General features: G+C 43.5%; 1 protein-coding gene across 1 annotated transcript; it reads left to right on the forward strand.

Annotated features, from left to right (window-relative positions):
• The first annotated feature begins 22,517 nt into the window (after positions 1–22,517).
• On the forward strand, positions 22,518–43,530 carry RNF125 (ring finger protein 125). The gene is made up of 6 exons (XM_080920414.1): positions 22,518–22,743; positions 35,493–35,649; positions 38,650–38,744; positions 39,977–40,067; positions 41,285–41,392; positions 42,497–43,530. The coding sequence occupies exons 1-6, from the start codon at positions 22,580–22,582 to the stop codon at positions 42,581–42,583; spliced, it is 702 nt and encodes a 233-aa protein (XP_080776540.1). The 5' UTR covers positions 22,518–22,579; the 3' UTR covers positions 42,584–43,530.
• The last annotated feature ends 12,028 nt before the right edge of the window (positions 43,531–55,558 follow it).

A 55,558-nucleotide genomic window follows, 5' to 3' on the forward strand; every position in this document is an offset into this window, starting at 1 on the left:
TTATAAATCTTTTTTATGTTTTTAAGATTTATTATTTTATTTATATGAGTACACTGTAGTTGTCTTCAGAAACATCAGAAGAGAATATTGAATCCCATTACAGATGGTCGTGAGCCACCACGTGGTTGCTGGGAATTGAACTCAGGACCTCTGAAAGAGCAGTCAGTGCTCTTAACCGTGAAACCATCTCTCCAGCTCAAGTTAACAGATTTGGTTATGGAAATTAAGTTTGGAGTAACATAACCTTTTTATTTAACAGGAGTGGAGATCTGGGGAAGGTGGGCATCTTAGGGTTTTCATTTCTGTGAAGAAACACCATGACCAAGGCAACAGTGATAAAGGACAACGTTTAATTGGGGCTGGCTTACAGTTTCAGAGGTTCAGTCCATTATCATCATTGCAGGAAGCATGGCAGCGTTCAGACAGATGTGGGGCTGGGGGAGACTCAAGCTCTACATCTTGATCCAAATGCAGCCAAGAGTGCTGTTCTCAGACAGCCAGGAGGAAGCTCTCTTCCACAATGGGTGGAGCCTGAGCATAGGAGGAAACCTCCAAATCCTATCCCTCAGTGATATACTTCCTCCAACAAAGTTATACCTCCTAACAGCGTCACTCCCTATGGGCCAAGCCTATTCAAACCACCACAGTGGGAAAATGATAAAACTTGCCAACAGCCGTGGCCAAGTCTTATTGTATGGCCTGGCCCAGACTCCAGAGCGGAGAGTGACACTCCAGAATCTGGGTTCTGCATGCTGAAGTTGCAACAGCCAGGAAGATATGTTGTTCATGCACGGTAAAGAGGGGCTGAGTGTGTGTCACAGTGAGTATGTGTCTAGCATTCCTACACCCTTCAGTTCAGTCCCAAATGCCATTAGATTGGACTGGAAGCCAGAAGGTAATGGCTCGCACCTTTAATCCCAGTGCTCTGGAGGCAAAGACAGGCTGCTCTCTGAGTTTGAGGCCAGCCTGGTCTACAGAGTGAATTCCAAGACAGCCAGGACTACAGAGAGAAACCCTGTCTCAAAAACCAAGCAAGCAAACAAACAAACAAAAATAAAGATTGGGCTAGGTATGGGGAGTATGGTGGCACACAGTTTTAATCACAATGCTTGGGAGGCAGAGACAGGAGGATCTCTTTGAGTTCACGACAAGCCTGGGATGCATAGCATAGCAAGTCCCTGGGCAGCCTGAGCTACATGGTGAGATCCTATCTCAAAAAGGGGGACGTGCATAGAGAGACGGCTCAGTGGTTAGAGCACTGGCTGCTCTTGCAGAGGGCCTGGGTTTAAATCCAAGTACCCACATGACCAGCTCACAACTATCTGTAACTCCAGGGATTGCACATCTTCCTCTTACCTCTGTGGGCATGAGGCACGGATATGGTGCACATACAGGCAAAATACTTACACATATAATATAGTTCTTAAAAACCTCACAAAACCGAAAGGAGGAGGAATGGGAACAAGAAGGCCCAGATGAACTGAAAATTGGAAATGGCAACAGGAGGTGTGCAGAAGGCAGGGCTTCCTGCTCAGCTGAATCTAACTCCTGGCTGTGCCGCCCATCTGTTTGGCCTTGGGCTGCTCTCTCATCGCTCAGATCCAGGAGTCTCCTTTCGAAATGCACTTTCTTTGTGGCTGAACTTTGTGATGGACTCCCCTCCTACCAACCTCGGCTCATCAGACCAGTGGACAGCTAACAGCACTTGCCACCAAGCCTGACAGCCGGAGTCTAGTTCCCAGAACCCAGAAGATGGAAAGAGGAAAACCAACTAATGGTTTCCTTTAGGGCTCGTTTCCCTCTGTTTGTTCTGTCCAATTTCAGTGTGCTAGTTTTCTTTTATCATATCATGTCATGTCATACCATGTCATGTCATGTCATATCATGTCATGTTATATCATGTCATATCATGTTATGTCATATCATGTCATTTCATATCATGTCATATCATGTCATGTCATGTCATATCATGTCATGTCATATCATGTCATGTCATATCATGTCATATCATGTCATGTCATGTCATGTCATATCATGTCATGTCATATCATGTCATGTCATATTATATCATATCATATTTCCCTAGAAGCCTGTTTTCTAATGAAAGACAGAAAGGTGGTAGATCCAGATAAGAGGCAAGGTGGGGGGAACTGGGAGAAGCAGAGGGAAAAACACTGTAACTAGCCCATATTACATGAGGGAAGAAATTATCTATTTTCAATAAACAGGAAAAGTTTTCTTCTGACCTCCACATTTGAACTATGGCACATGTATGTGTGCATGTCTGTGTGTGCACATGTACTTGCATACATATATTTTTGAGAAGTGACATAGATGTTGAACTTTGGTTTTCCCTGTAGTCCTACTAAGTGAGACAGCTCATTCTGCCTTAGAAGCATCTTCAAGTGTTCTCATTACTGCCTGCCTTTCCATCTCTCTGGAGTATACTGGGTTTTGATTATAATTAATTAATTATCGGTCTGTTTGTTGTTTTGAGACAGGGTCTCTCTATGTACCTCTAACTGGCCCAAAACTCACCATATAGACCAGGCTGGCCTGAAACTCACTATGTAGACCAGGCTGGCCTGAAACTCACTATGTAGACCAGGCTGGCCTGAAACTCACTATGTAGACCAGGCTGGCCTGAAACTCACTATGTAGACCAGGGTGGCCTGAAACTCACCGAGACCTCCCTGCCTCTGCCTGTGGAATGCTGGGATGATAGGCACCATACCTAGTTGAAATATACATTCATTCCATCTCTTTTTTAAACATTACTGTTTTAGCAGGTGAAAAGCAGTAAAAAAAGAAAAAAAATCAAAGGTTTGTTTAGCTGTCTTTGTTTAACAATAATGGGTAGTTCAGCTGTATATTTATTTATTTATTTAATATATGTGAATAAACTGTCACTGTCTTCAGACACACCAGAAGAGTGCATCAGATCCCATTACAGATGCCTGTGAGCTACCATGTGGTTGCTGGGATTTGAACTCAGGACCTCTGGAAGAGCAATCAGTGCTCATAACCACTGATCCATCTCTCCAGCCCTCAGCTGTATATTTAAATCAAGCAAAAAATAATAATTGAAAACTCTTCCCTAAGCACATTGTTTACTTGACTGTGAGCAAGATTCTAAACACAAACGAAGTAGCCAGGAAGATGGCCATGCTGGGCCTCTGGGGCAGAGCTTCCTGGAATTGTTGGGGTTGGTAATTAAGCTAGTCTTCATGATGGGATTGTTAAGACTTTCTATTTTTATCAAGTTGTAGCTTTAAATCCAGAAAACTCTTCAGTCCTTGACTACTTATGACATCATTTCCTTCTTATTAAGAGAATGTAAATAGATTAAGTTAACAGTTATGGTCCCTAAAGCAAATATGAAGGGGATGTGCCAGACATACCTCCAGAGATGTCTCTTGTGGCACCACCATAGTGGCAAAGAAGGAAATAACAAACTGCTCTGCAACAGAGGACAATGTGACTGCGATGTGTGGTAAAACGCTACAATCTGATATGCGCAGGTACATAATATGAGCTAATAAGTACATTTTCTATCGGAAATACAATTCTGAGCTGGAGAGATGGCTCAGTGGTTAGAGCACCGACTGCTCTTCCAGAGGTCCAGAGTTCAATTCCCAGCAACCACATGGTGGTTCACAACCATCTGTAATGGGCTCTGGTGTGTCTGAAGACAGCTACAGTGTACTCATATACACAAACTAAATAAATAATTTAAAAAATACAGTTCAGTTTGCTTTGTGTGCAAAGCCTTATGTTCATCAGTGAGCATGGTGGCACACATCTGTTGTGACCCCAAAACTTGAGAGGGGGAGGCAGGAAGAACAAGAGTTTCAAGACCAGGCTTCAGTTCATAGTCTCAAAACCAGAAGAAGCCAACTCAAAGGCATTTTAGTTAAGTCTATGTAAAGAGAAGTAACTCCATCCTTGGTTGTAGGTAACAGTTGTGAGCTACACAACATCCTTGGTTGTAGGTAACAGTTGTGAGCCTCACTTGGACATCCCGGCAAAGGAACTTTGCAAAGGTCAGCGGCACCCAGCAGCATGAGGTCCCTGGAGCATGATGGGGGTGGGGGGGATGAGCTCCTGCCTTGTGACAACTTCCTAAACCTACTATTAGAGTGACAAGGGACAGACTGAATGCTACCCTATGAGGACAATACAACACAGTTTGAATATGGTTTCTGGAGAGTTTAGGGGAAGGCAGGGGAAAGGTCTAATGTAATCCAAGGTAATCTTAAACATCCAAGGTTTGCCTCAGTTAGGAAGATACCTCACAAAGAACCAGTCAGAGCAAGTCACCAAACAAGGCAGTTTCTCCTTGCAAGTCAGGCATTCCACAACCTAACAGGGCGGGCAAGCACACCAGGACAGAAGCTGTTAGGTTAATTCAGGTGGTGATAGGGTTTGTCTTCCCATTGGTGGGAATTTAATAAAAAATCAGTACAGAGAAAATGAAGAAAAGGGAGAGGCCTGGGCCCCTCTGAGCTCTATAGGTCTGGGGTGCAGCAGGTTCTTTTTATAATCAGAAGTCTGTAAGGGGAGAACAGAAGAGCTGTATAAAAGATGTTACAAGACTGGAAAAGATTTGTGGAATAGTGACCTGTAGAGACCTAGTCGCCTGATGGGGGAAAGTTTCTCACACTTTGTCCTGCTGGGATTACAGGCATGCATCATCATACCTGGTTTTCTTTCTGCAGGAAGGGAACCCGGAGCATACTGTATACTACAGAAGGCTTGTTACCCAGCCTGGGGACAAGGCGTCAGGAACATTTAGAGTTCAAAGTCATCTTCAGGTGTATTGCTAAAACTGACCCTGAGCTATGTGAGACCCCACTCCAACCTCCCCTTTGCTGAGCGGGTATAAATGTAGAGTAATTGTTAAGTGAATGATTACAGGAGATCCCCACTTCCATTCAATATCTCTTCCACATTTAAGACCCTGGACTTAAAAAAAAAAAAAAAAGAAAAAAAAAAAGAAAAAAAAAAGTAAGTAGGGATGGTGACAAATGCCTTTAATCCTAACACTAGCAGCCAGAGGCAGGCAGATCTCCGAATTCCAGGCCAGCCTGGTCTACACAGCAAGTTTCAGGACAGTCAAAGGGTACATAGAGAGACCCTGTCTCAAAAAATAGAAACAAAACTACCTTGTACTAGGAGTTAGGAGTATAATGTTGAATTACATAAGGTGACTCTTAAGTACAAAACAGTACTGGTGACAATGTCCTAAAAGGAGGACCAGGTAAAGAGAGGATTGTTCCTGGGTAAACAGAAGCATTCCTCGGGGCTCTCTGTTCACCAGGAAAACCACTGCATCCCATATCTGCCCCAGTGCTTAACCACCTTAAGCAAGGGCACTAATCTGGACAGCCTGTGTCAGAGCAAAGACCCCCACCCTGCTGACGATTGTGTACACCCGCCAAGCTGCTGTTCTCTATTCTCAGGAGGCAGCCTGGCACTTGGGTCCCCTACTGAACTTTTCTTTCTACCCACGGGATGGCCAGTTAAGTAGTTCTAGTGATCTCACTTCCAGTACTTAAATCAGGAGACAGGCAAGACTCCCCATTTTTAAAGCATCTTATTTTTATCTCAGTGTCTGTGTTTGAATGTGTGATGTGTGTTGAGGAGAACACTTTGATCCTTTGAGCAGGTATGATAGGTGACAATGAGTAGACTTCTGGGACATCCAGCCTTGTGGACTGAGCAATTACTGGATTCTTGAACTTTCCCTTCACAGTCAGCCACTGTTGGCTTAGCTGTAATTCAGCCCATGGATCTTTATAATAACCCCCTATCCATACATATAGAGACACTCGTTCTATAAGTTCTGTTGCTCTAAAGAACTGTGACATGCTAGAAGGAGATTTGTTTTTTCACACTTGACTTGGAGGAACTGTAGCTGGAACTGGGAAATTCAACAATACAAAGTGTGAATCAGTAAACTTACTGTCACCATCTCAACTGATGGTCCATATCACCGTTCATCCATTATGAACATCTGTCTACTGGATGCTACCACTCACCACCCAGATCTACCTACAACCAGTGTTCGATCTCCCTCTCTCTTTCTTTCTCTCTCTCTCTCTCTCTCTCTCTCTCTCTCTCTCTCTCTCTCTCTCACACACACACACACACACACTCCACATACTCACACACACACTCTCACACACACTCACACACACACACACACACTCCACATACACACACACACACTCCACATACTCACACACACACACACTCACACACACACAAACACACACACACACACAAACACACACACACACACACACACACACACACACACACACACACACACACACACAGAGTCTTATTACCAGGCTGGGCTAATGCACAATCCTGGCTCATTACCCTAAGCACTGAGATCAGGGAGTGAGCCACGCCCACCCCAACTCTTCTCTATATATAACTACACTGTAGTGGTCTTCAGACAAGCAGAAGAGGGCATCAGATTCCATTACAGATGGTTATGAGCCACCGTGTGGTTGCTGGTAATTGAACTCAGGACCTCTGGAAGAATAGTCAGTGCTCTTAACTGCTGAACCATCTTTCCAGCCCCCTCCTGGGCTTTTTGATATAGCTGTCTCTTCAAACACGTAGATGGTGCTTGTCTTGTTTCTAACCCTGCCTCCTACTTCTCAGCCCAGATCAGTGGAACTGGGAATGCAGACCAGGCAGCCTTCAGCTCAGAGACCCCCCTGCTCTGCCTGCAGAGGGCTGAGATTACAGGGGTCAGCCAACATGGCCATCTTTAACTCTTCCCCTCACTATCAAATGCCTTAGTCTACCCCTCAGTCCACAATGAAAAACATGAGTCACGTAAGCCTTTTGAATTTTGCTTGTCACAGTGAACGCAAGAGAAATGTTTTTTGCCTTCTCTGTCTTTTGAAATCTCTCTACCTGAATTTCGAAATTTCCTCAGAATAAACCGAGCCTGGCTGGAGTCAGGCAGCTACCTTGAGCTAGTAAACAGTAGCTAGTGGGGTCAAGGGAGGGCCAGTTCAAGGCTACTGCATGGGAAATGGTGGCTCTTGGGGATCTGGCTGGACAGAGTGGTACTGTGAGAGCAATAGCAGGAGGAGAAGTTCCCAGCAACGGTCGCACTGACAGCAACGACAGGGATCTGAGAAACTGGAAGCATTTAGCAAAGTCCTGGGAGCTCGTATGAAGTTATTCTCCCGGAGTTCTGTATTTTACGACAGACACTATAGCATAGAAGTTAACAACTAGAAACTTTGTCCCACAGACTGGAGTCTAGATTTGGGCCGTGAGGCTGACCAGCTGCTGTCTTTGTGTTGGTTACTTGAGTTTAACATGGGGATGGTGTCACTGTCAGATGGTGAGACCAGTTACCTGTGCGATGTACAAAATACAACATACAACACACCCACTCAGCACTGTCAATGGCACACAATAAACACACCATACAAAATAACTGAGGGACGCCATAATGACACTCGCTGCTAAGTCTGATAACAGAATTTAATCCCCAGGAAGGAGAGAACCAACTCCCGCAAGTTGTCCCTTGACAGCCACAGGTGTGCTATGTTCCCTCCCCTTGCAACAACAACAACAACAACAACATGTGTAGTAAAAGTAGCTGACAATATTTGTAAATTTTTCGTAAATAGTTGAAGTATCTAAAGCATTATAGACAGGGCTGGTTCAAGTGCTATGTAAACGAGGTGTGGTGGCTGTTGCCTGTAACTCTGGGAGGGTAGAGGTGTGGGTATAAGGGTCAGAAATTCAAGGACTGTTTCAGCTACAGTCAATGTTCAAAGCTGAGCACTGCTACATGAGACACGCCCCTCACCCCACCCCAAGTCTTAAAAGACAAACAACTGGGTCACGATGGTTGCCACAGTTGGCCTACAGAGTTTCAAGTCTGGAGTAAAGCATGAGACCTTGCCTCAAACAAATGCTTGAGGGAGGCAGCCCTACGTTCAACCCCTAAAACCAAAATAAAAGTAAAATACAGTTTGCTTGTTTGGGGTAGATACATGCCTCGTGCAACCCAGTTTGGCTTCGAACTCCATATTTAGTTCAGGATGCCCTTTATTTTCCCGCGTCCACCTGAGCGCTGGGATTACAGGCACATGACACCCCTTTGGTTTTCGTGGTGTTAGGGATTAAACACAGGGCTTCAGGCATAGCAGGCGGGCATCGTACCAAATACCATTTTAACCTTGGGCTAAAAAACAAACAAACAAACAAAAAAAAAAAAAAAAAAACATGATAATGGCTGGGCATTTTTCAAATTTTCTGTTTTGTCTAAACCAAGTTATTAATCCCGGGTACCAGCAGAAGCCATCCCGCCTCGGGGCCCTGAGGACATCCGCTGCTTTCTTTGATGGATGTCTCCGGTTCCTGCAGTCTGCTTTGTCGCAAGATGCTTGTATTGATCGCCCGCAGAGAAGTCTGCTCACAGATCTGACTACAGCAGGACCATTAACAACGCCCCTCCCCGCCCCACCTCGCCGGCCTTGATTTCTCTCCATCCTCCTTAAGGGAGTGGCCAGGAGCCTTGAAGTAAAGGAAATGCTGAATCTGCGGGTGAGAAGCACCTGCTTTTTCTGCATTCTTCGTAGCAACACAGAGATAAGCGGGAAATGGGCACTGCCCCGCCACCTCAAAAGCCAAGGAGGGAGATCATCGACTGTCTGAGCCCAGTGGGAGCAACTTAGTAAGGCCCTATGTATAAAATAAAATTCAAAACTTTTTCCTATTATTTCTCAGATCTTACTAGCTGTGTCAGCAGCCTAGCGATTCCGTTTTGGATTTGATTGCTTAGCTTGGGATTGGTTAGTTGGAGTTTGGTGATGGGGGGGAGGAGTCTTTAAATTACATTTATTTACTTATTGGGTGCCGGGGGGGGGGGGAGAGCATTTGGAAGCCAGCGGGCAGCTTGCAAAATTCAGTTCTATCATGTGAGGTCTGAGATCCTGAGGTCATCAGGTTTGGTGGCAAGTGCTGTTGTCTGGTTGTATTTTGTTTTGTTCCATTTGACGTCTCTGTCTCTCTGTCTCTGTCTCTCTCTCTCTTTCTCAATAGGGCTGGCTAGCCTAGAACTGAATGTATAAAGACCCTTCCTCTGCCTCCTAAACACTGGGATTAGCAGCATATACCACCATACTTGACCTGTTGCTCTTAATTGTCAGTAGAATCCAGACGATCCTCTGAAATACATACACGTAGTAAAGCGGTGTGCCTAACAACCTTTTGCTTGTTAGCGCAAGAGTTAGGGTCAACAACTGTAACTAAAAGGAGGAGTGTGTTTAAGGCAGGTTGGTAGCTTCCTCCTCCTTTCTAATTTAGCCCAGGTTGTCCTTGAATTTGACGTGTAGTTGAGGATGACCGGAGGACAATACTCCTGCCTCCCCCTGCAGAGCGCTGACCCTGTTTAGAGATTTACATAGGGCTTCACCCAAGCACGCTGCCAACCAAGTGACATTTCTAGCCTCAAGCCTTGAGTTCTTGATTTTTTTCTATCCATGTGTTCTGAGACTGTATAATATAGCATATATATCTGCCAGTAAATTAAGTTTCCAGGTCCAGCTTCTCCTTTCTTACCACAAGGTTGCAATGCTGAGGACCATACCCAGGACTTTGCAGGTTAAACTAATAATAGCCATATACCCTCAGCCCAAATTAAGATTTTTTTTAAACATTTATTCATTTATTTTATGTATGTGAATACACTGTAGCTGTCTTCAGACCCACCAGAAGAGGGTATCAGATCTTATTACTGGTTGCTGGGAATTGAACTCAGGACTTTTGGAAGAACAATCGGTGATCTTAACCACTGAGCCTTCTCTCCAGCCCTTCAGATTAAGTTTTAATTGACAAATTTCTGGGGTTTTATTTTATTGTGTTATGTTTCAATATCATGTATATACTGTATATAGGAAAAACACTTCCCTTTGTTCTTGTGGTTTTTTGGTTTTGCTTTCGGTCTTTTGAGACTCTCTCTCTCTCTCTCTGTGTGTGTGTGTGTGTGTGTGTGTGTGTGTGATCTTTTGCAGAACACGGGTCCAGTCTTCTATTTTACGTATCAATCTAGCCTTTTACTCCAGCTTTCCTTTTAATTATCTTATCTTCCTTTGCTTATCTTCAGCATCCTGTGAGCCCAGACCTTTGATTCTTAGGACTGCAAGCATACATTTTTTTTTCTTAACATTGCAAAAGAATTCAGAGTTCGGTCTGCTTTTATTAATTACAGGCAATAAACTAGTTGGATGGGACCCTGCCCTGAAAGTACCATTTCTACAGTGCCTGGGTCTAATCTTGCTCTGTCATAGGCTGATCTTGAACTCTGGAATCTCCCTGCCTTTGTATCTTTCTGACAAGTTAGCTCATAGCATAGCTGCCTTTGTTCCTTTAGATTCATCAAGCCCCTCATAATTCGTATTGCATCCTTATATTTTTTCATTGTTCAGAAATTATATATTTGTGAACCCATGTACTTTTCAAACATTTGCTCCTTCTTTGTGTAGTGCCCCTTTACTTCAGCAGGATGGTCTTTGATGAGGCTCAGATATAAAGATGTAATAGCATCTAGTGTGACAGGACACATCATTTGCCTCTTCTCCCAAATGCTCACTGCAGCAACACTGACATTTCCAAAGCTGTTAACTCATGTGACAGCAGGGCAGCCAGCTTTGCATGAGGGTCGCCAGAAGCAGAAGAGGCTAATGCAGTGTGTTCAAGCTAGACTGGACTAAAGAGCAATTATAGCTTATTTCGATCCTGCTGGATCTAATTACCCAGTGCCTTGAAGAATTTATGGGTAAATATTAATTCTTTTCAAATGAACTTTTTCATATGCATACTGTTGTTTTCATAAATTTTATTGCCAGTGATGATGTGTTATCTTGGTATTTTGCATAGAAAAGGGAAACGCACCCCTTAAAGTGGGGAGGGGGAAGGGAATAAGTACATTGCATTCAGCCAAGTCTGCCCTGGAGCTCACTGTACAGCCAAAGATGGCCTCCAACTTCTGCTCTTCCTGCCTTTACCTCCTGAGTGCTGTCATGCTTTTCTTTTCATGTCCACTGACATGATGTATCTTCCCTCGCTGGCAATCGTAACGGGACAGGGATGATCTTTCTCACTACCCAGATGCTGAGGCTGGCAAGCTTTGGTGTGAGCCTGGCATGGTGTCTGGAGACCGTGGACCACAACCACACGTCCCCACCGCCTCCATACTGTTCTGCTTCCCTGTTCACGTAGAGCCAAATGACCAAGAGCTAACAGGACAGGGAGGAGACAAACCCAAACACTGTCCCAACACATTCCTCTTTTTTGTTTTTAAAAATATCTTTTTGGGAGGGTCTGGGGAGGGGGAAGAACGGCAGTCAGAATACGATGATGATGGTGACAGTGATGATGATGATGACATCTTTTTCTTTTGGTTTCCTCCCACACTTGAGGATCACACAAACTGGGTTTCATGTGGCTCAAGCAATTTGAAATTTGAGGTGACTTTTAAAATGACAAGGAGGTGACAGCAGTGCCACACACCAGTAACCCCAGCAATCAGATAGAGCAGGAGTTCAAGCCACCCTGAGTTCTCGAATCCTCTGCCTGCCTCCTCTTTGCTATGGAGTTGCTCTTGGCTCAGAGAGAGCGGGAAGAAGCTATGTTTTAAAAAGCAGCTCTTAGCTCTACTCTTCCCGGAGTCTCATAAAATCCATATATCATCTGCTCTTGACAGCTTTAGATCCTTAACATTTAACTGCTACCACAGTTTCCATGTGTCTATTTCTCAACTGCTCTATGTTTCTAATTATGGGGGCACAGACTATAAATAAACAGCGTCCCAAGTCTATTTATACCCTTCAGTTTTCCATTTGTGAACTGGAATAATAAAGCTCATGAATTCTTTATTCTGGAGATACTCTCTTTACGCCGACTTTCTGTGGTGCTGGGGACAGACTCGTCCTCACTTTGCGGATGATCTACATCTCCAAGCTCTGCTCTGAGATCTTCAGACTGTGACTTAAAGACATCAAGTTTTCCTGTTCTCACTGGGCTTCGTAGTGTATATTTTAGGGATTTATGCACATACGGGCTTTAAACTTTAATACATTAAGGGAGACACAGCACAGAAACAGAACACACTCAGCCCTGTCTATATATCATGACATTGTGAGAAGCAGAAGCACAGACTCAGTGTTCTCACACGTGCGGCAAGCTCTGCACACACATTCACACGCGCACGCGATGTGATCTCTGTGTTTGTCTAGGTATATCAGTAGGTCCAGAGTGCTGGTTTAGCTGAAGAGGCCCTGAGTTCCACCACTGCAACACAAAACCATCCTATCGTGTAGGGTTGGTAGGCACTGGGCTAATTGTGTGAACTCTCTGAGCTGACTATTGGAAAAGACGGAAGGAGAGACATAGATATAAGCATTAAGTGTGTGCATGTGTTAAATGTGCTTGCGATTATATGTAATAAATACAACTTAAGGTCGGGTTTGGTTTATGTGGCTCACACAGTTTTAGGAGCACAGCCTGTCACTGGGGGGAAAGCGTGGGGCTGGGGGTGGCAGGCAGCTCATCACACTACATCCACAATCAGGAAGCAGACAGCAATGAATAGAGGTGCTCAGCTGGTTCACTTTCTCTTTGATACTCAGTCTAAGACCCAACCGCATGCTGTGCTGTAACTCACAGTCAGGGTCCTGTTGTCTGCTAATCCTTTCAGGAAGCATCTGTCACCCAGATGTGTGTTTCTATGGTTACTCCACATCCAATCAAGTTGGCAGCAGAAATTAAACACCATGCATAGTTTAATTGTTATAGCACAGATATATCTATATATGAATAATAATAATATTATACATGGTCTATGTAGTTGATTAAACTAGTATCAGCGTACTATTTCATGTTGATAATTCAGACAGGGTCTCCATGTATAGTTCAAGCTAACCTAGAACTCATCGTGAGACCTAGGCTAACCTCAAACTCATTGTCCTCTACCTTGCTGGGACTGTGGGTGGTTTTCCACTACACTCAGGACTGGTTTGTGCTTTTACTGTTGCCTGCCGTTTCTTTAGATATAGGCAGAGTTTAATACAGGGAAATGAGGCACAAGAGAAGGTGATGGCCAAAGGGATCCTATCTCACCAGCAAACCAGCAAACCAAAAGAAGTCTTCTAACTCGAGTCAGATAAATCTGACTTGTAGTATATGCCATCTTATACTGCAGGTAAAAGACAGGATTTGCCTAAGTTCCATATGTGACGGCACAAGATAGAATCGCAGCTTACACATACACGCACACACACGCACATGCACACACTGGTGGAGGTCAGAAGACAACTTTTTGCTGGAGACAGTCCTCTACTTCCACCGTGTGGGTCCTGGAGCAAATGAGGGTGTGTAGCAAACGTCAAGTAGGAACGTGCTTATATAGTTGTTGAGGCAGTTTGGAAAAATCATAAAAGCACTTATGAATCATGGACTAATTTATAGTGTTGCCTTTAGTTTAACATTTGTCCTTTTACCTTTTGTGACCCTGCTTCCCCAAATATGTCTTCCTTTTTTGTGCCTTTTTTCTTTTTCTTTTTAAAAATAGGGTCTTCGTAGCCCTAGCTGGCCTGATTGTCTTCCCCAAGGCTCACTGCCTCCTTCTGCTAACCTAGGCCTAGTCCTGGACACTTCTAGCCTCCATACAGTCTAATGTAGACCTACAGCGTTTCAGCCTCTGAGACTTGCTGCTGAATAAGATCATCCTTCCTAGTTCTTTCTGAACTCTGGCTGGCTGGTCAACTCAGCTAGTGACTCAAAAACTCCTCTCCAGGCTGACTGATTTAATCTAATTTTTCTTATCTTCTCCTGAATTGCTCTGTGTGACCTTACATAACTTTGGCAAATCTGTTCTAATCTTCAGGCTGCTCCTTATTCTCTGGCTCATTCTGTCTTTACCAGTGTCTAGCTTATTCTCTCTTTAACCTGTCTCTGTAACACTCCCCCAGTTCAACCTGTCTCTGTAACACTCCCCCAATTCGACTTGTCTCTGTAACACTCGCCCAGTAAAATTGCCTCCTCCTTTTTACTACTCTCTTAACTACTTTCCCTTTCCTCTCCTTGTGAGAGTTGGGCAGATCCTATTCTGTCAAATCTTTCTCTGATTCATCACTTTATCTGCCCCTCAATAGACATCACTTTCAAACATGGGTACTTCTACAAACTAACTTCACCCTCATTGTTTGGGATTAAAGGTGTGTGTTAAGTTTACCTGAGCCACACCACAATTAGAAATAGGGTTTTGTTTTGGTTTTGGTTTTTTTCTGGTTTCACAGTGTGATCAAATACCTTGCAACATTTCCCCCTTTTTTGTCTAAGCTAAAAATTGTACACAGTTTGGCTACTATACCGGAAACAATTATCAACCCCATAAACTTAGCATTTTAAATGTCCTGATGAAGATCTGTTGATGTAATGATTCTTCATACTGCAGTCTGCAGACTTGATCATCTGTCTTCAGCAAATGACCACTTCAGCATCAATGTTTTCTGATCTGCCAGTCTGATGAGCAATTTGTCTTTATTCAGCTAGTTTGTTGAGCTGTCTCCATGCAGGGGGCATCTGCTTTCTGTGTTGTCTGCATTTCTGTCTTTCTGTGTCTCTTCCTTGAGCCAAGCCTTTCATGTGGAAGCTTCTCTTAGTTCAGATCTGATCTTTATTAATTTTGATGAAGCCTATACTATTTCATAGGCAAAATCCTCTTCCCCAACCTGATGCATTTCCCTGAGTTCCACTCTGATATTAAAACACCGTTAGAGTATGCTGGATGATCTAATTCAGCAGGGTTTTCCTACAATCCAATGTCTTATCCCTGATTTCTGTTTATTAAGGTGCAATTAAAACTTTATAAATCTATATATGAACCAGACACTTCAGGGGTTGCATTCCGTGTTCCTGTGTCTAGTTCCACATTAGAGCCAGACTTCTTACCCATTGTCAATGGGCTGTCTGTCTTGATCCTAAATTTCATTAGGACCCATAGGTTCACCATCAAACATTTTCTGTTCTCTTAATTTCTCTGTCTCTTGTCTCTCAAGCCTCTGTATTATCATAGTGAAGTTTTCTTGTTGTATAGCTATTTTTTCAACCTTTTTTTGAGATGAAAAAATATAAAGATTATAATTGGAAGTAGGGAGGGATTTACTTTGTGGTCATAATTGACATAAGTACTGTGGTGGCTTTTTCATGTAACATTTCTATCCCCTCAAATCCTTCCCTTGCCTTTAAGGGATCTGAAATGGAGTTTCCCCCTTTTTAATGCAGGAAAAAAGTCTGTCTATATAATTAAAATTGTGTTTTGGGGTAGCTTACTGTGATTCACTGTATCAGAGGCTTCTGTGTTGTTTCTTGTTCTGGGTTCAAAGCCCCTGCTGCTTTGGAGTCTCCCAAGTTTCTTTGGGTGTACAGCCAAATTTAAAGAATCAATCAGGCTGGATTTGAACTCACAGAGATATTATTGTCTCTGCCTCTCAAGTGCTGGAATTAAAGCTATGCACCACTATGCCCCACTTTGCCTTATTCTTTCCAAGTGTTGGCCCGTGTGCAAGAGAGGCATGACACTGTCTCTGAGCAGTACCGGGTCAGCTACTTTTCTCAGCATTGTGATAAAATATCTGGTAGAAGCCGCTTAACAGAGAAAGAATTTACTTGGGCTCAGGACTTCAGCCCCTCATGGTGGAACAGCATGTCACAGTGGCTCTATGCTAATAAGAATATGGTGACAAACCAGGTGTGATGGTTATAAGCGTTGCCTTGGTCATAGTGTCTGTTCACTGCAGTAAGACCCTAACTAAAACACCAGGCAACAGAGATCAAGACAGCAAGCAGAGCCAGTAGAGACCTCTTAAACACCTCTTCCAGGGTAGCCAGGACTCATGTCTAAAAGGTTCCTCTGACCATCAAAACTGTGTTACCAAATAAACATTCAAACACATGAGTCTACAGGGGATATTTTATATTCAAACCATAAGATATGTTTTTGTGTCGCTACCGTCTCTGACCAGCAGAAAAGGAGCGACGACACAGCGTTCTTCTCAAAGCAGTTTATTCAAGAACCTTACAGCATGCAATTGAAGATCTTTCTGTCCCCTTTCTGTCTCTCTGTTTCTCTTTCTCCCCTCTGCGCCCCCAAGCACAGTCCCTTTTATCCTCTCTCAACTCCACCTCCTCAGTCCATGTTGCGTGGCTGCAGTTCATAGGTCAGTGTCATCTGGCCTGATCTTGCGTCATGGGTGCGCCTGCGGAGCTCGCACAGTGGGAGTGGCTAATCTGGGGGGAGGGGCGGGAGGAAGTCAGGTGCTAGTCACAAGACTAGGCGGGAGTCCCAAGCGCCATCTTTGGACTGCCGCCACACCCGCTTTCCACATTTTTGTACATGTGCCTACAGTGCTGGGGGTTGAACCCAGGGTCTTGCTCATGCTAAGCAAGTTCTACCACTTAATTATACTGGTAACCCAACGACGTGAATGCCTTTGTCCCACTGGGAATCAGTTTACTTGTCTTGGAAATGAGAGACTTGAATCAGATGCTCCCTCGGACCTTTCGCATTCTACCCGTGTTGCAATTTCATGCTCATTGAAATAGAACACGTCAAATGTGAAAGTGATTCAGGCCTGGGAATTTCCCAGGAAGTTTCCCACTGACACCTACATGATCTCTCTTGAGTCATTACTAAAGTAGAGCAGTTTGCTTTGAGGGTATGCTGTGCTGGGGCTGCACACAGTAGATAAAACATTCTTTGGTCAGAATGTCATGGAGATGGATAACACACGTGATCAGAAATCCAGAAACTAAAGACAACAATATTGGCTAGCAGCACCAGGGAGAGTGGACCCTGCAAACCATCTGGGTAGCCTTGGGTGTTGGCCAGCCCTGAGGGGATTTGAGCAACGCCTCCCCCACTCCCTCTCCTAGGAGAGCCGTCCCTGCCCCTCGTTGGCTGCATCACTTGGAAGGGCAGTGGGCCCTGAGCCCCACCAGTGCAGCCCAGTGGAATTGGCCCTGGCAGTAAGGGTGACAGGTCAGCTGTTGCTAAAATAATGTACAGAGCCTGCAGCAATAGAAGCCAATGAACTGCTTCAAAAAGCTTAACCCACCAAGCCCCGCATGTGGACCAGCCAGGCTGTTTAAAATGGAAGGTTTCTTGGTCTGGCTGGTTGTCTTGTCTGGTTTTGACTTGATATTATTTGCTTTGCCTGTCTGAGAAAAGGTCTTTCTTACACCCCAAGCTGACCTTATTACACTCTCAGCAATCCTCCTGTGTTAGCTCCCTGAGTGCACCACTGCACCCAGGTAAACCGTAGCTTTCATAACCCACCACAGCCACGGAAGTTTGCTACCTTGGCATCAAGCTGTCTCAGCAGCTTCTCGGGTGAGTCTGACGCAAGATGACACAGTGGTTTGACAGAAAGACCAGTATGGCCGAGTCACTGACTTGCCCAAGGTCAGTTCTATGAAGCCACAAAAGCCAACTGAAAATACCTAACCAAGGCCACTTTTGTAACCACACCTCCTGGTCTCCAGTTTCCTCTCCGGTCTCCTCTCTCTGTCTATTGAGTGCTGTGTGCTGAAAATTCTAGCCACGTGGAAGTGAATGCAGCTTTCTGACCCGGAGCTTGGGGCTTCCTGTGCCCCTTGTCTGTGTGTCCCACCATCCTCATCTGTCTGGAATGCTTTGCTCTCCCTTCAACTTGAATTTGGAATGTCCCTCCTCTTCCTCCCTCTCTCTCTTCAAACAGAGTCTCGCTGCTTTGACAGGCTGTCCTGGAGCTCCCTATGTAGACAGGCCTCAACTCAGAGAATCTCCTGCCCTTGCCCCTGAGTGCTTCAAAGGTCTGCTCCACCACGCCTAGCTTGAGATACTGTGTGGCTTGGTTTCCTTTCTTTTATTTTCTATTTTCATTTTTGAGAGAGTCTCTCTATGTAGCCCTGGTTGTTCTGAAACTATATGTACACAAGGCCGGCTTCAGATTCAGAGATCCATGCGCTGGGATTAAAGACCTTCAACAACATGCTGGGATTTTCTTTTTTTTTAATTAGGGTCTTCTGTAGGCCAGACTGACCTCAAACTTGCTACGCAGCTGAAGGAGACCTTGAACTTGTAAAGCTCGGGCCTCCGCCTCCCCAGAGCTGAGACTACAGTCGTGCACTGCCACGCTCAGTTTCTGTTCCGCTGGAGAGAAAACCCGGAGCTTCATGCATGCTGGGAAAGTACTCTGCCAGCTGAGTCCAATCCCCAACTGCAGAGCCGTTCTTTATCACTCTCTCCTTCATTGCAATGTAGCTGAAGTTAGCACCCTCGTTCTTTTTCATAGATTCTGATCACGGATGATAGACTGTGTTGTAAAGGTATTATTTTCTTGAACTGCTTATTAGACACAAAAGCCTTAAGGACAGAAAGGAAATACGGAGTGGATGTAGATCACAGGACTGACTGAATAGATTGTGTAAGGAAACGGAAGTGTTGGTAAGATGCTGTAGTTGTAAGGCTGGAGAATGAAGGAAGTGCATCAGCTATGGGGAGGTCCCAGGGAAGTTGTGAGTATGTGAAAAAGGAGGGTGGGCCATGAGGTTAAAAAGTGGGCAATGTCTGTCCTTCCTAGAAGGGAGAACAGAACACTCATGGGAGAAGATGCAAGGTCTAATAGAGGAGCAGGGATTGAAGAAAAGATCATTCAGAAGTCGCCTCACCTGGGGATCCACCACATATACAGTCACCAAATCCAAGCACTAGAGCTGATGTCAAGAGTACTTACTGGCAGGAACCAGATAGAGATGCCTCCTCAGGGGCTCTGCCAGAGTCATATAGATACAGCTGAGCATGCTTGCACTAACCATCAGACTGAACGTGGGGGCTCCAATGAAGGTACAAAAAAAAAAAAAAAAAAAAAAAAAAAAAAAAAAAGGACTGAAGGAGCTGAAAGGGTTTGCAACCTCATGGGAAGAACATTATCAACCAACCAAACCCTCCACAACTCCCTTGGCCTAATACATCAACCTTTGTGCACACATTGAGAGACCCATGGCTCCAGTTGCATATGTAGCTGAAGATAGCAGTGTCTGGCATCAATGTGAGAAGAGGCCTTTGGCCCAGGGAGGGCAGGTTTTCCCAATGTAGAGGAATGCCAAGGCAGTAGGGTGGAAAGGGTGATCATGAGGGAGTGCACCTTCATGAAAGCAAATGGGGGGGCGGTGAGAACGGGGCAGGGGTAAGGGATAACATCTCAAATGTAAATACAGAGTATCTAATAAAAATATTTGAAAAAGTGAACAATGAGTGGCAGCCTCCAAACCACTGTATATCATAGGAACATACACGGACATACACTGCGCTACCTGTAACATCATGATTCACCACAATCAAGCAAAATAATCTCTTAAATTCAGAGGTGAAGAAAAGAAACAACCCAAAGACACTGCAGGTGAAGATGCTCAGTGGACAAAACCAGTAGCTTTCCACTCCCTAGGCCAGAGTCTATCCTGGTTTCCTTCCTGTTGCTGTGATAAAACATTCTAACCCAACGCAATTCATGGGAGGGGGAAGTGCATTCGGCCCAACTTCCGGGCCACAGTCCATTGCTGAGAAAAGTCATGGAAAACCTCCAGGTAGGAACTTGAAGCAGAAACCTTGGAGGATTTGTTTTCTAGTTTATTCCCAGGCTCATGCTTAGGTAGCTCTCCTCTTTCCTTCCTTCCTTCCTTCCTTTCTTCTTTTCTTCCTTCCTTCCTTCCTTCCTTCCTTCCTTCCTTCCTTCCTTCTTTCCTTCCTTTCCTTCCTTTCTTCTTTCCTTCCTTCCTTCCTCCCTCCCTTCCTTCCTTCCTTCCTTCCTTTCCTTCCTGCGTACAGCGTTCTGCCTGTGTTAATGTCTGCAGGTCAGAAGACGGTACTAGATCTCACCGTAGATGTGGTTGCTGGGAATTGAATCCAGGACCTCTGGAAGAACAGACAGCACTCTTAACCTTCAGTCCCCTAGGTAGCTTTCTTATGTAGCTCAGGACCACCTGCCTGGAGGCAGGCATTGCCAGGGCTGTGCTCTCCTACATCAATGAGTAATCAAGACAATTTCTCATGCACAAGCCCAGAGACCAACCTGATAAAGATAAGTGCTCAGTCACTTCCTTTTGGTGACTCTAGCCTGGGTCAAGCTTATAGTTAATACTAACATTCCCTATCTTGTCCCTAATGTCTACTTGATGTATTGGACACGGAGTAGGCTCCTTCATTAAATCCCTGCAGGATGAATAAGTCAGAGACAGAACGTGTGTTCAACACCACCTGATGATAGACCAGGAACAAGGGCTTCGCTATTCATTAAACCCTTTTACTTCAGACAAAAATTGTCTGTCACTGGTCTAATAATGGCATGACGGTTCTGGAGTAATCAATTGATTTCCGAATGTAAGGCCTGGTCAAAAGAAGAGAAGACATAGTTGACACTGTAAACCTGTTCACTAGCCTATGGCTAGGCTTGGCATAGTGGTGCTTGCCTCTAATCCCAGTGTTCAGGAGGGAGAGACAGGCAGATCTCTGGGAACTCAAGGCCAGTCTGGTCTACATATGGAGCCCCAGGACAGCCAGGGCTAAATCTGTTTTTCAACAATAACAAGAAGCAAAAGTAAAAACTAAGCAACACAGGAGCTGAATTTCAGATAGTGATAGAGTGTTTGCCTCACACACAACTTAAAATTAAACAATATAAGATGAAATTAAAAGTCAGCGGGACATGGTGGTACATGCTTTTAATTCCAGCAGACGCAGAAGCAAGCAGACCTTTCAGTTTGAGGCCAGTCTGGTCCACAAAGCAAGTTTCAGGACAGCCAAACCTACTCAGAGAGACCCCGTCATAAAAGAGGGAAAAAAATAAAAGTGTCAAAGCACACAAAAAGACTGGAGAAACTAAGTGAGCTTCAAGGGATTGTTTGTTGAAACAGCTTCCTCAGTGCTGGCATTAAAGGCATGCACACCACCCAGGTGTTCAGGAGATTTTGATGCATTATATATTTTCAGTATTATAAACAGTTCACTGTGTGTTGTGCATTTGTCCATACAACTGTATTATATCTCTAACTCTCTCAGTTTGTTTTTCCCTCCTATCTCTACTTCCCGAGTTGTCCGAGACCAGCTCAGGCAAACAACAGGGGTCCTCCAGGGCCGGGAGGGAGGATTGAAAGAAGAAAGACAAGTTAAAAGTTGCCTCAAGGCCGCAGCAAAGCTGGGTTTTAATCCGTCCTCTTTTTAAATCATTTTAATTACATGCAAAAAGGTAACAGCCAGAGACCCGGATCAAGCGAGATAACAACCAAAGATCCTGTAAACATCTTACTGGAGGTCAGATGAAAAGGTCAGAGACAAAAATGGATACTGCTGAGCCTACATCCCAAAATCCACCCTGCCCTGAACTGCATTCCTAAGGTACTGCCTGGAGCTTCAAATACGAATGTACTTCCCTATGCCACATTCTTAAAAGCCCTGCCCCGAACTTCAGATGTGGATGTACTTCCTCATAGCCTTATCCCAGGGGCTCTGCCTAGAGCTACAGATGCCAATGTGCTTAATACTAGCCCTTACAGGACATAGCACAGAAGCCAGATTCCTGCCTTGGCTAGCCCCAAAATGTCCTGGGATAATATTAATATTACTCTGCCATCAACTGTTCAGAGGTGCCAAAAATGCAAGTCTAGTGATTAAAGATATGCCTCCCCACATGCTGTACGAATCTTACTTTTTTTCTTTACTTTTTTTATTACTAAGACACTAGGGAACAAACTCAGGCCTCATACAGGCTAGGCAAGCACACCCCCCCACTGAACTACAATTAAAACTGTGTTGTCTTCTTGAGATGGTACCATTCCCTAGCCCTGAATGTCCTGGAACTCACTGTATGCCCCAGGCTGCCTTGAAACTTTAGGTAATCCTCCTTCCTTAACCTCCTAAATGCTGAGACTTTAGACATAAACCAAGACGCCTGACTTATTTATCTATTTTTGAAACACAGTCTTGTTCAAATGCAGCCCAGCTACTGCCATTGTATTTCTACGCCACCAAGTGGGGCTCTGGATTAAGCTTCGCATCAGGATGAGGAAACTTTCCGGGACTATCTCTTATTTATTGAAGTATTGAGTCAATCACCTAAATGGTCATAGGTCGGCTCTGAGGCTTATGAAGATTCCAACTTGGAGGCCAGAGAGAGTTGTCTGTCTCCAGTGGGTGTTCTCAAAGTGCACTTAGCAGAACTCTAGCAGAACTCTGAGTGCGGACTCCGGGTGGAGGGTTCAGGTTTCACTCTCTGGGGACCTCGAGCCTCTGCAGTGCCTCGTCGCTCGCGGAAGAGCGTTTGTAAGCAGCGGCCGCGCGCTCTGCCTGCGCTCCACCGAGAGGCCCCGAGCCGCGGCTGGCAGAGCCTGGAGGCGGCGATCCGGGCTGGGCCGGGACTTCCTTCCTCTCGGGCGGGACCACAGAACCACCCGCAGCCGGCATAAAGCTTCGGGCAGCTTGAGGAGCGAGATCGCAGAGATGGGCTCCTTGCTGAGCAGCGACAGTTCCAAGTCCGCTCCCGCCTCCACCGCCCGGCGGACTCTGGAGCGCAACGGGGACCCGGAGCTGCCCATCACCTCCTTCGACTGCTCTGTGTGCCTGGAGGTGTTACACCAGCCGGTCCGGACCCGCTGTGGCCATGTGTGAGTGTGGGGTAGCGCGCCCACCCAACGCGGAGGGACGCTGGGGAAGCCGAGGGCACAAGGTTGGTGGGAGTAGAAGCAGCTAGTGGGGAAACGAAAGCAGAGTTAGTTACGTCTACCTGGACAGGTCCGGGAAGACACCCATGGTATGTGTTTGTGTGTGTGTGTGTATGTGGTTGGGGGCGCCTGCATTGGATTGCGAGAGCCCGGGAATCGTGGGGTGGTAGGACTGGGACCTCCGACGTGCACACTGGTCCGGCTGATTTTGACGGATCCCACTCCCCCTGAGAATCTGGGTAGGTTTTATTTTGTTTTAATTTTTGGAGCTGTGCACGTGTTCCAGAACCCCCAGAGGCTGATCTCTTGTGTGTAGAGGACCTGCGCAAACTCTTTCAATTCCCACACGGGTCCTTTTCCCAACACACACAGACTGCGACCCCTCGAAAATCGTCAAGACCAACGAGAGCATGCCAAAGGCTTTCTGAGGTCTGTAGTTTGACCAATGGATAGGGTGGGGCTTGGAGCTCGGATGTTTGCTTCACACCATTAAATTCACCCATTTAAAACTCCGCTGCAAAGTAACTGGAGATTGTGCGCTACCTGCTGCAGGCGCGGCCCCTCCCCAAACCGAAAGCATAGACAGTTTTCCTCAAAATCTCCTGCCATGTCGTGAAAATTCATTGCTGTTACAAAGCAAACAGTAGTTGTTTCTAAGAAGGCTTTAGAAAGGAAGCCTCGGCCGTATGCTATTAGGTTATGTTCTTAGGGAGTGTTTGAATAAGCAGAGAGCCGTTTATTCAGGCAGGTTTGTTTTGTGTTTTGTTTTTTTTTTTTTTGTGGTCACATGGGTGTGAGTTGTGTGCTTGCATGCATGCATAGATCGGAAGCAAAGCCCACTCCACCTCATCTTGGATGAAACTAAGGACAATCCACTAAAGCACAAAAACAAAAACACATTTGTTGGTACCGACTTTTGGCTTACCAACAAAACAAAACAAAACCCCGTATATTAAAAACGCAGATGCGCGACTGTATTTTTAACAGCACTTAAGGAAGGCTTGAGAGAGAACCGGGAAGCCCTGGTACCCACAGGGAGCCAGGGAGGAGAATGTGCCACAGTGTTTAAATCAAGAGTGCTCTGGGCACTACTTTGTGGTCATTCTCGGGACCTATTTTCTTCAGTTTTGTACTTTAAGTTCAGGGATTACATTTTAAATGTCTTTTCCCGTTGTGGTGGTGTTTTCTAGCTGTCTCAACGTAGCTCTTTGGCAGATCATGCAAAGGCCAGGTTGACAGGGTGAGAGCCAAGGTTCTGTTGTGTAATGTTATGAAATCTATCAATTAGGTCAGGACAAAATCTTAAAGAGAATTACGGTTTTAAGAACCTCTTTGTTTTCTTTTGGGAGGGTTGGGGGTGAGTTATGGTCTCACGAAAAGTAAATAGTCTAGCCTCGAATTCACTGCATAGCTTTATGATCGAGCCAAAGGTGAACAGTACGCTTTGAAACTCCCCTCCACTGCCCTGAAGGGGCAGCTTTGCCGCTGTTGTCATACAATTCCAGATCTTTCACAGGGGTTGGACTCTGAACACTTTAATTTATTTGTTTCTACCAAAGAAGAATATAAAGTTGAAAAATGTTACATTTCTTTCTGTTTAATCTTTTTTTCTTTGTTAAAGTGAATAGGAAACTGGCCACTGGAAAAATAGTCATAAAATATCCTAACAAGGGCTGAACAAACTGCCTTCCCACCCTTAACTGTTCTTTGTTTTGACAAATCTATGTCCATTGTTCTGGCTGTGGGCAGAATTTCCATGTTCTTCCTTTTAGCCAACTTGGGCCCCTTCCAGTTTTTAAATGTTGACCAGAGTCCTTTTGCACTGGAGACTGTTGTTCACAGCAATTGTACATTCTAAACGAATGATTCTTCTCTGCCAAGCTTAAGTTGGAAAAGGAGAAAATTGCAAGTGACGCCCTCTGACTTTATTATCCCATAGCCGAGGTTAGATTTCAAACTGGATTGCTTTGGTTGTTTTAGTTTACAAACAAGTAAATGACAGCAATGGTGTGAGTGACTGTATAGGTGAACCTTTACCCACAGTGTGATGCCGTGTGCAAACATTTGACCGCAAGCTGGGGTTGGGATTTGGGCTTTTTGTGATCCAGTGGTTGACTCTCATTCTCAGTCTCTGCCTTTTAAAAAATGAGGCAGAAGCTGTTGTGAGTGTGTGAGATGCACAGACGCCTGTAAGGAAGGCCAAGAGCTGGAAATGCAGTGCCCCACTGTGGCAGAGCACTGGACTGGAGCTCCAATGCCAGTCACATAGGTATGGTCACCATCTTTGTTTTGACACAGCCCCATGTATCCCAGGTGACCTTGAACTCATTATCTGGTCAAGGATGACTGTACACTTTTAGACATTACATTTCTTTCATGTTTCTTTTTCTTTTTTGTGGGAAATGGGTCTGACTTTGTAGAGTAAGCGGGCTTTGAATTCTGAGATCTCGCTGCCTCTGCCTCCTTAAGACTGTGCATCCTTACCAACAAGCATTGTTTCTGCTGCACTCCTAGATTACAGGCATGTTATACATGTGATGCTTGACTATCAACCCCAGGTCCTTCACCAGAAAGGCAGGCTGGGCAGGGACTCTGCCAAATGAACTACACCTATACCTGTTTGTTTCTCTTTGTAGCCCTGGATGTTCTGGAACCTGCTTTGTACAACAGGCTTGCCTTGAACTCACATCTGTCCTCCTGCCTCCTGAGTATTGGGATTAAATTTTTGCCGTGACCACTGCCCTGACATCTGTGTTTGTTTAGTGGAACTTCTGGGCTCTCAGTTAATTCATTTGAGTAAGATGATTGTTTTAGGGTTTTACTGCTGTGAATAGATACCATGACCAAAGCAACTCCTCTTATAAGGACAACATTTAATTGGGGCTGGCTTACAAGTTCAGAGGTTCAGTTCATTATCATCAAGGTGGGAACATGGCAGCATCCAGGCAGGCATGGTGCAGGAGGAGCTGAGAGTTCTACATCTTCATCTGAAGGCTGCAGGCAGAATACTGACTTCCTGGCAGCTAGGACGAGGGTCTTAAAGCCCACACACACAGTGACACACTTTCTCTAACAAGACTGTGCCTCCTAATAGTGTCACTCCCCGAGCCAAGCATATACCAACAATCATAATGATACAGGGTGGCTCTCCTCCCTTGTGTGTCTTGGAGGTTTTGCTCTAGTAGTCAGGTGTGGTGGTAGGTGCCTAAAATTGTATCAAAACAGACAGGGTCTCACATATCTCAAGGTGGCATTAAACTCATGTTATGAGCAAGAACTACTGATATTCAGGCTATCTCTCCTCCCACTTTGTGAGGGTGCTCTCTCTCTCTCTCTCTCTCTCTCTCTCTCTCTCTCTCTCTCTCCTGTGTGTGTGTGTGTGTGTGTGTGTGTGTGTTTAAGAGGGAGAGGGAGAAAGAGGGAGAGGGGGGCCCTTGTTCTGTATCCCAGTCTGTCTGGAACTCACTGTGTAACATACAGACAAGACTCAGTTTGTGAGTGAACTCACATAGGTCAACTTGCCTCCTAAGCACTTGGATATACAGCACCATGTCTGACACCCAGCATTTTATATTTTGATTTGATCATTCATATCACAAAATAGAGTTGTAAAATTAGATCAGAAGAAAAGGACTTTTTACATTTGCTTTGGTATTGTCAGAGAACTGGGGAAAGAGAGTTATTGAATAGAAAGTGTGAACTGAACTAAAAAGGAACGTAATTTGCTGTTGAAGAGAACAGTCATGTCTGGAGATGTTGTTCACTGATAAAACACTTGTTTGATGTGTGCAAGGGTCAGTGTCCAGTGCCAGAAAAATAAACGCTTGTGTGAGTGTTATAAACACACATTCTGGAGCCAGGCTGGGAAGAAATATTAGCTACTTTGCTGTTGCTATGATAAAACACCATGACCAAAGCCAGCTAATAAGAATTTGTTTGGGCATTTGGTTTCCATGATGGCAGAGCAGCTGGAAGCTGAGCTCTTACATCTTGGAACACAAACAGGAAGTAGAGAGAGGCCACTCAGAATGGCCAGTCTTTAAATTCTCAGTCTGCCTCAGGTGCTATGTTTCTTCCAACAAGGCCACAGCTCCTAAGCCTTCGGAGACACTGCAACCAGCTGGGGACCAAATGTTCAAATGCCAGGAACTACGGGGGCTAAGAGTTGCCAAAAAGATCTAGAGCAATGTTTCTCAAACTGTGGGTCCCAACTCCTTTGGGGTTGAATGACTCACAGGGGTCACCCTAAAACCATCAGAAAATGCAGATATTTACATCACGATTCATGACTGTAGTAAAATTACAGTGATGAAGTAACAACAAAAATGGTTTTGTGGCTGGAGGTCACCACAACATGAGAAACTGTATTAAAGCATCACAGTGTTAGGAAGGTGGAGAACTCTAGAGGTTTCACATGGGCCTAAGAGAGCCACTGGGCCGGGAGGGGTGTGAGATAGGAAGAGCTGTGTCTCCCTTGAGCTCAGTGCAGACAACTGCTTAACACCATCAGTGTGCACACTTTTCCTAGAAGGCAATGCTGCTCAGGCTATTTCTCAGCCACTTTATGGAAAGTGGATGGAAATTCCCTAAGAGACCAAGAAGCCATAAAGCCTGTCCAAACTGTAGCTATCAAGAGCAGATTCTTTCATGTGCCACCACTGCTCAGCTAGAAAACAGAACTCAGGTCTTGCAGAAGGGCAGGAAGTGCTCTTAACCACCAAGAGAGGGAGGGGGAGGACATCCGAGATGGTACTGGAGACTGAACCCAGAACTTCGTGCATGCTCTGCAAGTACTCTACCAACTGAGCCATATCCCCAGCTCCAGGTCTATGGTTTCTCTATAATGACTTTAAGATAGAGCTGATGAATAGCCACAAACTTTCCATGCCCTGGAAGAACAACCCAATGTACTTGGTGAGTCTGTTAGAATGTGGTGTGTGAAGCCTTTTATGCTACAGTTGGGAAATTTGTGAGTCCATTGTTTTACTGGGTGAACACTCTTTTTAAAAGGACCACGTGACCACTCCTTGAAGATTTGACAATTAAGTGTTGGCTATCAGTTGAAGTGTTTCCAAAACAAACCATAGTTTGTGCAATTTGGTGTTCTTCCGTAGCATCAGTCACCTGACCTTTCGTAGTTTAGCTTGTCTGTGTGTGTGTGTGTGTGTGTGTTTGTTTGTTAGTTTATGTGTGCGCGTGTGTGTCCTATACTGGATATGAGAGTGTTAATTTTTGTTTGTATGTTTGCTCTGCTGGGAACTGAACTCTGTATCTCACTCCTGTGAGGAAAGCGCCATAGCACTATATACACTGTACCACTGAGCTGTACTTGGGCCGGACCAGTCTGATCCGTTGTTGAAGGGGGTTGGTTTGTGTGCCTGTGTTGCTTCATTGTGGAATATTCACCTGTGACTTTCGTCTTTGGGTAACAGCTCCTGATTCTGTTTCTATTTTGAGGTTTACCTTTCCAGTGTGTGTCTTTTTTTTTTTTTTTTTTTTTTAACTGTCTAGACAGGTTCTCACTAACCGAGGCTGACCTGGAACACAGTATATGTGACCAGCCTTCAACCTAAAACAGTCCTTCCTGCCTCAACCTTCCAACTGGTGGGATTATAGATGTGAGCTATTAAGCCTAGCCAGCTCACCCAAAGTGAAGTTTTATGTTGAGTACCTCAATTGAAAGGTTGGACCCGCTACCTGCTGCCAGCAGCTTGCGGGTTTCTCCCCTCCAGAAGGCTCTCCTCCAGAACACTCCCCTCAACCCTAGAGAGTCCTCAGGGCTTCCCTTTCCTGTTTGAATTCATTTGGAGTTTAGTTTTGCTCTGAGACTGGGGACATGAGTCTCTCCTGTGTCCTTGGCTGTGTTTTCCTGTTTCCTTCCAGCACTCTGCCAGCCTCTTCATTACAGGGGATTTTTGGCTAATTACTTTAGAGAAATAGAAGGGGGTTCTGTGAAATAAGAAATAGGAGTGATGTAATTAAGTTTCCAGCTGGTTTCTGAGTTCCTTGAGTCATTATAGATTTCCTTATTGGTTTTCTCCTGCTGTGCTAAAAGGGGGATGGGGTCAGTCCTGGAGGGAAGGGTTACACTCCCCCAGAGAGAAGGGCTTCACCCCCTAGAGCATTCTTGGAGATGGCACTGGAGTGGTACCAGGCTAGTAAGAAAAGTCAGACCAGCAAAGCCAGGATGTTGGCTTTGTGTGAAATCTGATTCCAAAGGTGATGTATTCAGAAGCTTTTCTGTTGGTGGTGGTCATTTTTTCACATAAAAATTACATTATTTGTTTTATGTGGGATGTATGTGGAAGGGTATGTATGCTGTGGTGTTTCTGTAGGGGGTCAGAGAATAACCTGTGGTAGATGCTTCTTACCACTTGGTATTTCACTGACACTTGTTTTCAGAGGTTTGAAAACAAGAAGCCAGATTGTTGGCAGTTTGACACAGAATCTCACTCTGTAGTCTTGACTGGCCTGTAGACCAGTCTGGTCCTTAGTTCACACAAACCCTCCAGCCTCTGCCTTCTGAGTCCTGGGACTAAAGGAGTGGGCCACCACTTTGGGATGGAGTGAGATCTTTGTGTTCATCCCTCTTTTTGTGATTTCCCACTTCACAGCCCCCTGGGTGGGATCAGGGTAGACAATTGAATAACTCCTTTCCCTAGAGTCTGCTCCCCTATTCTCCTCCCTTGGGGTCTTCATAGCAGAAAGACGTCACACTTTTTGAGAAAGAATCTAATGTAGAGTGTAGGCTGCTCAACCTTTTACATCATTGGGGTTGATCTTGAACTGTGGACCCTCCTACTTTCACCTTCCAAAATGCTGGAATTATAGACATGTACCACAGCACCCAGGGCTTTGTGTATATTGCTATCTAAGAGAATGCAAATACTTAGTGCATACAAATACTCTTAATCAGCTGAGCCTCAAGACACCATAGCCAGGACACCACAGTATGATTTATTTATGGGAACTTCGGCAATTCCCAGAAAAGTCTCTGTTGGGCAATTTCTCCTAACTGATGGTTATGTCAACTTTCTGACTATGTTATGAGCAGCTACTATTTATTGTGCCTGGGTTGTGTAGGAGGGACCTTGTGTTCTAAGTGGCCCCATGATCTTTCTCACGGAGTTACTGTAACTTCCTGGCCATCACAGGAATGTTTTTGCTTTGCTTCTCAGCTTTCGAGAGGTGATACACTCTGACTCATGTAGTGTGGAGTGGGTTGGTGAATTGCTACAATTGTTCACAGCCTGTAACAACACCACAATCCAGATCTAGAACTTTAGTTCCTATGCACTGAAAAATCTCCTGTTTTTTGTAGTCATTTTCTGTCCCTATGGCTAGCCCCGTCAGTCCCATCTGCTTCTGGAATTAACTTTGGGATCATGCAGTTCTATGATTTGCAGAAGGGGCATGGATTTTATTTTGCCCATCTTGTTTCTTTGCCACCATCAGCAGCCACTTGCTGGTGTAAGGCACAAGTATGTCTTGGCCTTTTGAGCCAGGGTCTCTTATAGCAAACTCACTAACATAGCTAAGGTGACCCTGAACTCCTTCTGCTTCAATCTCTGGACTTCTGAGATCATTGAATGCACCACCTTGTCTAGTTTATACAGTGGTGGGGATGAGACCCAGAGATGCATACTTGTAGACAACTGAAATATACTCCTAACCTAGTGTTGGCTTTTAGAGACAGGATCTCATATGTTGAGTTTTGTGGTTATATTATTTCTCTGGGAGCGAATGTAAGATATAAGCTTTTCTGGTTGTCGACTTATTTTGGAAGAAAGGTTTTGTCTTTTTGTTTTTAAAAAGGTTGCTTATGCTCTGGATGCCTTCCAGAGTTGTACAGATCAGATTTGATAGAGAGACCGCCTAAAAAACTAGATTCAAGAGGATCACACAAAAATATATCTTGATACTAAAATGTTTCTTTTGAGATTTTATATATTGTAAAATGAGTAGTTTTAGTTAGCTCATCATAAGAATGTTAAACTGTCCTATTTAGATTCTTGATCTCAGGGACTTTTAGCCTGATCCAGCCAGGACAGACATTAAAGACTACGGCAATTGTCAGTGTGGCCTTCTTTCTTGAGGCCTGACCAGCTTTCTTATCCCCTTCCCCCTAAGATCACGGGGCCACATAGAACACAAGGTCCCTCCTGCACAGCCCAGGAACAATAGTAGCTGCTCAGAACATGGTCAGAAAGTTGACATAACAATAGATATCTCAACACCCATATGTAGCTTTAAGAAGCCTATGAAGAGTTGTTGCCCCGATTTCCTGGACTTTGAGGGCGGTTGAAGGTGGTTATTTTAAGGTTCTTTTTATGAGGAATTTAGAAATGGTCATAATTTAACAGGGAGGAATTAGCCAGATTCATTCGTACAGCCATAATCTTGTTTGGTAACTAAGTTAAAGTCTATCTTTGCCAATATAGAACCTATTTGTTACGAAAAATTTTAAAGTGCAAGGTCTGGACCCAGTGTTTGTTTCTATTGACGTCTTTGTAAACTTTTGAAATGATTAAACATAGGAATTAGGGGTCAAATACCAAATTTATGCCTCCTAGTTCAGTTAGGGTGTTTAAAAAATATTCTCATCAGAAATAGCTGAGAACAGTTAACAGACAACAGTCCAGATTACCTTATATAGATAGATAGTTTACAAAAACGTCAGAAATCTATAAATTATGACATTTAATGTTATTTATCTTTTGTTGAGACATAACTGCTCTTAACAGGTCCCCATTGGTGGATTTAACGAAGAAATTGAACATCTGTACCTCCAGGTGAGGTATTCTCTGTGGTTAGGCAGCCACTGGGCAGAAACTGCCTATTTCATCTACAGACTAATACTGTTTAGAAAGAGACACATTATATAGAATAGTCGACTGATGATAGATAATCTTTGCAGAGCTAAAATTATTAGCCCTTTAAGATTTCTGCATTTCAAAGGTCTGTTAGTTGATCCTGGGCCAGAAAGCTAAAGACTTGTTCTTAAATGTTGTTAAAAAGGGACTGTTAGTGGATATTTGTCTCTACAATCTGTCTCAGTTCTGAAAGCCCCTTTAGGCTTTCTCTGTTTATAGATATTTGGCCATTCTCAGATTTCTGATGGAGTTGAAGACTAATTTAGTTTTATAGCCTACCTAAGCTAATTAACTTTGAGAAAACCTAGTCATTTAGAATCCTAGTCATTTAGAATATTTTCAAATGCTAATAGTTGTATACAGTTTACATATGAGAGAAAAGGAGTTTTTTTTTAAATAAAGTAAACAGAAAGGGTGATGTGTAGGTTGATGTAGGTGATACATGATTGGACAGTAGAGAGTGGGCGGGAACAGAGTTTTGGTAAGGTGAAAGAGAAGGAGGAAGCAGCAGATTCAAGATGTAGGCAGCAGAGGAGATGGTTCAGATCAAGGTGAATTAGATCGCTTTTATCTTGCCTAGGTGGTTTATATCTTTGTCAACTCGCTGTAAACCTATTGTGTGGAGGGATTGTGGGTTGAGAATTTAACATATAAATCTGTTTGATAAGTTATTGATTGTTGGGCTGGAGAGATGACTCAGTGGTTAAGAGTACTGACTGCTCTTCCAGAGGTCCTGAGTTCAATTCCCAGCAACCACATGGTGGCTCACAACCATCTGTAATAGGATCTGATGCCCTCTTCTGCTGTGTCTGAAGACAGCTACAGTGTACTTATATATAATAAATAATCTTTTTTTTAAAAAGTTATTGATTGCTGGGTCATGTTTTTACTGGGCTGTGGAGGACAGTGTGTAAAAGCAGTGGTAGAGAGCCAGCTGAAGCAAGCAGATCTGGTGCAGCCCGTGGAATGAGGTGTGTGTGAAAGTTAGTTGGTAACTAACCACCTAAGGGACTGCGCTCAGCTCTGCACTGGAGCGGCTCCCAGAGTAAGAACTCCCTCGAAGTGAGACCGCAGGACCAGTAGCAACAGAACCTATTTTTAATTTTTACTGCAATACATATGCTAGTCTTGAACTTGTTCAGACTCATTTTGGACTCCTAGTCTTCTTTATACTTCCTAACTGTCAGGGTTACAAGTTTGTGCTTTCACACCCAGATTAAGGCACCAGTTTTTTTAATAGATGTATTATAAACCTAAAGGTATACGAGGTGGCTCATTCTTTTGCAGGACCTCGAATGACCTATAAAGTGTTAGGCCTCCTACTTAATTCTGAATATCTATGACTCTTAACCTTGGTCCTGGTTCATGGCCTGAGAGTGTATATCCTTGAAGAGTACATATTGCAAGTGGTTCACATGTTCAACTGAAAATAATGTCTTTTTTGATGGTACTCTGGATCAGTACCCAGGCTGGCCAAGAACTTGCGTGATCTTCTTGGGTTAAGGCTGGTCCTCTCTCTACGGTCTCTCTCAGTACAGCTCGAATTAATCCCTGAGATTCCTGGTGTTTCCAAATGCAGTTCTTAGCTATTGTAGTTCTGGGTTTTGTTTACATTAAGGGTGTTCCCAGTTCTTCTCCAGGTTCCCTTGCATGCTTACCACTGTTTATTTTTTGTTTAGCTTTAGGAAAAGGGTTGTATTGTAGCCCAGGCTATCCTAAAATTTTTATATGTAGCCCAGGTTGATTGAAATCCCAATCTGGGATTAGAGTGGTATATTATCATGCTGATTTAAAATTTCAGTTCTAATTGGACAAAGAATTACCCCTGTTTTTATCTTATTCCTCTACTTCCTATCCACTATTGGTGTTTGTTTGTTTGTTTGTTTGTTTTTAGAGTCTAAAATAGACTCAATCTATTTACCTCAGGGTGACCTCGATTTCCCTGCCACCACCTCATTTGTTACAAAAAAAAAAAATAATAATGTTAAAAAGGTTTTACATGTGTCTTAGGTTTTCTATCTCTGTAAAGAGACACCATGACCAAGGTAACTCTTATAAAGGTAACATTCAACTTGGGCTGTCGTACTGGTTCTGAAGTTCAGTCCATTATCATCATGGTGGGAAGCATGGCCCATCCAGGCAGACTTAGGATTGAAGGAGCTGAGAGTTCTGTATCTTGTTCCAAAGGCAAAGAGGAGACTAACTCTTCCTCATTGAGTGGTGCTTCAAAGTCTATCCGCACCGCTGATGCTCTTCCTCCACCAAGGCCACCCCTCCTAATAGTGCCACTTCCCATGGGCCGAGCATATTCAAACAAATACAGCTTGGTGGCCCATACTTTTAATTCTAGCACTTTGGAGGAAGAGTCAGGTAGATGTAGTAAGTTTGAAGCCATCCTCATCTATATACTGTGTTTTAGACAAACCAAGAATACACAATGAGACTCTTTCTAAAAAGCAAGCAAACAAAACAAGAACATACTTTCAGCCAGGCTTACTGATAGATTCTTGTAATGTCTGGTAGATCACAGGAAGTAGAGATGGTAGTGGGAAAACTTAGGTTACCTTTTCAGATTTCCTTCTTTTTCTTTTGTTTTTGTGAATTTTTTGTTTTGTTTTTTTGTTTGTTTGTTTGTTTGTTTTTGAAACAGGATTTCTCTGTCCTGAAACTCACTTTGTAGACCAGGCTGACCTCGAACTCACATATATCCACCTGTCTCTCTCTCCTGGGTGCTCCGGATTAAAGGCCACCTCTGCCCAGCTAGATAAATATACTTATTTTTGTTGTATAAGATCTGTTTGTCACCTGCTTGCCCAGTCCCTGTGGAGGTCCTAAGAAGGCATCAGATTCCTGGGGAAATGGAGTTAGAGGTGGCTATGGGCCACCATGTAGGTGCTGGGAATTGAAACTGGGTCCTCTGCAAGAACAACCAGTGCTCTTAACCACTGAGCCATCTCTCTAGGCACACACCCCGTTTGGATTCTTAGTCTCATTCATAAAAGAATTTAGACATTGCCTTTTGAGTTAGGCAAGCAGCCACATGGTAGAAGCATAGAAGAAGGCCCAGAATATCAATGAGAGCATGCCTAGAGTTTGGGGGGAGAGAGAGAGAGAGAGAGAAAGAGAGAGAGAGAGAGAGAGAGAGAGAGAGAGAGAGAGAGAGAGAGAGAGAGAGAGAGAGAGAGAGAGAAGACATATTTTTTCTGGATAATTCAGAAAAAAAAACTTACTTCATAAGTGGCTACTCCAGGGTGGGGTTTCTGAGAGGAAAAATACATTAAAAATATATCATCTCAGTAGTGGGATAATTATTCCACCCATCTTTTTTACTTGTGGCTTGAGGAAATCAGCCTGTCTGATGTGATTGACAGGCCCAGGTGGATAGATTAATGTTTTGCGTCTCCACTCAGGACCAGAGGTAGAACTTAGATTCTGTCTTTCTACCTGAGAGTGATTGAATGGACTGTAACAAAGCCCAGATACCCCGACCTGCTTTTTTGAGAAGTCTTACTGTGTCTTGTGGTGAAGCCCTGGTTATGCTAGAACCTGTTGTATTAACCAGGCTGGCTTTGAACTCACAGGTCTACCTGCCTCTGCTTTCTGAGCATTCGAATTAAAATCATGGTGTACCATGATTTTTTTTTATTTTTAGATTATGTGTATGTGTGTATATGTGAGTATGTGCCCATATGAGTACAGGTGTTCTGGACAGCCAGAAGACATGGGTGTTAGGATTGGAACTCAGGTCCTCTGAAAGAAAGTATGAACTCAAGTGTGGAGCCACATCCCCTGACGCATTCTCTGTTTCTTTCTGAGTAGGTTCTGCCGATCTTGCATTGCGACCAGTATAAAGAACAATAATAAATGGACATGTCCGTACTGCCGGGCATACCTTCCTTCAGAGGGAGTCCCTGCGACCGACATAGCCAAGAGGATGAAGTCAGAATACCAGAACTGTACTGAGTGTGGAACTCTGGTGAGTAACGCAGCCCATGTTTATGATCACAAGCAAAGGTTTCCGGTGAAATTACCATTCCACCTTCTCTGTCTCTCCAGCTCCCCTGCTTTGGGGGCAGGGTCTCATTAGCCCAGGGTGGACTAAAACTTGCTATCTCCAGACTCTGCCTTGCAAGTGTCAGGATTACATACATGCCCCACCACATCAGCGCCTTTAGTATCTGTGTATATTCAGCACTGGAGATTGAACCCAGGGCTTCCTGCTTGCTAGGTGAGTGCTATGCCACCAAACCAGAGCCCCCGCCCTCATTTTTCTTTTGATTTTGAGACAGTCTTTAACTTGCCTGTGCTAGGTCTGAGCCTCTTCTATAGCTCCACCGGCTTTTTAAACATCCTTTTTGAAACTTTGAACCCGTACTTCATTCATCTATTTTCCTGCCACCACCCAGAGCCAGGAAAATAACATTTTTAATGTGGAATTTTTTAAGAAAGAAAACTTACAAAAACCCATGTTGCGTGGTAGCTCATGCCTTTAATCTCAGTGCACTGGAGGATATGCTGCAAGTTCAAGGCTGGCCCAGTCTACACGGCACGTTCCAGACCAGCCAGGGCTGTGTAACAGTACACTGTCTCAGGACAACAAACACCCCAAACAAAAAGTCAATCCCCAGCAGTAGAAGAATGTGGTTACTCTTTCCCTTGCCTCAGAGCCTGGAAACCAATTGGGTATCCACCCCCTTACCCCTGGCCCTTAAGGAATTATCTCTGACTCGGTAGCAGGAAGCTACTTAAAAGGCTCTCAGCTTCCCAGCCCTGCCCAGTGACTGATTTGATTTGATTACCTGGACCTCCTCTTGCCTTTTCTTAGGCTCCTTTCAGTCTTTCCCAGTGAGCTGAAAGGACACCCACGCTATGTCAGCCACTGACTGCCATGGCCTTTGAGGCAAGGACACACAAGAAGCATGGCATCTCCTGTAACCCTGTACCCAACTCTTATCCACAGAGGGTTTGGTGCATTTACAAATATTTATACATGCAAGAATAATCTATCATGGCCACGTGACCAGAATTTGTACATAACCTTTGGGGACAAGCATCCTGATATCCAATCCTGATTCTCTCTCTTCCTGTTTCTGACTTGGCACAAGCCATTTGTTTATTTTTAATTATTGGGGGGGGGGCGGTGGCGCACATGGACAACCTTACCATGGCTGTCTATCCAAAACAGCATTCTGTCAAATCCTGGATGGAGTCCCCCGTCAGACTGTTCTCTGCTCTCCAGTGAGTCACAGGACTTGATAAATGCTTGAGGAACTGTGTGTCAGCCTCCTGCCTTCTAGGCTTCCCTTCTGTCCTGGAATGCCGCCTTCCTGAAACAAGTTGCAGCTCCTCATAGCTCACTGTCCAGGACAGCAGCTCTCCTCTCCTTGCTGCCTGGCCTTAGTGTTCAGAGTTCCTCTCAGAGGATTAAAGATTTATTCATTTAATGTATGTGAGTACACTGTCAGACACACCAGAAGAGGGTATCGGATCCCATTACAGGTGTTTGTGAGCCACCGTGTGGTTGCTGGGAATTGAACTCAGGATGTCTGGAAGAGCAGTCAATGGTCTTAACCACTGAGCCATCCCTCTAGCCCTCAGAGAAACTTCTTAGCTACCGGCCCTCACGTCTTGTTCCTCTGTTGAATTATCTGCAACATTAGAATAGGCATCTCGTTGTCTACCGTCTCTGCAACAGTGCCTTACATAATGTATGTATGTCTACATTATACATTTGTCAACGTACAATCCCCAGGTGGGTGATTTTTCTAAGGAAAGCTTATTTTTCTTGAACAAAGAGTACAATTGTAAAAACAGTCTTGGTCTAGTCTAGCCTGGAACTCGTGATATTCCTACTTCAGCATCCCAGGTCCTGAGGATTATGTGTGTACCATGCTTTAGAACTAAGTCTTTCTTGGGGGGGCGCCCCCACACACACCTTTTTGAGCTGGGTCTCACCCTGTAGGCCTGTGTGGCCTGGAACTCACTATGCAGATCAAGTTAGCAAAGATCACTTGCCTCTTTCAAGTGCGGGTGTTAAAGGTGTGCACCGTGACGTGCGTGGCTATTTGAATCACGTGGTAGAGCTTTTGAAGTTGAACTTCCAACAGAAGTTTGGGCAGAATGAGGCAGTGTGGGTTGCCACCTAGCTGCCGCTGTGAGAGGTTTCCTCCAGCAAATTCTTTTTCAGCATTTCGGAGTGGAGTATATTGTGCTTGCAGATAAGCAAGAGCTGGCCCCTCATCCTGCACTGAAGATGGACCAAAGAGCAGTGTTTTAAGTTGGCCTTGAAGGCTCTATTAAGCATGCTGTGGACTGTGAACTCCTCCAACTCTGCTGTCCTTGTCACACACTGGTGGCATTTATTACTTCACTCAACGTGTGAGGTTTCTTTTGGTTTATGATTGACATTTGCAAAAATGTACACTCAGGTTTCATCTCCATTTCTTTTCATCATGTGTAATGTTTTCCTTCTTTCCTTATTCTTAACTCTTTCTCTTCACCTACTTTTTGTCTTTTCCCCACAAAACCTATTTGTGTAGCAATACGCAAAACAGTCTTTGTTACTACACATCTTTTGCCTTAAAAAAAAAAACTAGCATGCTTTTTAGAAAAAACAAATTCAGTTTCTGAACTGTTAGGAGATTTTAAGCACAGTATTTATCATTATATTTATTATTGTATTATTATTATAATTACTTTTTGGTATTTCAAGGCAGGGTTTCTCTGGGTGGCTCTGGCTGTTCTGAAACTTCATCTGTAGACCTGTTTGGACTCAAAGTTAGAGAATTGTCTGCTGCCTCTTGAATGCTGAGCCACCACCAGAGAACAGGCCTTATTTTTTAATAATAAGAACTATTTTGTGGGAAAAAAATCCAATTAATTAACTGTCCCAGTGTAACCTGATTTGAAAGTTATGAAGCCAGGTTAATGAAGGCCCTTGTCAACAGGAGTTTTGTCTTGAATTTGCTTTGTGTAGGTCTGCCTCAGTGACATGAGGGCACACATAAGGACGTGTGAAAAGTATATCGATAAATACGGCCCACTGCAAGAACTTGGCGAGACCACGGCAAGGTTTGTTTGAACACAGTAGAATGTCACGCTACATTCGGGGTGTCTATGAAGTGGTTAGTTCAGCACTTGGGAGGCTGAGGTAGCAGTTGTGACTCTGAGGCCATCCCAGGCACGGTGTGAGGTACTCCTGCCAGCATAGAAGCCATGCAAAATCGGACATCTCTTTTAATAGTGGGTGGTTTCAGTACCCAACTCTTTATTTACTTATTTTTTTAAATATTCGAGTGTGTGTGTGTCTGTCTGTCCCCTAAGTATATGTCTGCACTATGCTGGTGCAGGATACTGTAGAGGTCAGAGGTTGTTGAATGCCCTGGAACGGGAGTTAGGAACAGTTGTGAGCACCCATGTGGGTGCTGGGAACTGAACCCGAGTGTTCTGTAAGAGCAGCAATATTTTTAACCGTTGAGCTACCTCTCCAGCCTCAAATTCATACATCTTAACCTAAAACATCCAAAGAATCACTCTGTTCTTTTTACTGTACTTGACATTGCCCTACTAATGTACCTGTTGTTGCAGGACTTGCTTTACAAGTGCCATAAAGTTTAAATTGAGTGTTTTGCAAACAGAGTACAGATTCTGCTAGGTTGACCAGTAGGGAGGAAGGAAGGCTGAAAAAATAATGTGAGAAACTATGGCATTGTCTGCATGTTGATGGAGTTTATGAAAATTGTAAAATGTACAAAAGCTGACTTAAATTCTAATTTCTTTTGCTAGTTAAAATTATAACAAAGAATTTTAAAGCTAAGCTTAGTGACACATGAGAATAACCCCAGGGTGCAGGAAACCAAGGCAGAAGGATTGCCAAAATAAGGCTATTTTATGCTGCATAGTATCTTTGAGGACGGTTTGAACAACACAAGATTTAAAAAAACAAAGCACCATCTCAGTATGATGGCAATTGCCTGTAATCACAGTCCTGGAGGCAGAAGCAGATGAATTGCTGAGAGCTTGGGGAAAGCCTGGGCTACATTAGCAAGACTCTTATCCTAAAACAGTCAGAAAAGCAAGTCAGATGTGGCAGTACACAATCAAGCTCCTGGCACTTAGGAGCTAGAAGCAGGAAGACCAAGGCAAGCCTGGACTACGTAGTGAGAACCTACCCCTCTACAGAAAAAGAAGCTAACCCAGCTATGGTCTATACAACTGGTTTCTTTTTGAAATTTCTAATTAGGAGGCTGCCACTCTAGCTGACCACCTAATTACAAGTGACTGTAATTCTGTGCTATTTCCAGATGTGTATGTCCATTTTGTCAGAGGGAATTGGATGAAGACTGCTTGCTGGATCACTGTATTATCCACCACAGATCAGAAAGGAGGCCTGTGGTAATGACTCTTATCATTTGTCCATCTGTCCGTCTGTCCGTCTGTCTGTCTGTCTGTATACAGTGTTTGAATTTAAGATACATTAGAAATTGTATTGTGGCTCATGCCTGTATCTCAGTGCTTGGGAGGTGACAAAGGTCGGGTGCTGTAGGTTTGAGGCAAACCTTGGTTACACAGAGTGCCATGCTAGCTTGGGCTACAGAATTGGTAACTGGTCCTCCTGCAAAGGAGTGGTTCATTAGGAAGTCCACTGACTTATTTTCTGGTTTTTAAAGTCACTCATCAACTTATTTATCACACACAGTTCACAGGTAGGGATGAGGAAGCTTTTGCCACAACTGGCATTCCTTTTTAATACCATGTGGCTGGGCATGATGGGAAAGCATGTGGACGCTTGCAAGTTTTCGACCAGCCTGGACTACATGGGGACTTTCAGCCCAGGCAGTTCTACAACCGTGAGGCCCTATATATGTTTATTTTAATTGTCAAGAAAAATAACAAAGCAGAGCTGGGGAAATGTTTTAGTCACTAGAATGCCTGCACACAAGCAAGAAGACCTGAGTTCCGATCCCCAGTGCTCCCCTAAAACCTGCAGTAGCCCCAGGACTAGGAGTACAGAGCAGGTAGATTCCTGGAGCTAGCTGGCCAGCCAGCTAGCCTAGGCTAAATGCTTAGCTTCCGACTCAATGAGTAACACTGGCTCAAAAACTAAATTGGAAGAGGGGCTGAAGAGCTGGGTCGGTGTTTAAGAACACATGCTGCTCTTACAGAGGACCAGAGTTTCTGCCCAGCCCCTATGTGGTAGCCTGCAGCAATCTTTATCTCCAGTTTCAGGGTATCCATGGGACCAAGGCATAGATGTGACATACATATCATACATGCAGGCAAACACTCATACACACAAAAAAAAGTCAGTAAATCATTTTAAATAAAATAAAATCCTTTTGAAACATGGCAACTTAATACATGAAGTGGAAATTAAAAATAAAAATAAATTAAAAACACAAAGGGAGAACAATTGAGGAGCACTTGACATTGACCTCTGACCTCCACTCAGACATGTACACACATGACCCTGTACATATATACACACAAACACATGAATACATACACACATCACACACGATGAAACTTAACCAATAATGTTGACTTCTTTTTTAAAAAATCTTGCATGAATAATGATTTAAAACTTATTCTTGAACTATTTGTCTTTGCAGTTCTGTCCGCTTTGCCATTCACGACCAAATGAAAGACCAAGTACCTTCAACGGCAGTTTAATTAGACATTTACAAGTCAACCACACTTTGTTTTATGATGATTTTATAGTAAGTATATATCTACCTTTTACATTATATGTTTGTGATATCTGTATTAAGCTTACTTTTTATAATCCCCGTGAGTAAAAGTATGTGAGAAAAATTGAACGTGGGGGTAGCACTAAGTATTAACATTAAGGAGAAGGTCCTGACAGTCAAGTGCTTTGTAAAACTGACTACTAATATTGAAGTAGTCTTTAATCAGCTGCACCTTTAATCCCAGAACTTGAGAGGCAGAAGCAGGTAGAGCTCTGTGAGTTCAAGGCCAGCCTGGTCTACATAGTGAGTTCCAGGTAGGCCAGGGCCTCATGATAAGACACTGTCTCAACAAACAAAAATAATAAGATGGACTTCCAATAGAGATCTCACCTTCAGTTTCTGTGGAAGCGAGAGGGGCTGCTTTTTGTTTTACTTATAGAAGAGCTGATATAAAGCCTACATTTAACTTTAAAAAAAATGAAGTGAACCAAGATAGACATTTTACTTACATTTTCTCTCTATAACTCAAAAATAAATAAAGCTGTTGGCACTCTTGTTCTGAGTACACTGTTGCTGTCTTCAGACACACCAGAAGAGGACCTCAGATCTCATTACCAATGGCTGTGAACCACTATGTGGTTGCTGGGAATTGAACTAGGGACCTCTGGAAGAGCAATATGTGGACTTAACCACTGAGTGATTAATTTATTCTAAATTCCAGGTGTCTAATTCACTATAAATTTATAGTGAATTCAGTAAGACTTGATAGTGGGCTGAAGAGGTGGCTCAGTGGTTAAGAGCACTGCCTGCTCTTCCAGAGGTCCTGAGTTCAATTCCCAGCAACCACGTGGTGACTCACAACCATCTGTACTGGGATCTGATGCCTTCTTCTGGTGTGTCTGAAGCTACAGTGTACTCATGTACACACATAACTAAATATTTTTTTAAAAAAGACTTGATAGTCATAGATGAAAGGTCACAGAAGTCAAACAGGAAACAGTTACCCCAAAGTAAGTTCTGGATAGGCCATGTAACTGAGAGAATTTATTTCCTGATTAATGAACAGTGCATTGTGCCATTCCTTCCAATTCTGAAACACTGCTGACTGTTTCTAATCATTTTTCTGTATTGTAGGATTTTGATATAATTGAGGAAGCCATTATTCGTCGAGTGTTAGACCGCTCACTTCTTGAATATGTGAATCAGTCAAGCACCACATAATTTTACGAATAGGAAGGGGACCATTCACTTGTACCATTTGAGATGCTGCTTGCTGGACTGGAGGGAAGTTGCCAGTGTTTGATGGAGAAACATGTCCTACAGTGCTATACGCTTGTCTTTGTTACATTGCATTCAAAAACTGTTTTCATTCTGGTTTAGCTCTGCCTTGACATTCTTGAGTTTATTAGACATTTAACCACAAGAAACAGCCTCCATCAGCCGTTAACAGATGGAGGAGACACAACACAGGCTGGCTGGCTATGTGATGGAGGAGCTTCGTGTGTACATTAGTGATGCTGTGTATAATGCTACATAGTCCCGACTATCACCATGGTTAAGTGAGAGCCAATCTAAAAAGACGGAGAAAGGAACAAAATATGGACATTAAAGGAAGTCTGAAATTTATTCAAATTTTCGTGCTCTAATCTCTAATAAAGAATGTGAATAATCTTATGAGAAAGGAGGAAAGGAAAGAATCTGAGGTCACCAAAATCCAATGTAACCAAATCATAATACATAAAACCGTAATAAATTCTGTGTTTGAAGTGCATTCTTAGCCAGGCATGGTGGAGCATGCCTGTAATCCAAGTATTCAGGAGGTGAGCATAGAAGGGTTAGGAGTGTCAGACCAGCCTCAGCTAATGAGCTGGCTGCTGAGACCATTAAAAAAAATTCTAAAACCTTAAAAAGGAGAAAAATATGTGAACTTAACTATTGACACACTATGTTTGCACATATAAAAATTGATAGAATATTCTTCAAATACTCGTAGCTTATTACTTGGAAGTATTTTGCAGTGTAGATGATTTCTAAGACCCATCTGTGGATATTCATGGTAGTTTTCACATTGGCGATTTTGAGGGGAACTGCCAAGCTTTGTTTTTCGTTTTAACATCTTAAAAAGTATAAAATAAAGCACACATACTAAAAGTCAGATACAAAATGTATAGCTCATTAATGTTTGCTCGTGAATGTTTATATGTGTATGCTTAGGAGGCATACACATATACATATAAATCAAATTATAGCTCAAAGCCAGCCTGGATTACATAGTTGCAGGGCTGCCTGGGCTACAATGTAAGACCCTATCTCAAAGCCAAAGAAAGGAAAGCATTAGGAACTTATGAATTTAGATGTCTATGAATGGACATCCGTTACAAATGTCACTTTATTAAGGTTCAAAGTCAGTTGTCTTTGGCCATTCCTAGAAGGTTGGCTGAATCTTCTTAACACTTTATTACGTTCCTTGCTGTCTCTACAAGGTCCTCCGTGTTGGACGTGTTTCCTTTTATAGACCTGAGATCACCACTCTCTAAGAAGCCTGGTTTCTCTCTGTAGGGAATGATATTGCAGACCACAGTCGGAAGCTGGGGATAGCAGCTCAAGGACAATCTAGGCTACACAAGACCCTGTCTCAACCTGCCCCCCCTTTCATGCTAGGAAAAAAAATGCTCTAAGGACAGCGGCTGCTATTGAGTTAGCCATTGTTTCAAGGAGAGAGCCAGGAAACAGCTGTATGCTTGTTGTAAAGATAAAAGTGGCCAGGTCTGGTAACTAGAGACCCTCTTGCTTCAGCCTCCTTTGTGTAAGGATACAGGCGTGTGTCACCATGCCTACAATTTCTTTTTTTCAAAAGCAGTTGGATGGTGCCAACATTTTTTGATATGTTTTACTCTCTTTTATCTGCCGGTTCTTCAAGTAATGTGCATTTCTTAGTACTGGCATTTTCCACATGTGATTCTTTCGTGTTATATTCAGGACACTTACTAGGGTTTCCATCTTGGAGTTAAGGGAAAGTAACAAACACTATAGACACCAACTCCTGGGAGTGAGACATTTGACTTAAAGCCACCTTTGTAAAGGGCTGGCGATATGACTCAGGAGGCAAAGGCACTTACTGGCAAGCCTTGAGAGTCAGAGTTCGATCCCTATGACCACATTTGTGAAAGAGAACTAACTCCCACAAGTGTGTACCTGCCCCCCCCACAAATAAGCATAATACAGTTTATATTCTAATAATTTATAAGCATCATTTTTTGTACATAAACACTGTCATGATCATGGTGTCATGATTTCCTCCCCCCCCCCCCCCCGTTTTGACACAGGTTCTCACTGTATACGACAAACTGGCCTTCAAGTGCTGGGACTTAGATGTGGGCGCTGGCTTCTAAAATGTCTCCAGTGAATTTTCTATAGCTGCTTTGATATTGCTACTGTCTTCTCACTCAGGACAAGGTCACAGGAAGATCTAAAGCCGGGGAGGGGAGAGGGAAAGGGCTTCAGAGCATCCCTCGCACTCCCTCTTAGGTGTTGTGTCAGACCCAGGAACACTTCAAACTGCTCTTCACAGCTGCTAACAAGTAACAGACGTTTGCAACCTCCCTCCCTCCAGTCTGCATGAATGACACAATAGGAAGGTTTTAGAAGTGATCATCAGTGGAGAAAATACAGCACAGTTCTGCTAGGTTAATTTAAAGCAATATGAAAAACCTATTCTGGGGGCTGGACAGATGGCTCAGTGGTTAAGAGCACTGACTGCTCTTCCAGGGGTCCTGAGTTCAGTTCCCAGCACCCACATGGCAGCTCACATCTGCTGGTAACTCCAGGTCCAGGGAATCTGACACCCACACTGAGACATATGCAGGCAAAACTGCTCCTAAAATAAACATTGACAAAACATAAAAAAACAAACCATAGAAACATGTTCTGGATAAATGCCCTCTGAGCAAGGCTGGTACCCAAGTTTGTCTGACACCCAATAAACTGGGGATAGAAGGAGAACTGACCCATGAAAGTTGTCATTTCACATCTGCACATGCATACTCCTGTCCGAACTCATATCAGCACACACGAAAGGGGGAGGGGATGGAGAGATGAGTCAGCAGCAGGGTCCCTGCTACTCACAAGGACGGAGGTCTCGGCCCCCACATAGGACAGTTTACTCCACCAGCTCTCTCCTGGCTTCCACTGGTACTTGGGAACACAGGTGCATGCACACAAATATTTAAAAATAATAAAAATAACTTAGAAACCCAACTGCGCTCTAAATCGGGCATGGTAGCTAAAGCCTGTAACTCCAGCACTTGGGAGGTAGAGGCACAAAAATCAAGGAGCTGGCCTGGGGTCACATGTGACTCTGTCACAAAACAAACCCCTGTGTTCTAAGTACTGAGTTCAAGTGCATGGACAGACTCAGATTCCACCCAAGGCTTTTTTTTGTTTGTTTAATTTTGCCACATGTAGGATAAATTAGGTGCTGGCCACCTGAATTATTTTGTATTCTGAATTGTCCTGTTTTGAAAATGAGATGAAGATATCATTTCAGTGTGCTTTTATCTTCTTATAAAAAGGAGTTTGATTCATTGTCTTTAAAAAGTAAAGACCAGTATTCAAAATTGTTGATCACCAGTAAGAAAACTTCCATGTGCTTTTTGTAAATACTGCCTAATGAAACAATTGGACCAGGGTGGGAAATGATGTGTTATTTTAAAACTAAGTTCTCCTAAACTGTTGATGGGAAAACGGGTTGATTGTGGATCAGCGGTGAAGAGTTAGAGCTCCTAAGAACCCCAGACTTTAGTAACAGCTCCTGCTGTTACAGGGTATTAAGGTGTGTTTCATTTTAAAGTGAGCCTACTCCAGCTTTCGAATGTTTATCATATGGTAATTTGTACGCTTACATGCTGAAGGTATTTTTTTTAAGTACTAAGAGATTCATTCTTTTGTTCAAATGTACTTCTGGTCAGAATTTAAAGTGTAATTTTTTCTTTTGAAAACTGTATTATTATGAGAAATAAAGAATGGCAGGACCATTGCTTTCATTAAAACATTCACTGTGTCTATTTTGGTGTTCTGCTTTTGTGGTACTCGGTATCAAACCTAAGATCTCACACATGCTGGTCAAGCATTCTAGGGCCAAGCCACATCCCCAGTTTGCTTCTTTTTAGCAGATCTAAATTAGTTGCTTAGGCTGCCTTCAAACTCAAGTAGTGGGACTGATTACAGGCACGAGTCATCACACACAGTTTTTGTTGTTTTGAGACAGGGTTTCACCGTATAGCCCTGCTGACCTGGATTTTGCTTATATAGTCCAGGCTGGTCTTGAACTTTCGATTCTTCTATCTCTGCCCCACAGAGTGCTGTGGTTGTAGCCATGCAGCTAAGTAGCTTGGGAGAAGCCCCTCCCTGATTCCTTGCAGTGCTAGGGAATGGATCCAGGGCTCGTGCATACCTCCAGTTTACCTTTCCAGGTGTAGTGGAGCCCCTTGCTAACAGTCAACAGTAACACCATGGTTCTCAGAATACCACGTTCTCTACGATGTGTTATGGATATTGTCAGCATAAGAGGCTGTCTTCTACAGTGTAGAATATCGAGTATCTTTAGTTTCTGTGTAGTCCAAGCCAAGAGCACACTCTTCCCAGCTAGAACAACCAAGCATCTCTCTAGACAATGACAACATCTGTTGGGATATAGATTCTTTAGTTGAGAACTACTAAACTAAATGAAAATGACTTCTGGGATAAATGTAGGTCCAATCCTTAGCACCAAATAAAATAGGTGTGGTTACACTTCCCTGTTACTTCAGCACTGAGGAGGTTCAAGCTGGGAACCAGATGTTCAAGGTTATCCTTGGCTATATATTGATTTGAGGTCAGCTCGACCCATAAAATATACTCTGAATCTTATCATTAAGAAAAACGTTTTTCTATAATTTTATGTGTATATGTGTGTGTGCCTGAATGTATGCTCATATATTCATTGGGGAGCCCTTGGTTTACAAGAGTTGTCAGGTCTCTTGGAATTCAATATCAGTGAACTACCATGTGGGTTCTGAGGGTTGAACCCAGGTTCTCTGAAAGAACATCCAGTACTTTTAACCAATGAGCCATCTCTCAAGCCAAAAAAATAACACATCTTGTTGTTGTTTTGTTTTTGAATCTTTTAAAATAATTTTTTAAAAAAGCTATTTACTTACTTTACATATATAAGTACACTGTAGCTGTCTTCAGATACACCAGAAGAGGGCACTGGATCCCATTTTGCCACCATGTGGTTGCTGGGATTTGAACTCAATCAATGCTCTTAACCACTGAGCCATCTCTCCAGCCCTTGAAGCAGGATCTTAATTAGCTCTGGCTGCCCCATGGTCAGAAATCTGCTTGCCTTTGCTTCCTAAAAGCAGGGATTAATGCATATGCAACCATACCTGGATAGAACCATAATAATTTTAAAAAGAATATCTTTCATTTGCTAATGAACTCTAAGTTTGAGTAAAATTAATTAAAAATAACCATGGCAAACATGTACATCAGAGCCAGGTTTGGTGGCCCACGCCTCTAATCCAAGCACTTGAGAGGCTGAAGCACCAAGTGTTAGAGCTAAAGAAGCTGACTCCGCATCTCAGGTGCCCAGCCTGACCTCATACTTGACATAGAGCTGAAAACCAACTTGGGCCTCCATCATCAACCTGCTGGGATTGCCAGCACCTACCTACCAAGTCATCTGTCTGCTTTTCTCATTTGCTTCTCTCTCTGAGACAGGGTCTCTCTACATAGTCCTGACTGTCCTGGAACTCACTGTGTAGACAGGATGGCTTCAAACTCATGGAGATCAGCCTCTGGAATGCTGGGATTAGAGTGTATATCGCCAAGATCAGCTTCCTCCCCACCCTATTCCTCTTTTTACAGAGAACCTTACTTTACTGTCCAGGCTAACCTTAAACTTGCTATTTAACCCACATTGTCCTCATACAGAGAGAGGTCCTGTCTCAGCCACCTAGTGTTGGATGTTCATAATGCAGGTCATTAGGCCAGATGTTTCTCTTCCTCTCTACTTTTCTCTGCACGGTGTTTTGGAATAGAGAGCCCACGGGAAACAGTTCTGGGAGAAGCCGTGCTTACCTCATGTTTTTTCAGTAACACTGTTGCTGTACCAGACTTGTTTTTATCTGCTGTGCAGAATGCTTACCCTCAAAGGATGGTTTTGCAAAAGAGACGGTTTATTTTCATCATGGCCAAGCATGTGGAGTTCTAGGGTCAGGCCTGCCTCCCTAAGGTTTAGGGAATGTGTGGAACAAGGAAACAGGAAGCTGGGTAGCATAAGGCCCCAGGAAAGGTGATTGCAATCAAGGTAAATGAAGTAGGCTGTTTAACTGCTGGACCAGTTAAACAGAAAATGTGGGTCTGAGGGTCAAACTCAGCAGGCTTGATGTCCAAGATCCTACTACATCTGTGGGAGTCCAAGAGAAAGACTGGTGGTTTCAGCTGGCTGGAGACAGTCAAAAGTGAAAGATTCTGAAAAGCAGTTCACCTGCTGAGAGATGGCCCAGTGGGTGAAGTACTTTGCTGCAAGCTATGGACTCGAGTTCAATCCCAGAACCCAGGCAAAGGTGAAAAGAGAAAACCAGCTCCACAAAGTTGTCCTCTGACCTCCACATGTACACACAAAACAACAACCAACAAAAAAAAACCCTTACAAGTATGGTATGGTTTATATATGCTCAGCCCATGGAGTGGCACCATTGGAAGGAATGGTCTTGTTGGAGTGGGTGTGTCACTGTGGGTATGACTTTAAGACCCTCATTCTAGCTGCCTGGAAGCCAGTATTCTAGCAGCCTTCAGATGAAGATATAGAACTCTCAGCTCCTCCTGCACCATGCCTGCTCGAACACTACCGTGCTCCCACCTTGATGATAATGGACTGAACCTCTGAACCCATAAGACAGCCCCAATTAAATGTCCATTATAAGACTTGCCTTGGTCATTGTGTCTATTCACAACAATAAAACCTCAACTAAGACAAAGTATATGCTTGATTTTATTAAAGAAAACCAAAATGGGTTAGAGAGACAGCTCAGCAGTTAAAAGTATTAACTGCTCTTCCAATGGTCCCAACAACCACATGGTGGCTCACAACCATCTGTAATGGGATCAAATGACCTCTTCTGGTGTGTCTGAAGACAATGACAGTATACTCATACATAAAAAAAATAAGGTTCCCCAGAAAGCTCTGAATACCCAAGAAACAATTTACAGAAATTATGAAACTCAAAAACAAGAAAGGCCAAAATGTGGATGCCTCAGTCCTTCTGAGAAGGGAGAACAAAACATTCACCACAGGAAATACAAGGTCAAATAGAAGAACGGGATTGAAGAAAAGATCATCCAGAGACTGCCTCACCTGGGGATGCACCCCATATGCAGCCACCAAACCCAAGCACTATTGCTGATGCTAAGTAGTGCTTACTGGCAGGAACCAGATAGAGATGTTTCCTCAGGGGCTCTGCCAGAGTCATATAGATACAGCTAAGCATGCTTGCAGCTAACCATCAGACTGAACTTGGGGACCCCAATGAAGGTGCTAAAGAAAGGACTGAAGGAGCTGAAAGGGTTTGCAACCTCATGGGAAGAACAACAGTATCAACCAACCAAACCCTCCACAACTCCCATGGACTAAAACACCAATCATTGAGCACACATTGAGAGACCCATAGCTCCAGTTGCATATGTAGCTGAAGATAGCAATATATGGCATTAATGTGAGAAGAGGCCTTTGGTCCAGGCAGGGCACATTTTACCAATGTAGGGGAATGCCAAGGCACTGAGGTGGAGAGGGTGATTAGGAGTGAGTGCACCTTTGTGAAAACAAGTGGAAAAGGAGGGGGGATGGAAGTGGGGGTTGGGGAAGGGGATAACATTTCAAATGTAAATACAAAGAGTAATTTAAAAAAAGAAATGGGAAAAATAAGTTAAATAAAACATAACAAAAACAAAACAGAACAAAAAACAATTCAGGAAATTAATCTTTGTTATCCTAAAGTTAGGGTTTTACTACTGTGAACAGACACCATGACCAAGGCAACTCTTTCTTTCTTTCTTTTTCTTTCTTTCTTTCTTTCTTTCTTTCTTTCTTTCTTTCTTTCTTTCTTTCTTTTCTCTTTCTCTCTCACTCTTTCTTTCATTATCTTTCCCTTTTTCAAATTTATTGGATATTCTCTGTATTTACATTTTAAATGTTATACCTTCCCCCCCACTCCCCTCCCTCCTCCCACTCAACTTGCTTCCATGATCTCCCAATCACCCTCTCCACCTCAGTGCCTTGGCTGGTTGATGATGTTGTTCCTCCCATGTTGTTGTAAACCTTTCAGCTCTTTCAGTCCTTACTCTAGCTTGTTCGTTGGGGTCCCTGTGTTTAGTCTGATGTTTAGCTGCAAGCATCCTCATCTGTATCTCTATGATTCTGGGAGAGCCTCTGAGGAGACATTCATATCTGGTCCCTGCCAGTACTTCTTGGCATCAGCAATAGCGCTTGGGTTTGGTGGCTGCATATGGGGTGGTTCTCCAGGTGAGGCAGTGTCTGTTGATCTTTTCTTTAATCCCTGCTTCTCTATTTGACCTTGTATTTCCTCCCCTGTTTTGTTCTCCCTTCTAAGAAGGACTGTGGCTATCCACATTCTGGTCTTCCTTTTTTTGAGCTTCATAAATTCTGTGGATGGTTTCTTGGGAATTACAAACGTTTTTTTGGAGGGGGGCTGGTATCGGCTTATAAGTGAGTGCATACTATGAGTGCTCTTTTGTGACTGAGATACATCATTCAGGATGATAGCTTCAAGTTCCATCCATTTGCCTAAGAATTTCATGAACTATTGTTTTTAATAACTGAGTAGTACTCCACTGTGTATATATGTACAACAATTTCTGTATCCATTGCTCTCTTGAAGGACATCTGGGTTCTTTCCACCTTCTGGCTATTATACATAAGACTGCTATGAACAGGGTGGAGCATGTGTCCTTGTTAGATGTTAGAGCTACTTTGGGGTATATACCCAGGAGTGGTATATATAGCTGCAACCTCAGGTAGTACTATGTCCAATTTTCTGAGGAACTTCGAGACTGATTCCCAGAATGGTTGTACCAGTTTACAATCCTACCAACAGTGGAGGAGTGTTCCTCTTTCTCCACATCCTTGACAGTATCTGCAGTCACCTGAGTTTTTGATCTTAGCCATTCTGACTGTTTGAGGTGGAATCTCAGGGTTGTTTTGATTTGCATTTCCCTGGTGACTAGAGGTGTTGAGCATTTCTTTAGGTGCTTCTCAGTCTTTTGATATTTCTCAGTTGAGAATTCTTTGTTTAGTTCTGTGTCCCATTTTTTAATAGGATTATTTGATTCTCTAGAGTCTAACTTCTTGAGTTCTTTGTATATATTGGATACTAGCCCTCTATCAGATATAGGATTGGTAAAGTTCTTTTCCCAATCTGTTGGTTGCCATTTTGTCCTTTTGACAGTGTCCTTTGCCTTACAAAAGCTTTGCAATTTCATGAGTTCACATTTATCGATTCTTGATCTTAGAACATAAGCCATTAGTATTCTGTTCAGAAAAATTTCCCCAGTGCCTATGTATTCCAAGGTTTTCTTTACTTTCTCGTCTAATAGTTTTAGTGTTCCTGGGTTTTATGTGGAGATCTTTGATCCACTTCCACTTAAGCTTTGTACAAGGAGATAAGAAAGGATAGATTTGCATTCTTCTGCATGCTGAGTGCCAGTTGAACCAGCACCATTTGTTGAAGAGGTTGTCCTTTTTCCATTGAATGTTTTTAGCTCCTTTTGTCAACAATCAAGTGACCATAGATGTGTGGGTTCATTTCTGGGTCTTTGATTCTATTCAATTGGTCTCCTTGCCTGTCTCTGTACAGATAGCAGGCAGTTTTTATCACAATTGATCTGTAATACAGCTTGAGGTCAGGGATGGTGATTTCCCCAGAAGTTTTTTTTTTTTTAATTGTTGAGAATGGTTTTTGCTATCCTATTTTTTAAAAATTATTATTACTCCAAATGAATTCTCAAATTGCTCTTTCTAACTCTATGAAGAATTGAGTTGGAATTTTGATGGGGATTGCATTGAATTTGTGTATTGCCTTAGACAAGATGTCCATTTTTAGTATGTTGATCCTTCCAATCCATGAGCATGGGAGATCTTTCCATCTTCTGAGATCTTCTTCAATTTCCTTCTTCAGAGACTTGAAGTTCTTGTCGTATAAATCTTTCACTTGCTTGGTTAGAGTCAATCCGAGGTATTTTATATTTTTAGTGACTATTGTGAAGGGTGTCAATTCTCTAATTTCTTTCTCAGCCTGTTTTCTTTTGAGTAGAGGAAAGCTACTGACTTGTTTGAGTTAATTTTATATCCAGCCACTTTGCTGAAGTTGTTTATCAGATGTAAAAGTTTCCTGGTGGAATTTTTGGGGTCACTTAAATATACTATCATATTATCTGCAAATAGTGATATTTTGACTTTTTACTTTCCAATTTGTATCCCTTTGACCTCTTTTTGTTGTCTGATTGCTCTGGCTAGTACTTCAAGTACTATATTGAATAGGTAGGGAGAGAGTGGACAGCCTTGTCTAGTCCCTGGTTTTATTGAAATTGCTTCAAGTTTCTCTCCATTTACTTTGACGTTGTACCGGTTTGCTGTATATTGCTTTCACTATGTTTAAGTATGAGCTCAAGGCAACTCTTAAAATGGCAATGTTTAGTTGGGGCTGGCTTACAGGTTCAGAGATTCAGTCCATTATCATCAAGGCGGGAACATGGCAGCATCCTGGCAGGCATGGTCCAGGCAGAGCTCTTATTTCTACATCTTCATCTGCAGGCTGCTAGCTAAAGACTGACTTCCCGACAGCTAAGAGGAGGGTCTTAAAGCCCAAACCCACAGTGACACACCTACTCCAACAAGGCCAAACCTAACTCAATCAGGGCCACACCCTCTAATAGTACCCATCCCTGGGCTGAGCATATTCAGACCACTACAGTTAATATAACTATCAATTTGACAGGATCTAGTCCCCTAGGAGGCAAACCTCTGAGTCTAATCTGCGATAGTTTCTAGGCTAGGTCGAGGTGGGAAGACTCACCCTAAATGTGGGTGGCGCCAATCCATTTCACCCATAGTTACCAGGGTCTTAGACGGAAGAGAAGGAGACAGGAAGTGAAGAGTGGAATCATTCATCTCACCTGGTCCTGGCTGCAGATGTAACGGACATCACGTCATGCTCCTGCCACCGTCCTTTCAAACTGTGAGCCAAGAGAAACCCCCAAGAGGAGGGGGGACAGAGAAACAGAGACAGAGAGAGAACATGTGTAGAGGGTAGGGGACAACTTGAGGAAATCAGTTCTCTCCTTCCACCAAGTGGGTTCCAGGCATAGCTAAGTCATCAGGCTTGGTGACAAGCTCCTTTACTCCCTGGGCTGTCCCCTGGTCCTGCTTGATGTACTTCAAGACTATTTCATTTTTTTCCCTTTGAAAAAAAACATTTTAAAGATTATTATTTTTATCCTATGTATATGGATGCTTTGTCTGCATGTATGATTTTGGGTTATGTATACGTTTGGTGGCCCTGGAGGCCAGAAGAGGATGCTGGGAATACAACCTGGGACTTCTGCAAGAACAGCAGGTGTTCTCCATCACTGAAATGGGTCTCCAGCACCTGAAATATCTTAAATTTTATATACATAATGCCTGTGGTAGTTTGAAAGAAAATGGACCCTCCTAGGCCTTTAGATAATGGCACTACAGGAGGTGTGGCCTTGTTAGAGAAAGTGGTCATTGGGTGTGGGCCTTGCGGTATCAGGTGCTCAGTGCACACCTACTGTATGTAGCCTTTATGTTCACTGCTAGTGGACCCAGATACACAACTCGAAGCACCATCTCCAGCCCCACGTCTGCCTGCACTCTGTCATGCTTTTCACCATGACAATAATGGGCTGAACCTCAGAACCTGTAAGCTAGCACCAATTAAATGTTTTCCTTTACAAGATTTGCTTTGGTCTTGGTGCCTCTTCACAGCAAGAAAAGCACTAAGACAAGGCCAAAGCCAAATATTATATCATCTTTTGCTGAGATTTCAAAGTTGTATTCTACAGAATTTTTCCCCTTGGGGCCTGCTGGTTTGAAAACACTTTAAAGGGGGGAACAACTGGGTAGAGAGATGGCTCAGAGCTTAAGACTGCTCTTCCAGCAGTCCTGAGTTCAATTCCCAGTAACCACATGGTGGCTCACAACCATCTGTAATGAGGTCTGGTATCCCCTTTCAGGTGTGCAGGCATACATGCAGGCAGGACATTGTATACATAATAAATAATAAATAAATCTTAAAAAATAATAAGGGGGGAACAACAAGCCCTACCCCAATATTGGGGGTTGAAGCTAGAGCCATCAAGATGCTCAAGTGCTTTACTATTGACCTACACCCCCAGCACCCCAATTAAAAACATTGAGTAAAGTAATACAATTAACAGGAACAGAAAACAATGGTTTCCAGTGTCTGGAAGGAAGAGATGAGGAATTATTGTTTAATGGGTACACATCTTTTGAGACATTGGCAGGTCGATCTCTTTGAGTTTTGAGGCCAGCCTAAACTAAATAGCAAGTTCCAGGCTAGCCAGAGTCACACAGTGAGACCCTTGCCGGCAAAAGTCAGGAGAGGGCTGCCAGGTCTGGGTGCTAGGAATCTCAACCTCCGAGCCAGCTCTCCAGCCCCTAATTTAAGTATAGTTTTCCAAGTGTTCTTCTTTACTGCACATTGTAAAGTTCGACTTCTCAATAAATCTTTAAAAAAAAGATTTATTTATTTTATGTGAGTACAGTGTCACTATCTTCAGACACACCAGAAGAGGGCATCAGATCCCATTAAAAATGGTTGTGAGCCACCATGTGGTTGCTGAGAGTTGAACTCAGGACCTCTGGAAGAGCAGTCAGTGCTCTTAATCACTGAGCCATCTCTCCAGCCCTCATTTTACTTTTAAACGTATCCTTTGATACTGTACATTCAAAAGCTTAAGTTTGATTAAAAATCAAAACTGGGGTGGTTTCAGTGGTGGAGAACACTGGCTGTGTGTATGTACCCGGTCATGCTGTTGTCCACTGAGGTCAGAAGGAGGAGTCAGAGACCCTGGCCTTGTAGCTGTTACAAGTCT

The sequence above is a fragment of the Micromys minutus genome (genome assembly GCF_963924665.1).
Source record: "Micromys minutus genome assembly, chromosome: 8".
Classification (NCBI taxonomy): Eukaryota; Metazoa; Chordata; class Mammalia; order Rodentia; family Muridae; genus Micromys; species Micromys minutus.

Bases quoted from the DNA above. Each gene is read 5' to 3' on its own strand.
- RNF125 (XM_080920414.1), top strand. From the start codon at position 22,580: ATGGGCTCCTTGCTGAGCAGCGACAGTTCCAAGTCCGCTCCCGCCTCC. The intron at 35,650-38,649 runs GTGAGTAACGCA...TGCTTTGTGTAG, and splicing joins GTACTGAGTGTGGAACTCTG to GTCTGCCTCAGTGACATGAG. The intron at 41,393-42,496 runs GTAAGTATATAT...TCTGTATTGTAG, and splicing joins TGTTTTATGATGATTTTATA to GATTTTGATATAATTGAGGA.